The following is a 71,380-nucleotide window of genomic DNA, read 5'->3' on the forward strand; positions in this document are numbered from 1 at the left end:
CCAAGGTTGAGGAGGGGATGGCGAGATACGGCCAGTTCACGAGATACCTTGCAAAGGAGGTGGTGACGGAGCAAGAGGCGGAGCAGATGGCCCGGGCGTACTTGCTGTATCTTTTTGGTGCTACCCTGTATCCGAACAGGCGTAGCAAGGTTCACCTATCGTACCTTCCTGCACTGAGAGATCTGAGGACGGCCTCGCGCTTTGATTGGGGAGCAGCTGCGCTTGGTGCAGCTTATGGCTTTATGGGGGACTCGTCGAGGACTGAGATGAGCACTGCTGGCTACTGGCGGATTTGGGAGGTATGATCATAATAGAGTAAAGTACATTTCCATTATATACTTATCTGTTTGAATACATAAACTGCTCAAAAATATTCCTGCATTGCACTAACGATTTGAACTTTGATGACTGCGCAGCTCTGGGCCTACAAGGTTTTGAACATGTGCCGTCCAGTGACGAAGAGCCTGGACTTGGGGATCCTCCCACGTGCTCATATCTGGAGCAAGAAGAACATGGGAGAGAAAAGAGGGAGAGGTGACCTGAACGGCTTCAGGATATACCTAGACGAGCTCCGTCCCTCACAGGTATGACACGACTTTATCAAATATAAATATGCATCCCTTTTTATTGCTTTAATGCTGTCGCTGACCGACACTTGCATTGCTTGCTTGTGCAGGTAGAGTGGGATCCCTGGAGGGCGGCAGAGTCAGAGCTTGAGTACTTGGCCACGAGCAGGGCCGTGACGGCGAGCAAAGTGCTATTGGAGTCGGCTTTTGGTTGGCAGTGGTACTTGGGTGACCGAGTGACACGCCAATCACTTGGCCATGCAGGGTTCCAGGTGCCCGGACCGCTTCCACCACAGGCCTCACACACAGGGGAGTACACGTTGGCCGAGCTAGAGGTCTTCACGCGGCCTGACACCGACTTGACACGCTACCTGCGTCCCGGCATGGACTATGCAGTCTACCAGAGGGAGCGTTTGGCGGGGCCATTGAGAGTACAAGAGTTCAGAGAGGTCCGGAGTCAGGCCCGTGGAGCTGCTGAGGAAAGGAGAGCCGCCACTGCGAGGCAGAGCAGTGGTGAGAGTCGCGCGAGGCGGGGTCCAAGTGAACCTGTGAGGGGTGGGCCACCAGAGTTGACATGGCATATAGCTATGGTGGATTCTCAGGGCAATCCGGCCGAGCTACACCTTGTTCCTGCCAGAGTTGAGCCAGCGCCCGTCACCGTGCCGGTAAGACATTGTATCCTTCATTATTGCACTTCCATAAAATCTTGAAACATTGTTCCATTGCTCATATTCAAATTATTCTTGCAGGTGCCCAATGAGTGGGCGAACGAGGCCGTTCGGCGTATGCTTGCACTGGAGAACGTGATAAGGCGGGCGGCGAGTGGCCTGCCTTTGGACTTGCGCTATCCATCACCGGCAGCTCAGAGATCTCAGGTATATCCTTCAGAGAAACGATACATTCCTGCATTCGATACTTGACATATGCATGCTTTGCTCAATACATAGTATACTTTAATTGCCGTCAACTTTGAAATTGATTGTACCTGCTTGCAAACATACAATACATAGAACATATACTAAATGTGCAAAATTTTACAATGCAGACTCAGGGACGGGCGGCTCCTAGGAGGAAAAGCGCGAGAGAGCCTCCACAAAAGAAGCTAGCAAGCAGGACTCCTGCTCCTCCACCTACTACCAGACCACAGACGCGGGGCGTACAGCCACCCGTCGCGAGTGAGGAGGTGGCCCGAGAGGCTGTGGCGCGCGCCGAGGAGAGGTATCAGTTGAAGATGCGCCAAAGGCCCTCGCAAGACGAGCCGGTCCGCAAGAAGCGGCTGATCCTGCCCGAGGATTCTGAGGAGGAAGAGGAAGAGGAGGGAGAAGAAGAAGAGGAAGAAGACGAGGAGGTGCCTGACAGCAGTGGTTCAGACGACTCAGCCGATGATCCTGGTTTTAGACAGGATCCTAGAGAGAGAGACGACGACGATGACAACGACGGAGATGGCAATTGGTTCGGAGAGGAGTGAGGGCTACTACGAAGCCTCATTTCTCTTTCCACATCTTTGATTTTTGCTTTTTGGGCCTGCGCGCCCGCGTAGATAGATGGAAGGCCGGAGTGCCTTAGCTGATACTTGATACATGTTTTTGGGGCCTGTGTGCCCTTTCTTTGACTTGATGGGCGAGTGTGCCCGAACTGACATGATGACTTTTGACTGGCCGAAGCGCCGCATTTACAGTAGTCTTCTTTACTTTGACATGGATAGATTATGGTTTAGCTATAAAATTTGCATTTTCGATTTATTTTACTCTTGTAATGAGCTTAGAATAAATAAATGCTTGCCACTAATACCATGCTTGCATTGATAATGTTCCGAGACTGCTCACAAACGCACACATATGCACAGACAGAACTAACTCAGAGGAAAAATGAAAATGTACCCCAGGATACGGTCAGGATACGAGGATACGAGGGAACGAAATATTGGACATTTTCAAGTCAAAACCTAAAACACCCCATCTTGGATAAAAGGGGCGCTTCCGTGAGGTCATGTATATACAAAATGACCTACGAGGGCCGTCGGATTCGAAAAACACCCCCCGAAACGCAAAATTGCCCAAAAACCTTACAAAGGACACAAAAGGGACACGAGATGGGAAAACATGACTCTATTATGTCCCGGACTGAAACCGACACCTCCGTACGGTCACATTAGGTCACTATGACCCGTACGGCCTGAGAGAAAAGGACACGACCCTCGGGATCGAGTTTCGACCTCCCGAAATGCTCATTTGGCCTTGAAACGAGCCACCGAGGGTTCAAAAACCTCGTTAAACGCAATATCTCAAATCCGATGCTTGGATATGGTTGCATATGCTCATAGTGACTTGCTGGAACCATAAAAGTTGTAAAAGTACCCTTGGAATAGGAAGCGACCAAAATTGGACAGTAGCTGGTGGAATCTGTCAAAATGCAGGCTGAACCGTCGCGCGAGGGAGTGAGTATGTCGCGCGATGGAGTGGATGTTTCTCACTCGCGCGATGGTTGGGCCGTGCCAGGCCACCTTTATTTGACCATTTCAGATTTTTTGGATGACCAAGCTTCGTCATCAACCTTTATCTGCTTAGAGTACTTCAGAGGGGGGGGGTGCAGTGCAGGGACGCCTTCACTTTGGAGAAGAGAATGCCACATGGCATGGATGTTTGCACTGGGAAAGGACGACACTCTATGCATTCTGCCTATAAAGAGGCCAATATTCTGCAAATGAAAGGCATTCCTCCCACAGTTTGAGAGTCCCACGAGAAAGCAGAATGGCAAATAATCTTCCGGCCTTAATTAGCCCATGGCTCACGGCCTTTGTTGCTGGAGATTGGCTGTCATTCCGGTTTCACGGGCTGGCCGCATTCTGCTTCCTCCGCAATGTGACGGTCCGTCCTGAGTTTCTGAGGGTAGCCCTACAATTCTGGGACCCAGAGGTTCACGTGTTCAGGTTTGGGGTTAACGAGCTGTGCCCGACCGTGGAGGAATTCCAAGCATACCTCCAAGGAGTTGCCTCGAGCGTGATTGTCGTGCCGCCTTATAGGACGAGCATGCCGAAGCTCCTACAGTCAAGTCTTGATATTACTAGAGGAGCGGCCGAAAGTTTGCTAACTGGAGGGCAAATCAACATCATGCGCCTAATTGAGTTGTACGGGCCAGAAGGGGACGTAGAGAATATAGCCGTGCAGGCTCGACGTCGATTTGCCCTGGCAATCGGCGTGCTGGCTACCTATTTGCTGGTATCTCCGAATGGGCAAGTCAACCCCATGCTGGTGAGCGTTGCCGCTCAAATGGGTGCCCGAAGAAATGTGATACCACTAGTTTTGGCAGAGACACTCATAGGTTTGGATTTGGTTTCTTCCGACCAAACAGACGTGTTCGGCGGTAGTCCACTACTACTGCAGGTTAGCTTAGTTCTCACTCAGCTCACCTTTTTCTGGCTTTCGCACGTTTTGTTTTTACCTCATCTCTCAGCTAAGGCTATATCGAAGCTTCTTACTTGTCTTTTCTCTCAAGCTTTATGTAACTTCTCACTTGTTTTTCCACTCATGCAGCTCTGGCTATCTAACAAGTTGGGATTGCTTACCGCACCGGAAGCAAATTGGCTTCATTTGCCCGGCCGAATGCATCAGCGGGGTATGATCTATCCGGAAATGTCTGCGCATCAATGGTGTGCATTTATGAGAGAAATGCTGCCGAACGAGATCACATGGCGGCATGAGGCCTTAAACATTCCAGACATGGCCCTGAGTTCTGCAGGTTTCGAGAGAGTAGTGATAGCTGGGCTGACCGCTTTCACGTTCTACATCCCCGGACGCATTCTTCGTCAGCTAGGTATGAGCCAAGGACTCCATCGAGCTGGGACTGAAGATTTCCAAGTCCCTGCTTTCACTGCCCGAAATCTGAGAGGATATGAGCATAACTGGGGCCTGCGACAACTCAGAGGAGCTGACCCAGACTTCAGTACGGAACTTACGCACCGATATCAAACATGGCTAAGAAGGGAAATCACAAGCAGGCAAAACAACAATTGACTTCTGACGAACCCTGATGATCTAGAATAAACCGTGAGCCTGTTAAGGCCTCGAGCACTTTATTCTGTTTTCATGCTTTACTCTTTTTAAGTCATGCTCAGCCTGTGTAATAGAAGTTATAATTTGAATAAAAATGAAAGTTCGAGAGTTTTCCCCTTTTGACCCAAGTGTTGAACCGACGTGTCACCCAAGTATCAAGTCAACTTCTGGTAACGGGAAACCGTGGATCAAGTTGATGGATTGTGACCGAATCTCACAGAGAGATTGCCTACGTATCCTTTTTCAGAGAATCGGGTCAGCACGTAGTTCAGGCTAGGGTTTACTCGAGTATTTTAGCTCTCCTTTTACGCTCTAAATTTTGCCTAGTGCTGCCACTTCGGGTTTTCAGCCTAGTGAGCTTTGATTGATGCCTATTTATTTTTGCCTAAACCGCCTTCTCAGGTTTTCGGTCTAGCAGGCTTGCTCTAATTTTTGCTTGGAACCGCCCACCCTTGTGGTTTTCGGCCCAACGAGCTTCTCTCAGGGATAGTATCGTTTGAGTTGATCTAGGTTAACCAGAGAGCTGAATTTGTTGCCATCGAGATCGATGAGCTGAGCCGCTCCTCCAGAAAGGATGGTCTTGATGATGTAAGGTCCGGAACACTTGGGTCGAAATTTGCCGCGGGGGTCAAAGATTGGTGCCCGAATCTCTTTCGTGACCATGTATCCTTCGACCAAGTCTCTAGACTTCACTTTTTTGTTAAATGCCCGGGCGATTCTCCGCTGATACCCCTGAACATGATACAGGGCCCGAAGCCTCCTTTCATCAAAAAGCATGAGTTCAACAAATCTCCCACTGAGCCATTCAGATTCCGAGAGTTTCGATTCTACCATGATCCTCAAAGATGGTACCTCAAGCTCTATAGGGAGGACTGCTTCCATCCCGTAGACCAAGGAATAGGGGGTTGCCCCCGTTGATGTTCAGATCGACGTTCGATATCCCCAAAGAGCTAAAGGCAGTTGCTTGTGCCAGTCCCTGGCGGATTCTGCAGACTTCTTGATGATTGTCTCGACATTTTTGTTGGCCGCTTCAACCGCTCCATTTGTTTGGGGACGATAGACCGTTGAGTGATGGACTTGGATCTTGAATTCTTCGAAGAGCTCCAGGACCCTGCCTTTGAAATGACTCCCATTGTCTGATACGAACGCTTGCGGAACCCCATATCGGTAGATGATGTTTTTCCTGATGAAGTGAGCAACTTGATCCGCCGTTAGGGTTTTATAAGATTCGGCCTCCACCCATTTGGTAAAATAATCTATCGCCACGAGGATGAACCTATGACCATTTGATGCAGACGGTCTAACCATGCCGATGACGTCGATGCCCCATACAGAGAAAGGCCAGGGCGAAGCCATGCCAAATAGGCTAGAGGGTGGAACATGCATTAGATTAGCATGAATTTGGCATTTGTGACATCGCCGCACATAATCCACACACTAAGATTCCATAGTAGACCAGAAATAGCCTTGGCGCAAGATTTTCCTAGCCAGCATGACGCCGCTCATGTGAGGGCCACAGACCCCCTCGTGGATCTCTTCCATGATTTTGACGGCCTCGGTCCCGTTGACACAGAGCTTGTGCATCCCACAATGAGATCTCCTGTATAACTTTCTCCCACAAATGATGTACTGGGCAGCTATCCTCCGCAATGCAGTCTGATCCTTTTTAGAGGCCTCAGCCGGATACGTGCCATTCTCGACGAAATTCCATATGTCATGGTACCAGGGTAGGCCATCATCGACTTCATCGATGGCGTTGACGTATTGATAAGCGGGGCGGTCCCGTTGTTCAATTAAGACTGGGCGGAGTTTGACTCCGAAGGGCAATTCGACCATGGATGCCAAAGTCGCGAGTGCATCGGCAAACCGGTTCTTCAAACGAGTGATGTGGGTGAAAGTCACTTTGTTAAAGCGAGGAATTAGCCCCTCCAAATCCTGATGATAAGGTTTCAACCCCTCTTCACGCACCTTCCAGTCCCCATTGGCTTAAGATACAACGAGATTGGAGTCCCCGATGACTTCAAGCCGTTCAACGCCAAGTGTGAGGGCAGCCTCCATACCCACAATACAGGCCTTATATTAAGCTTGGTTGTTTGTAACATCGAAGTTAAGTTTGAATGCAAGCGGAATATGAGAACCATCGGGGGCGACTAGCAAGACCTCAATCCCAAATCCTTTCTGGTTGGCCGCCCCATCGAAGTACAGAGTCCAGACGTCCTCGACAACTGTTAGCACTTCCTCATCTGGGAACACAAAATCTGCATCTTCCGGTCCATCCACAGGGTGATCAGCCAAAAATTCAGCAATTGTTCGTCCTTCACCGACTTCCTCGTGACGTATTTGAGATCGAATTCTGCCAGAAGGAGCAACCAGCGTGCTAACTTACCAGTGAGAGCCGGTTTCTCAAACAAATACTTGAGTGGATCCATTCGAGAAATCAATTTCACTGGGTAAGCCAGCATGTAGTGTCTCAACTTCTTAGAGGCCCAAACCAAAGCCCAACACGTTTTTTCCAAGGCGGTGTAGCGCTCTTCGGACCCAACCATTTTCTTACTTAAGTAGTAAACGGCCTTCTCCACTCCCTGGTCACCCTCTTGAGCTAGCAAGCATCCCATGGATGTAGAACTCACAGATAAGTATAGAATCAAGGGCTTTCCGGGCACTGGTGGCATTAAGACAGGCGGGTTTTGCAGAAAGCTCTGAATGGACATAAAGGCCGCCTGACATCTGTCCGACCATACAAACGGGGTGTCTTTCTTGAGTAGATGAAACATCGGCTCGCAAGTTAAGGTTACCTTTGCGATGAATCTGCTGATGAACTGAACCTTTCCCAAAAAGCTCCGCACTCCCTTTTCAGTCTCTGGTGGCTTCATTTCAAGCACCGCTTTGATCTTTGATGGATCGACTTCAATCCCACGCGAAGTAATCATAAAATCGAGCATCTTGCCTGCCGTGACCCCAAAGGTGCATTTCTGTGGATTGAGACGCATGCGGAACTTTCGGAGCCTCTCGAAAAACTTCCTCAATACAAGAACATGCCCTTCCCGAGTTTTTGACTTAGCAATCATGTCGTCCACGTAGACCTCAACCTCTTTGTGCATCATGTCGTGCAGAATGGTCGTAGCGGCTCTCTGGTAGGTAGGACCAGCATTTTTCAAACCAAACGGCATGACCAAGTAACAATAAGTCCCCCATTCGGTGATGAAAGTCGTTTTCTCACGGTCTTCTGGTGCCATAAGAATCTGGTTATATCCGAAGAAACCATCCATGAATGAAAGCAGGGCATGGCCCGCCGTATTGTCAACTAGTACATCGATATGTGGCAGGGGAAAATCGTCCTTGGGGCTTGCCTTGTTCAAATCCCTGAAATCCACGCACACTCGAATTTGCCCATTCTTTTTAGGAACTGGAACGATGTTGGCAACCCATGTGGGGTATTGAGAAACCATGAGTAAACCGGCGTCGATCTGCTTAGTGACCTCTTCCTTGATCCTCTGCACCCAATCTGGCCTCATTCGCCTCAACTTCTGCTTCACAGGTTTGGCATTTGGTAGTAAGGGGATTCGATGCTCCACTATTTCTGGGTCGATGCCGGGCATGTCTTGATGAGACCACGCGAAGATGTCACTGAATTCTGAGAGCAGCTCTTTGAAATCATGATGTTCCTCTAGAGATAAAGTGGAGCCCACCTGAACCATTCGGGGATCATTCTCGTCTTTCAAGTTTATTAAAACTATTTCTTCTTTTAATGGCTGAGCATGCCTTTCGTCTTCCCTTTCGATGAGGGTACGGATTTCCTTGGGGATATCCCCATCGAAATCTATCCCCTCATCGTCGGGGTCGACACAGTTTATATAAAGATCATTCAAGTAGTTAGAAGAGGATTCCTTCATTTCATAAGACCCTGCAGGGTCGCCAAGTACAAGGGAATCAAACTCGAAGTAAAAGCCATGACGTGGAGGGCCAAGAGGCACAAACTCCGACTCAGAGCTAGACTTAGACTCAGACGACTCAACAGACTCAGTGTCAGACTCCGATACATCATCAATGCAAGTAAGGCGTGGTTTGAAAATGCAATTTTTAAGGCTACCCTTTGCTTCTGTGATGAGGGAGAGGGGATCCTTGAGATCGTCGGAACCGAGCATGAACACTTCGGCCTCTTCAGCTTCCTTGGCCAAACCCACCTGGGAGAACTCATAAAACAGCTGCTCCAAGCTCCCTTGATCAAAAGACATCAGCCAATCAGTCTTCAGCTTAGGCTGGCTGAGCTTCCTTTTGAACTCCATTCTTGCTGGTTCTTCATCACTAGAGGACCAAGTGTCATCAGGGAAAACCTTAAACCCAGGCAGCAATTCCCCAGTGACTGAATCGACAAAAGGCTCAGGTTGCCCGGTGTAGACGTCATTCCCCACTTCGCGCACAAAGTAGCTGTCGGGCTCACCATAGAGAGATCGAGGTTTTCCCGTGCATTTCCTTCTTTTGGCGTCCTTGGTAGAGGAGGAGTACCCCAGACCAAAGCGGCCCTCGCAGGAAGGAAAGGCAGGGAACTCCGGGATCCCTTGTTGGTGAATCCCAAGGCCAAGACCAGGTAGATAGGACATCCTCCTCATGATGTCTAAAGCAACAGAACTTATGATGAAGTCCCCATCCACGTTGATAGCCAAAACCGAACCAGAAGTGTCGAAAGAGAAACCCCCGAGATCAACATCTTCATCGCCGTGTGCAATCCCCAAAACAAGTGTGCCATCTTCCTTAAGCGGGCGAATGCCCGAGTCCCCGCAGATAGTCAAAGTTCCGGTAGGGAGTCCCAACATGACCTTTTGGTGAAGAGTAGACGGTACAGCCATGATGTCAGATCGGTGAAGCCACGGCCTTCCCAACAGAAGATTAAAGGTGGCAGGGATGTCAACCACATGGAATTCGACGTCCATCTCAAAACCCTCAGCGTCAAGCTTAAGCACAAGTGTGCCCTTGACCACGCGACGAGTGCTATCGTATGCCTTAACAGCCAGGTTGGAAGGTGCAAAGTCCTTCTTGGCTAGCCCCAAACGGTAAGCCACTCTCAACGGGCAAACATTGATTGCCGATCTGTTGTCGATCAGAACAGTTGGAATCCAGAGTCCCTTACACTTAACAGTGATGTGCAAGGGGTGATTGTGATCAACCCCTTCGATCGGTAGATCCTTGTCAGTGAAGACCACAGTGTGTTTAGAAGTAGGCGGGAGAATTATAGATATCATTGCTTCAGGCGTGACATCCGGTTGAATCTCAAGGCGAGAGAGAGTATGGCAGAACTTCTGACGATGCTCGCGGGAGGAACAGATTAGTCCCCAGAGTGATATAGCGGCAGGGATTCACTCCAACTGCCTCTGAATCATGTCATCATTCGGGGAGCTAGGAGGTACCTCAAACGGTGCAGACCTTGAGAATGCAGAAGGTTCGTTCCTTTTGTTAGAAGAGTTGGACGAGCTCCCGGCCTGCAGATTGGAAGGCTGAAAAATTCGTCCACTCCTCGTAACGTTGAGAACTTTCTCTAGAGAGGGTATCACTTGAAGGTCTTGACTGTCATTCCAAAGATCAGCAGGGACTTCCCCCAATTTGCGTTTTCCTTTGTCAGAAGGCGGTGGGGCTATAGGTGCTTCCATGCCTAGAGCAAGGTCTTCAGCTAAATCGTTCCACAGCAGCGACTCCCAAAAATCTGGATCCTTAACAGCCACAGCCTCCCCAATGGGCTCCGTGTTAGCAATGAATGGGACGTCCCAGAGTCCCCCGTCGGCAAGAGAGCGGTTGATAGTCCAAACCTCGGACCCAACTTGGATATTAACCACATCATCAACGTCCCAGAGGTCCGCTGGCGAAACAAGGTCTGTAACCATAATGCTGCGATCGTCCTCGGTCGGATAAGGCGGTGCGGGGTGCGAGAGCTCCTCGCTAACAATGTAAAATGTAGGGTCGTACTCAGTGTTAGTTACAGAGTCAACCAGCCGGTCAAGAGTAGAAGGGAGAAAGCATTCCCCCAAGACGCGAGTTTCCTCCTGAACGAGACCCTTTTCTATGAATTGAATCTCATGATTGGGCAGAGCGTAACCTTGCAGAGGATTGAGGTCAAACTCTAATGGAAACTGCCACTTCGGCTCGGGATCCCAATAGTACTCCTCCTCAGGTAGAACGGGTTCAGGCTGTTGAAATAGCATGTTCAAGGAGAATCCATCCAAAGGGTCAAGCATGTCTGCCTCATAATTAGCCATCCAAGCGTCATACCAAGCATGGTTAAATGGGACATATTCGGGGTTCTTGGGGAAGCCGTCTAATTCTAGCTCCGTCCATTCATAGATTATGGGGGCTGCATAGTCATCATTATCGGCAATAGCCCACCCCACCGCTTGCATATCAACCTGCCGTTCCAGTAGAAGAGGGACAGCAGGCCTAAAACGGCTTATCAAATTCGGAGAGGAGTTTGGATACGTCACATCAAAATACGGGTCGTCCAAGGAAGAAGCAGAGTTGAGCTGTACGGAAGGGATGGACCGGTGAAACAGGTCGCTGATGGAAGCGTTGAACGCAAACGCTCCATTCTGCAGGCGTGCGAGGGGCACATTGGGATTGGACGACTGTCCTTCTTCAAGATGGATGTAGAAGATCTCGGCTTCGAGCTGAGAAGGCATGGGCACGACTGGCTTGGGTTGGTCTGTTGAGGTTATATGGTCAGTGGGGCTGAATATGGTGGAGTTAGGGTTGATATAAGTGGAGCTGAGGGATATTTGGTTGATGCGGGGAGCAGCATTGTGCTTTGGCAGGGAGTTGGAAAGGATGTTTGGTTTTTGGGTTGGTGGAGGTGGAGCGTGGAGAGTCCCTTCATCTATGAGATCCTGGATCGCATGTCGGAGACGGAAACAGGAGTCCGTAAGATGTCCAGCCCCTTGGTGGTAGGCGCAATAAAGATTGGCTTTGAAGTTGGGTGAAGGGTTCTTAGGCAGAGGAGTTGGGTCAAGGGGTTTCAGATGCCCTGACTGGATTAACTTCTCCATGACAGATGACAGTGGAGCTTCAAACGCAGAGAAACTGCGGGGCTGACTGCGGGGTCGGTTATTTTGAGGGGTTTGCACCTGGTTAATCTCAGCGATGCGATTGGTTGCATTGGAAGAGGAGGCGTTATTGCCACTGGTTGTTGTGTTGGAAGATCCCCCACTGCCAAACAACGCATTGGTGTTCCCTGAGTAGACCCGAGGCTTTGGTTTCGAAGGGTTAGAGGACTCCCCTCTTGACAGAATCCCACTTTGTAGCGCATCCTAAATGGCCAACCCAGATTTGAAGAAAGTATCGAAGTTCGAGGAGGCCTGGACAAGGACCAAATGCCTAGCATAATCAAGCTGAAGATTGCGAGAGATGATTCGGAGCTGATCTCTCTCACTCGGGCGATCGGTCATCTGAGCAGCCTTCGTCCTCCATCTTTTGACAAAATCCGCAAAGGATTCTTTAGCTTCCATTTTCGTGGACTCAAGCTCTCGGGTTGTCATCTTGAGCTGGGAGTTGTAACTATACTGCGAAATAAACGCAGCACCGATGTCTTCCCACGTCATCCTTTTAGCAATGTCAAGCGACAAAAACCAGTGAAAAGCGGGTCCTGAGAGAGTCTGAGGGAACAGCTGGGACATGGCCTCGGGTTCAACAGCCAAGAGTTTCATGGCGGCATGGTAGCCATAGAGATGAGTCTTCAGGTCGCCACTCCCATCAAACTTGGCGAGATTAGGCATTTTGAACTTATCAGGGAGCTTAGCATTGGGATACAAGCAGAGACGATCTAGGTCAATTCCCCCGGCGCTAATCTTTTCGGACTTGGACACAGATTCCTCCAGCTTGACGATCTTCGCCATGAGAGCGGTCATGTTAGGATCCAAAACGGGTCTTGCCACAGCGAGATTCAGATTTGCTGCCTCCGGGTGAGCCTCTCTCGGGTTGGGCTGAATTATGATCCGCCCTGCATGGTTAGGGTCTTCAACAAAGATTGGTTCCGCATGGTCGTCCTCATCGACCTCGCCTCCCACTTCTGCAGCTGGCGGAAGACGAGTGTTGATAAGGTCATTGAGCCTAGTGAGATTTGCGTCAGTCTGAGCACCCCTTTGCTGCATGGTGGCGATGTTGTTCTGGATGTTCATGAGCATGGTTTCGAGACTCAGTGGTTGCGGATGATCTGCCATAATGGAGGTTCCGGATGAACTTGACGAGGACGGTGAGGTTGGTGACGCCGGAGACTCAATTTCCTGGAGAACTGACGGTGATCCTGATCGTAAAGCGGCCAACAGGGAGCACGGAGAGTCTTCCGTTGTGACTGACTGAGCTTGCAACCTGACTAGCCTTTGAACGGAATTCTGATGCGGACGTTCCCAAGTGGGTTTGGCTTTCTGCCTCGATACTTTCCTTGGTGGTGCAATGGTTCAGAATTCTGCTTTGCTTTGCTGTAAGAAAAGGTTCGATAAGGGCCCTGCAGCAACCTTACTCTAAACAAAAGACTTTAAAGTGATAATGCAGCCATCGTCGTCAGTGTCGCCCTTAGACTCTAAGACTACAGACGAGTCTGTCTCAAGATGTTCGGACGCTGCCAAAATCCTCGGATTTCTTTTCGAGAGTGTATCCTCGTTTGAATCGAATAATACTAAGAGATGTCAAAAATAGTCTAAGCCTTTGACTTTTCCGTTCTTGAAGTTTCAACTTTGAACTCGGAATAACTCGGGGTGGATGACGTGACACCTTAACCGGGGCGGCGTAGGCGACACAGTGCCATAGCCTGAGCGGTGTACGTGCTGCGCACGATAACCAGGGTGGTGTGAGCATCACGACATTCTCTTCGTCGTTCCTTGTTTTCTGTTTGAGACTTCAATCGGGATATAGACAAGGACTTAGAAAGTTTTGATTTCCCAAAGTCTTGCTGATCCTAGGACTTTTGAAAATCTGATAACACGCACCGCAAAGATGCATGACTCTTCATCGGGCCTAGCAGCGTCCTAATAAACATAAGACAGACTCGAAAGAGAGACAACCTAGAAGCCACCCTAAACATGCCCCTACGCAAAACGGTATGTATGTACAGTGCATGCGATAGGGAAAGCAGTAACACATAGACAGTATATGGGGGTTAGATGCAAGTAGACCTTACCCTGCAGGTACCTGTCCTAGTTTGGAGAGTTCTAGTGCTTTGTACATGAAAAAGGCTGGTTTTGGCTTGTAACGGGTTCCTCGGACTAGAGCCAAGATATACCTCCCGCTGCCCGCGTAATCGCAGAGCAACAGTCAAACGGTAGAATGACTCATCATCGTCGAAGGTTGTTGGTCATTCGGGTCCCCAAGCTCCGGTAAACCGTGCCGGATTGCCAAAATGATCCAACGGGGCTTATCCCACATCGATGCAAATGAGAATGCTAAAGGTTTTGATTATTGAAACAGAATTGCAAATTCGCAAATGCCCTTTTCAAATTCGGCTCACTTTATTTAGTCAATGCTTAGAAGAAACTACACAAGAGAACAATCGGAAAGGTCCCAGATTGGATTGGCCGGACACGAGGTCCCGTTAAATCACCACTCCAACCTTCGGCAGCGTGAAGCTCACCGTTTTGACAAACTTTTGTGGGATCGTTCTTCAAGTGTATTGAAATCTAAACATAGACCAATATTGGTTCGATCCCCAGCAGAGTCGCCACTGTGGGCATGCGTGCCCTTCGAAATTTCTGGATTCCGAGACGCGAGGGGCCCGGGTCGAGGGAGCGCGAGCGAGGAAGCAAGCGCTCGCAAAATATCAGAGTCGCCACTCGGGTTTGAAGGTCCGACACCCAAGGAACCATATTTTGAAGCACTTGTCGCGCTGTTTGATTTGAAAAAGTTTAAGGAACCAGTCCGTCATAACCATATCTGGGTTCGGGAGCCGGGTTACGAGAGGGGAAGGGTTTTACGGCACCCCTCTCGCCCAATCCGGAGATCGGTCTCTACTTAGGCATTTGCGAAAATGTTTGTTTTGCGATTCTGTTTGATTAATCAATTTTTAGCCAATTAGGGCGGGGGAACAGTTAATCGGGGATTAAAACTGTAACAATTTGCAGGATGTGATAAGATATGGCATGGATTAGTGAGATGACACATAATAAATGGAATAAAGTTCAAAACATCGATCATACATCCAAGCAGCGCTGTGTATGATTTTGGCATGAACAAACAGCCAGCTTGCATGCGTGAATCCATCTACATGCAAGCCAACCGTCGCGCGACACTCCCATACACTCGCACGAGTCTTGATGTTCCACCAATGTTTTGGATTTTACCCCCTTCTGGGCTCTGGAAGGACCAGTGCTCACCCAGGTGCAAACCAAACAGTTTATAAGTACTTGAAAGTAAACAATATTACAGCAAGCAGATGGAAATATTATGAAAACACGACCCCTAAACAGTGGGGGTATCTAAACAGAGGCCAAGGCCAAGCTGCTCATGCAAGGGCAGTCTCTGGAAATTAGAGAACCCTCACGCGACAGTGTGATACAGGCGCGCGATTGTTCAGACTGGACTTCCAGGAATTGCTTTGCACACTTAGGGCTCTGAGACATATTCAAGAGCATCCCAAGAGCATTCCAAACCAAGAGGAGCTATAAACATAGGCTAAACGATGATTTTTGACATGCAAAACAGTGAACTGATACCTTTTAAAAGACTTAAAAATGACTATGAACACAACAATAAACTTAAAGACCAGCATCCCTTCCCCACGTGGTCCAATCTCACGCAGACAGAAGTGTCGCGCGAGTCTATGGGACCATCGCGCGAGGGTATATCTGGTAACGGCTCTTGAAACCCTGCTAGCTTTAGGGCCAGAACTGGTATCAATTACCAGCCTTGACCCTGCCAGCCCCCCTCAGGGGTTCGAACAGTGAGCAGAAAGATATTATACCTTTGCTTGAGTGTCTTGGAGATGGCTTGAATGAGGTGGTGAGGCTTGGAAGATGATTATGTGGGAGTGAGTGTGGTGTGGGATATTTGTGCTTGAACTTGCCTTCTTCTTTCTTGGAGAGAATTTTGTAACCCTTTGCAATGAAGCATGGGGGGGGGGGGGGGGGGTATTTATAGAAGAGAAGGTTGGTTGGAATCTAGCCAAGGCCTTGTAACCAGCCAACAAGGCTGGTTAGAATCACTTGGTGGAGAAGTGGGGTGGCAAAGGTGATGGGAGAATGGGGGGTGAGGTGGTGCAAGGGGAGCCCCCCAGAACGCTGTTCAGCTGACAAAAATGGGGTCTCATAGGCCTGTAGCCCCCTGACCACCACGCAATCTGGGTGAAAACGACAGGTGTTGACCATCGCGCGAGATAGTGAGAGCATCGCGCGAGGGTCCAGCCAACCCCGCGAGGGTCAATGGTCAAAGCTTTGACTTTGACCACCACCTGGCAAATGGACCATCGCGCGCGGATCCCAGTGTGTCGCGCGACTATCAAACCCAAGGTCCAGGTTCTGAGTCAAGGGTTTTAGGGCTAAGGATGGGTTCCTCACATGCCAAACTCAAGCCATTCCAAGTTCTCGAGACTGTTTTCGACCTGATTCATCATCGGGGAATCAAGAAACCGAAGAACAAAGTAAAACGATCGGGAAGTCAGATTGGGGTGTCTACAAGCATCAGGCTTGCGAGCCTCATTCTGCTATGTACTTCATCTGATGAATGCCCGGGATTTTATGGTTCTTTCAATGTCTTTGTTATTCAATTTTGTTTATTACTGCTGTTCAACGAGAATGGAATAACTAAGACACTCACCAAAATGTATAACTAGCCATAGATCATAAAACCAAGTCCAATGCGTGATTTGCAATGATTGACATAGAAGTAGAAATCGAAAAAGTAATTGAACGAACTTGGAAAGATTGATACCCAAGAATTTACATAAATGCCCTTGCCACGTGTTTGAATACAACTACGACAGACTTCGAAACTCGATATGTAACCTAAAAGTTTGACCTTATGCTTGGAATACGCTAGAAAACTAGGAAAAAGTTGACTCTGGAAGGTGACGACTTCGAATTTTGACCCGAGGCTCTAGCTGGAACTTTGACTAAGTCACTTTCGACCAATATGACCATGTGACTCAAGAAACTGACTTGAAATGGCTTAAAATGCAATTTGATGCTTCGACATGACTTGAGGACGAGATTATATCGACTTTTTGTACCACGACCTTGATCCTTGGGAGTTGACTCGAAACGAAACATCTCTGAAGTCCTAAATACTTGTTGGAGTGTGTTCTGGTGGTTGTTGGTGCCCCGAGATGCCTCAAATCCATTCCATGCTCTTGCTGTCAAAAACTACAGAAATGCGGACGCAGTATACCGCACGAGTCTTCAAAACGTTGTGTGTTGTGTCATAAGCTTTCGCAAAATATCAATGGGATACTGTGCTGATCTTCTGGTTTGGATGTGTCGCGCGTGACTCCATTATGTCATTCGTGGTTGTTCTTCTGACAATCTGCATTTTATTGTTTCCCAAGACAGATTGCACGATGGTTGAAGTTTGACCTGTGTAGTGGCATTTCTGAGCCAGTGCATGTCTGCATTGTGTTTCCATGCTATGACCAAGCCTTTTCCCATGCAAGACCCATGGAAAATTTGCACTTTTGGAACCCAAGGCTCCTTGAAAGTTGAAATTGTTTCCTCCATCCTTCCTATAAATTCAGGCATTCTACTTCAAATTCTTTCTATCCCACTCAACTCTCATTCTTCTAAAGCTCACTCTTCCTCCCAATGCCCTTTCGCTCATCGGTTCGCTCCGCCCATGGCTAGTTTCAATGGAGGGCGTCGATTGGCTCAACTTCTGGGGTCATGGTCTCTACTCCATGAGGTACCTTCGCAACATCCGTCTTCACCCCGAGCTATTGAGGGCATCTGCGAGTCTCTGGGATCCCAAGGTTCACATGTTTCATTTTGGCGAGCAAGAACTTTGTCCCACCGTGGAGGAGTTCTGTGCGTACCTCGGCGGTTTCAGCTCGGGAGAAGTCATTATCCCTCCTGGTTGTGAGAGCATCCACAAGGTTTTAACCACAACCCTTGGATTGAGTAGTGGTGCTGCCCGCTACTTAGTTAGCAATGGTCGCCTCAACGTGATGCAACTTATTGAGATGTTTTCTCCCCCGGGTGATCTTGCGGACATAGCTTATCAAACTTGGTGCATGACTGCCCTCTGCATGTGCCTGCATGCGACCTACCTTTTGGTACCCTACACTGGTCATGCTAGCTCAGCATTGGTCAGCATTGCCATTCAAATTGAGGCTCGAAAGGACGTGATCCCGATAATTTTGGCTGAGACATTGATAGATTTGGATAAAGTTCGTTCTGGAGAGACTGAGACTTTCGGGGGTAGTCCTCTCCACCTACAGGTTGGCTTCTCACTCAGCTCTCCTTTTTCGAGCCTTTGTCACGTTCTCATTTTACCTCAATGCTCAGTTCAGCTTTCTATGGTTTCTTACTTGTTTTTCTCTCTTTTGTAGATCTGGCTTTGCGATAAGGTGAATGTGCTGACCATTCCTCCTAGCAATTGGGCATATGAGGCTAGGTTGTTGTCCCTCCGATGCTTCGAGTTTGCGAACATGCGAGTTCCTGAGTGGATCAGCTTTTTTAGGCATCTACGAGCTGAGACTGTTTCATGGAGGCGTTCGTGGCTAGATCTTCCTCCTATGACTGTGCACTTTATGAGCCCCCAGTGGGTCATCCTTGCTGGTTTGGAGGCCTTTACTTTCTATATCCCATACCGGATTCAGCGTCAGCTCGACCTTAAACAAGAGGCCGCTGCAGAGGTTATGGTCGATGTTGTTCTGCCTTTGTTTCGCCATTCTGTTCTTTGCAACTATCAGCGGCTCTGGAGGACTCATGAAATGATTGATGCACACTCCTATCCGTCTGTGACAGTTCACGAGAGTTAGCGGAAGTGGCTTAGGAGAGATATTGCCGCTAGAGCTGGAGCTCAAGGAAACTGACTCAATCCTACTACCATGTCCCTGGAATAAATTGTGGCCCCTATCTTTATCATGTTGTGATTTTTGTTCTTGAAAATCATACTCAGCCTTATGTATTAGAAGCAATCATCGTAATAAAAATGAGTTGTGGAGGGTTTCCCTCTTTTTGATTCAGTGTTTTGCATTCCCACAGCCTGGATTTTCATTTTGATTGATCATGAACGGGCCTCGGAAGGCTGCCTACGTATCCTTATAGCAAAGGAATCAGGTCATAACGTAGTTCAGGTTAAGGTTCGCTCTGGTTTTAACACTCTCCTTTTGCGCTCTAAATTTTGCCTAGTATCGCCCTTTCGGGTTTTTGATCTAGCGAGCTCATTTATTGCATGTCTTAATTTTTGCCAAGGATGCCCTTGCGGGTTTTCATCCTAGCAAGCTTTTGCTCTAACTTTTGCCTGGGTCTGCCCGCCCTTACGGTTTTCAGCCCAGCGAGCTTCTCTCAGGGATAATAGCGCTTGAGTTGATCCAGGTTGACCAAAGTTGAAAATTCGTTTCCGTCCAAGTCAATGAGCTGCGCAGCTCCTCCGGATAGGATGGTATTGATAATGTATGGCCCGGACCACTTCGGTTGGAACTTTCCACGTGGGTCGTAAAGTGGTGCCTGGATCTCCTCTAAAACCATATCACCTTTTGACAAGTCCCTAGGCTTCACCTTTTTATTGAATGCGCGTGCAATTCTCCTCTGATACCCTTGAATATGATAGAGAGCCCTCAACCGGCGTTCATCGAACAACATAAGCTCTTCAAATTGATTGCTTAACCACTTGCCTCCTACACCTCACACTCGATCATAGTCCGAAGAGATGGAACTTCCAACTCAATGGGGAGTACAACCTCCATACCGTAGACCAAAGAGTAAGGGGTCACCCCTGTTAGTGTACGTACGGATGTGCGATATCCCCATAAGGCCAGTGGCAACTGCTCATGCCAATCTCTTGCAGATTGAATGGTCTTTTCCAGGATGGCCTTGATCATTTTATTAGCTGCTTCTACGGCTCCGTTGGTCTACGACTGATAGATGGCTGACTTGTGTACTTGAATCTAGAACTCATCCAAAACTTCCCTGGCTCTTCCCTTGAAATAAACCCCATTGTCAGATACAAACGCCTGAGGGACTCCGTATCGGTAAATGACGTTTTGCTTGATAAAGTGTGCAACTTGAACTGCGGTCAGCGTGGCGTAAGAAGCAGCTTCTACCCATTTCGTGAAGTAATCCATGGCCACCAAGATGAATTTATGACCGTTAAATGCTGCTGGTACAATTCTTCCAATGACATCGATTACCATACTGAAAAAGGCCATGGTGAGGTCATTTGATGCAGTTCGGATGGCGGGACATGCGTGATGTTGGCATGGATCTGGCATTTGTGACATCATGGTACGTATTCCACACATTTTGTTTCCATGGTGGACCAGAAATATCCCTGCCTGAGGATCTTTGTAACAACTCCGATTTTTAGTAAATAAAAATCTCGTTGTTTATTCAAAATTCTTTAATTTCTTTTGGATGGCTTTAAAATTTTCCTGTTAGTTTTTCACAATCCGATTTGTCTTAAAATTATATATCCTGGCTAGGGATCCTACTTGGCAAGTATAGTTAGATTCTAACCAATTAGTTGGAGAAACCTAACCCTAGATGAACCTTTACCCATTGGACAATAAAAGGTAGGGAAACTTTTATCCATTGGACAATAGGAAACCTAGATTTTCTATCAAGGATATTTTGTGCTAGATTTGATAAAGTACTCATATATAGTTATATATAGACTTATATACACATGCCTAAAGGACATTTGGGTTATTTCAAGTATATATTACCTTATTCCTTTTATCCATTGGTTAAAAAATGCAAGGGAAAATATTATCCATTGGATAATAAGTTAGTCTTACTAACTAGTACTAGGATTTATTAAATAAATCACTTCCAAGATTTTCCCATGTGTTTATATGCATTAAAGATATGTGAATATCTAATTTCCTAGATTTCTAAGTACACTAATAAATATATAAGTACTAGTACTTCTTGAATTATTCTAATAAGAAAATCTTGGCCATATATTTTATTTGATACTTGGAAATCTTGATAGATTATATGGTACCTAATAATGCCTACATTTATATTTGAAAACTTGGACATGTGTCTATATATATATAATAGTATAATGAAACATGTGCCCCTTAGGTTATTTTAATAAGAAATTATGACTTGAAAATCTAGGTAGATCACATAGTACCTATGTACTTTTATCTATATATACTTGGTCATACTCATACATATTTATATAATATACATTGTACAAGAGAGAGAGCGAGAGAGAGAGAGAGAGAGAGAGAGAGAGATTGCCAAGAGAGGGGGAGAGAGAGAAAGAGAAAGAGAGAGGAAGAGAGGGAGAGATTGGATTGTACCTTGCCTTGATCTTCCATCCTTTCAATCTATGGTTATATATTTCTCCAAGCCAAATCTATCTTCCATTGTCCTTTTATGTTTTTTTAATCACCAAATCTTGTACAACCCCTCCTTTCCTCCACCAATCTTTCTAAAATCAAATCCAAAGTACCAAATCTAGCCATGCAAGCCTAGAACTAGGTGGGAGATGTGCAAGCAACCCTTGCCCTAACCCATCAAGCTTCCAATCAAGCATGCAAGGTGAGAAAAAGATGAGATATAGAAAGAGAGATTTGGGTGAGAGAGGGAGGGAGGAGAGCCTTGGCCTATAAATAGCAAGCTATTCCAAGCTTAAACTCACACCTTAACTCCTTGCTCCTACTTCTCTCTAGAAATTCTAAGCTTCTGATCGGGTCGTTTCCGTACCAAAAATAATTAATAACACGAAACAATTACTACTACTCAAATGAATAGTGATAAGTATTCCGAGTATCGCTCCACAGGGATTATAAGGTTGAGTTGCAGTTATTTCAATTAATTTCTATATTAATCCAAGAAAAAGATTGATTGATTGTTGATTTCTTAGAACTATTGAACTGAAATTAAAGACGATAGAAAAGCAGGGAAAGAATTGATGGGAAAAAGTTCTACGGTTTCGAATCCACTCTTCCCTTTCGTAACCTAAATATGTTTCGATTGTAGGTCATGTATTCGAATCAATCAGGATATCGTAGGATTGCAAGCCCTAGCGATATCTCCTAAAAATAATTTATGAATCACCAATCGGCATGGACTATCTCCGCCTAGCACGAATCGTCTTACTAGCACGACCCGTCTCAAATTAAAATTAAAGTACGGATCGTCTCATCGGCACGACGCGTCTTACGTAGTATAATCCATCCAATCGGTTATCATAAAACAATTAAAACTATTGTATGAACGTGTATAAAACCTAGGATTTCATACACAAGATTTGCCGGAAAGAAGTAATATCATAAATAAATCCTTAAAAGTCATACAACAATGATTCGAATAATAAAACCTAAATCAAAACATAAAAGGGTTATTCAGAGTTCAAGTTTCATCTATACCCTAGAAAAAGGAGTTAGGTGGCCATCGAAGTGGAAGAGATCAAAGTTCTTGTCCTCTGTTCTTTGGACATGCCCGTCGTCGTCGTCCAATTTCCAAACCCTGTTCCGCAGCTGGCTGCCGAAGTCAGTCAATTTCCATTATATAGGGTTTCACGTATTAATTACATATAGGCCCTTAAACTTCGTGCTTTAATAGATTAGCAATTCAACTTTGAAGCTCTTTACACTTTGACCCCAAACTTCCATTAAACTCTTCGTTTTATCCAATATATTGGACAACGAGCTCGAGCAACCTATAAACAAAATAGAAGCAAAATAAATATCAAATAACAAATATAAATGACTAACAAGTATAATTTGGAGAGCCAAAATATCAATATTTCGGCACTTATCACGCCCCCCAACTTACACTTTGCTAGTCCCTAGCAAAGAAAAGAATAGAAAAACTAATGAAGACAAATTAAAATAGATAGTTCTTTTAAACCCCCGGGCGGCCTCGGTAGGACGAGTGAAGTCTCGTGAGGGTTTTCAGTAGTGATCACCCACAAAACACCGTAAATCCCCTTACACGGAACCCATAACCTGCAAGTAACTCATCAGTCTCTCAAGCCAAGGCACAAAGTCATTGCACAAGTATATTCGGCAACATTAGTTCAAAATGCTATGAAGACATGCATATAAACCATGGCACCTAATTTAGCGTGTGTGAACACTTGGACTTAGTCACCAATGACATGCCACTCAAAGTTCTCTCCGGACCAAGTTTCGACTTCAATTCTCACAGTGTCATGCACTCACAAATAAAATCGCTCGAAACAAGATGCATTATGAACTCTCAAGTGTGCGGTTTGGAAGTTATGTAATTGAAAGCAAAATACTTCGCACACTATGACACGAAAAGAACGCTTTTTATGGTGGACACTCGATCTCATGAACGGAACACCAAGCATTGGAAGTCACTCTCACATCCATCAATCCACACCCCAACTCCCCAAGGATCAAATAGGACTTTAATTTCGGTTGTAATGTGGGGTAAGGAGAAATATTTCAAGGTTAGGGTAAAACATCGTATGTCCGAGAATAGGCAAATAACTTAGGGCCAATTTAACAATGTGAGCCCAATTTTTTTTTACCTTTTCAACTCCAGCTTATCTTTCCTTCTAACTTTTCAACATTTTCCAACCATAAAGCATGATTCCTCCTTTTCAAACATATTGGTGCCCCCTTCTTTCTTTTTCTTCTTCTCTTTTTTTCTTTTGTAGTATTTCATTTTTTTTTTAAGGGACACCACCAATTCAAGCACAAAAATTCACAAACAACCCAAAAATTTTACCTTTACATTCTTGCCTTTCTCCAAACACAATATGGAAGGTGGAGCTAATCAAGAAAAGGCTCAAGTATAAAAGGCTCAAAGTGGCTTGCAAGGGATAAATGTGAAAATAAAGGAACGAACCGGCCCAAATATCAAGAAAATGCCTATAATCCTCTCCCAGGAGTGTAACACCCATGTGGCAAACCAAAACCCAAGAGATATTTTCAATAAATTCCAATGCTTAGCAATCAAGAATAATGAGACCTTCAACAAGTATATTCTTTCTGTTGACATACTAAGAAGTTACGTGACACCACTCCAATAAAAGATAAGGCTCGAAAGCTCACCAGGGCATAAGTCTCCACTAGTCTAGCCATTGAGAACGCTCAAACGACACTCACAAGCAAACTAAGCCCAAATAGATGTTAATTGCAAAGGTGCAAGTGCCATAACTACATGCATTAACAAGTTAGCATAAAGAACTAACAGTCCACAAAATACCCAAACAATGCCAACATGCCTCAATTCAAGCAACTAATAAATACCTCGCAAATTCCAAGTCCCATACAAGAAAGATCTCACTATGTTTTTTTTATTTTTAAGCTCTAACTATGCAAAAAGAACAAAGTGATCCCTCCCCCCAACTTGAACTATTCAATGTCCGCATTGAATACATGAAAATGAAAAGAAAGGACAAAAACAGAAAAGAGAGGAAAGATATCACCTCGAATAGGAGGAACTAAGCAGGGTAAACTATAGTGAGAGGGAAACCCCCCCAACTTGAACTGAACAACCTGCAAAATGTTAGCCTCCAAGAAACACGCACACACACAAAAAATACAGATAAAAAGGGGAAGAAAAAAAAAATTTACTCAAAAAGAAAAACTAACAAATCCAGAAAAAGATAAATAAATAAAACTCAAAGACGACACTAAACAATGAATGACACTTGGGTTGCCTCCCAAGAAGCGCTAAATTTAATGTCTTCAGCCAGACAAAATGAGAGCATTTAAATATCAATCACCAGAAAAAATATTACCCGGGCCCAAGCATGCATATGGTGGTGGTTTCCACTCTTGTCTCGGTGCACCCTCTATAAGAGGGGAAGTGGAAGAACTAAGAAGTATGGGCCAAGGCTCAATGTATGGGTCACTCCATGGAGGTTCATTTATGGGGTTCTTCGAATTAAGAGAACCATGACTCATTTCAATGTTACCACTATCCAATCCTACATGCACAAGAGGCATTTCTATGGGACCCTTAACTCGAATGTCTGGAGGCACCTTATCAACCATATAATCACTCTCACTGACTGCGAAGCAGTCTTTCTCTTTACAAGGATAGAGATTGGCATCGAAAACATTCAATTGCACCCTCATATTTCCAAATGATACATCCATCACTCCAGTCCTACAGTGAATAGATGCATTGGCTGTAGCCAAGAAAGGTCGACCAAGGATGAGAGGAATCTGTTTGTTGGGATTATGGACTGGTTCCATGTCAAGAACTATAAAATCAACAGGAAAGTAAAACTTATCTACCTTGACAAGGACATCCTCGATCACACCACGCGGCACCTTAATGGATCTATCAGCTAATTGCAACGTAATCGACGTGGGTTTCAACTCTCCCAGCCCAAGTTGTTCATATACCGAGTATGGGAGCAAATTAACACTGGCCCCTAAATCGAGGAGTGCTTTATCAATGACATGATCTCCAATAACACAAGAAATAATAGGAACACCAGGATCCTTTTGCTTAATGGGTGTGTTACGTGTAAGAATGGAGCTCACCTGCTCAGTGAGACGCACCTCCTTAGGCTCATGTGTCTTAGACTTACGCTTTTGGGTACAAAGGTCTTTCAAAAATTTAGCATAAGCTGGAACTTGACTAATTGCCTCTAAGAGAGGGAGGTTGATTTTTACTTGTTTGAACACGTCCATCATATCTTCTTGTTTTGCCCCCTTTTTGTGAAAGGGTGAAGGTGCATTAAGGCAAGTCGGGAAAGGTGCCTTAGGAATATAAGATGGGGTCTCAGATAACCCCGGAACAATTGTGGACACTGGATCGGTCTCCTTCTCCTTAGACCTCTTATCAACCTTAGACCTCTCAGCGACAGGTGGAGACACTTTCTCCTTCGCTTTGACCTCCTCCGGTCGAGTCTCTACGTCTCTCCCATTTCTGAGGGTGACAACTAATTTTGCTTGTTCGTGACCTTGCGAATTGTCAATATGGTGCATCCCTCGTGGGTTGGCCACTGGCTGACTTGGTAATCTACCTTCATCCCGATGGTTAAGAGCATTAGCTAGCTGACCCACTTGGGTTTCCATCTTGGCAATGGATTGAGAATGGGAGTAAAGCAATTGGGAGTCAGCTTTCATTTGTTGGCAATCGGCTCTCATTTCAGCCATGGCCTTCAACATTTGCTCCTCAAAAGCTGGTGTCCTTTGAGAGGACGTAGTAGGAGCAGGAGGTTGTTGGTACTGGTGTGGTGCAGGTGGTGGACAATAAGCCTGTGTGTTGGAAGTATTAGGAAATGAAGGCCTCATAGGTTGGGCAAATGGTTGCCCATGGTCTGGCTGTCGCCATCCAAAGTTGGGATGATTCTTCCAGCCGGGGTTGTAAGTATGAGAATATGGGTCATTTGCTGGCCTACCAAACCCCTGGGCCGCATTCACGTGCTCTTGAAGAAATTCTGGAAATTGAGATGCCATGTGGCACTCATTTATTTGATGGCATGGACTGGAGCACAACTGACATACCTCCGCAACAGCAGCAGGAGGTGAAGAATGTGAAGGACCATGACCCAAAGATAAGAAAGTGTCAAACTTGCGGGTCAATGCATCTACCTTATAGGAAAGATCATCAGAGCGGCCCACCTCATGAAGGCCACTCTGTTTGAATGCAGTAGAAGCTGTCCTATTTGTGCGGGATGATGAGGCTCGGTGTCGTGAATTCTCCGCTAACTGCCCAAACAAGTCCCACCCCTGATTCTCATTCTTAAGCATAAATGTGCCTCCACATGAGGCATCCACCATATATCGGTGTTGTTCACATAGTCCATCGTAGAAACATTGGACTAACTGCCATTTAGGAACTTGGTGGTGTGGACAACTCCTAATGATATCATTAAGTCTCTCCCATGCTTGGTGAAATTGTTCGCCTTCTTTTTGATAGAAACTAGTGAGTTCTTGGCGAATTTCTTTTGTTTTGCCTATGGAAAAGTACTTTTTCAAAAACTCATTTTTCATTTGATCCCAAGAGTTGATGCTATTCGGTGCCAAAGTATTAAGCCAGTATTTGGCTTTATCTTTAAGTGAGAACGGGAATAACTTTAACTTAAGGGCATTATCAGTGAAATGCTGAATTTTAACAGTGGAGCAAATCTCTTCAAAGTCCCCTAAATGCCGATATGGGTCCTCATTATCAAGTCCATAGAATGATGGAAGTGTTTGTAACAAACTGGACTTGATTTCAAATTGTGTTGAGGCAGTGGTAGGCAATGCTATGCATGATGGTGAGGTGTATGCGGATGGGAGAAAGTACTCTCCGATCGCAGGTGGAACCTCAGCCTCTATTCTTTCAGCCATTCTAACAAGTGAAGTGGGTGAAGGCCAAGGGTGACGAGAGGCTGCTCTATTAGCTCTAAAGGTCCGTTCGATCTCTGGGTCAAAATTATCAAGTAATGGGTCCAATGATCGACGACCAAACATATAACACAAAATGTCCCTAACTCAAATAAAAATAAAAATAAACAAAACACTAAAACCAAGAACAATAAGAAAACTCACAGCGCCTGGAAAAGCCAATTGAATTTATTGTTAAGCTGCAATGTTGCAGCTTACTTCTTGTTCCTGTGAGCTACAATTTCTCGATTCCTGTGCTTGACAAAATAAAATGCTAACAAAGAAAGAATGCAATTAAACAAATATGAGGAATAATAAAAATAGAAAAAAAAAATACCTAAACTAAAATTAAAATAAAAATCAACTAAAATAATGCAACCGTGCTTGTAATCCCCGGCAACGGCGCCAAAATTTGATCGGGTCGTTTCCGTACCAAAAATAATTAATAACACGAAACAATTACTACTACTCAAATGAATAGTGATAAGTATTCCGAGTATCGCTCCACAGGGATTATAAGGTTGAGTTGCAGTTATTTCAATTAATTTCTATATTAATCCAAGAAAAAGATTGATTGATTGTTGATTTCTTAGAACTATTGAACTGAAATTAAAGACGATAGAAAAGCAGGGAAAGAATTGATGGGAAAAAGTTCTACGGTTTCGAATCCACTCTTCCCTTTCGTAACCTAAATATGTTTCGATTGTAGGTCATGTATTCGAATCAATCAGGATATCGTAGGATTGCAAGCCCTAGCGATATCTCCTAAAAATAATTTATGAATCACCAATCGGCATGGACTATCTCCGCCTAGCACGAATCGTCTTACTAGCACGACCCGTCTCAAATTAAAATTAAAGTACGGATCGTCTCATCGGCACGACGCGTCTTACGTAGTATAATCCATCCAATCGGTTATCATAAAACAATTAAAACTATTGTATGAACGTGTATAAAACCTAGGATTTCATACACAAGATTTGCTGGAAAGAAGTAATATCATAAATAAATCCTTAAAAGTCATACAACAATGATTCGAATAATAAAACCTAAATCAAAACATAAAAGGGTTATTCAGAGTTCAAGTTTCATCTATACCCTAGAAAAAGGAGTTAGGTGGCCATCGAAGTGGAAGAGATCAAAGTTCTTGTCCTCTGTTCTTTGGACATGCCCGTCGTCGTCGTCCAATTTCCAAACCCTGTTCCGCAGCTGACTGCCGAAGTCAGTCAATTTCCATTATATAGGGTTTCAAGTATTAATTACATATAGGCCCTTAAACTTCGTGCTTTAATAGATTAGCAATTCAACTTTGAAGCTCTTTACACTTTGACCCCAAACTTCCATTAAACTCTTCGTTTTATCCAATATATTGGACAACGAGCTCGAGCAACCTATAAACAAAATAGAAGCAAAATAAATATCAAATAACAAATATAAATGACTAACAAGTATAATTTGGAGAGCCAAAATATCAATATTTCGGCACTCAAAATTTGATCGGGTCGTTTCCGTACCAAAAATAATTAATAACACGAAACAATTACTACTACTCAAATGAATAGTGATAAGTATTCCGAGTATCGCTCCACAGGGATTATAAGGTTGAGTTGCAGTTATTTCAATTAATTTCTATATTAATCCAAGAAAAAGATTGATTGATTGTTGATTTCTTAGAACTATTGAACTGAAATTAAAGACGATAGAAAAGCAGGGAAAGAATTGATGGGAAAAAGTTCTACGGTTTCGAATCCACTCTTCCATTTCGTAACCTAAATATGTTTCGATTGTAGGTCATGTATTCGAATCAATCAGGATATCGTAGGATTGCAAGCCCTAGCGATATCTCCTAAAAATAATTTATGAATCACCAATCGGCATGGACTATCTCCGCCTAGCACGAATCGTCTTACTAGCACGACCCGTCTCAAATTAAAATTAAAGTACGGATCGTCTCATCGGCACGACGCGTCTTACGTAGTATAATCCATCCAATCGGTTATCATAAAACAATTAAAACTATTGTATGAACGTGTATAAAACCTAGGATTTCATACACAAGATTTGCTGGAAAGAAGTAATATCATAAATAAATCCTTAAAAGTCATACAACAATGATTCGAATAATAAAACCTAAATCAAAACATAAAAGGGTTATTCAGAGTTCAAGTTTCAGCTATACCCTAGAAAAAGGAGTTAGGTGGCCATCGAAGTGGAAGAGATCAAAGTTCTTGTCCTCTGTTCTTTGGACATGCCCGTCGTCGTCGTCCAATTTCCAAACCCTGTTCCGCAGCTGACTGCCGAAGTCAGTCAATTTCCATTATATAGGGTTTCAAGTATTAATTACATATAGGCCCTTAAACTTCGTGCTTTAATAGATTAGCAATTCAACTTTGAAGCTCTTTACACTTTGACCCCAAACTTCCATTAAACTCTTCGTTTTATCCAATATATTGGACAACGAGCTCGAGCAACCTATAAACAAAATAGAAGCAAAATAAATATCAAATAACAAATATAAATGACTAACAAGTGTAATTTGGAGAGCCAAAATATCAATATTTCGGCACTTATCACGCCCCCCAACTTACACTTTGCTAGTCCCTAGCAAAGAAAAGAATAGAAAAACTAATGAAGACAAATTAAAATAGATAGTTCTTTTAAACCCCCGGGCGGCCCCGGTAGGACGAGTGAAGTCTCGTGAGGGTTTTCAGTAGTGATCACCCACAAAACACCGTAAATCCCCTTACACGGAACCCATAACCTGCAAGTAACTCATCAGTCTCTCAAGCCAAGGCACAAAGTCATTGCACAAGTATATTAGGCAACATTAGTTCAAAATGCTATGAAGACATGCATATAAACCATGGCACCTAATTTAGCGTGTGTGAACACTTGGACTTAGTCACCAATGACATGCCACTCAAAGTTCTCTCCGGACCAAGTTTCGACTTCAATTCTCACAGTGTCATGCACTCACAAATAAAATCGCTCGAAACAAGATGCATTATGAACTCTCAAGTGTGCGGTTTGGAAGTTATGTAATTGAAAGCAAAATACTTCGCACACTATGACACGAAAAGAACGCTTTTTATGGTGGACACTCGATCTCATGAACGGAACACCAAGCATTGGAAGTCACTCTCACATCCATCAATCCACACCCCAACTCCCCAAGGATCAAATAGGACTTTAATTTCGGTTGTAATGTGGGGTAAGGAGAAATATTTCAAGGTTAGGGTAAAACATCGTATGTCCGAGAATAGGCAAATAACTTAGGGCCAATTTAACAATGTGAGCCCAATTTTTTTTTACCTTTTCAACTCCAGCTTATCTTTCCTTCTAACTTTTCAACATTTTCCAACCATAAAGCATGATTCCTCCTTTTCAAACATATTGGTGCCCCCTTCTTTCTTTTTCTTCTTCTCTTTTTTTCTTTTGTAGTATTTCTTTTTTTTTTAAGGGACACCACCAATTCAAGCACAAAAATTCACAAACAACCCAAAAATTTTACCTTTACATTCTTGCCTTTCTCCAAACACAATATGGAAGGTGGAGCTAATCAAGAAAAGGCTCAAGTATAAAAGGCTCAAAGTGGCTTGCAAGGGATAAATGTGAAAATAAAGGAACGAACCGGCCCAAATATCAAGAAAATGCCTATAATCCTCTCCCAGGAGTGTAACACCCATGTGGCAAACCAAAACCCAAGAGATATTTTCAATAAATTCCAATGCTTAGCAATCAAGAATAATGAGACCTTCAACAAGTATATTCTTTCTGTTGACATACTAAGAAGTTACGTGACACCACTCCAATAAAAGATAAGGCTCGAAAGCTCACCAGGGCATAAGTCTCCACTAGTCTAGCCATTGAGAACGCTCAAACGACACTCACAAGCAAACTAAGCCCAAATAGATGTTAATTGCAAAGGTGCAAGTGCCATAACTACATGCATTAACAAGTTAGCATAAAGAACTAACAGTCCACAAAATACCCAAACAATGCCAACATGCCTCAATTCAAGCAACTAATAAATACCTCGCAAATTCCAAGTCCCATACAAGAAAGATCTCACTATGTTTTTTTTATTTTTAAGCTCTAACTATGCAAAAAGAACAAAGTGATCCCTCCCCCCAACTTGAACTATTCAATGTCCGCATTGAATACATGAAAATGAAAAGAAAGGACAAAAACAGAAAAGAGAGGAAAGATATCACCTCGAATAGGAGGAACTAAGCAGGGTAAACTATAGTGAGAGGGAAACCCCCCAACTTGAACTGAACAACCTGCAAAATGTTAGCCTCCAAGAAACACGCACACACACAAAAAATACAGATAAAAAGGGGAAGAAAAAAAAATTTACTCAAAAAGAAAAACTAACAAATCCAGAAAAAGATAAATAAATAAAACTCAAAGACGACACTAAACAATGAATGACACTTGGGTTGCCTCCCAAGAAGCGCTAAATTTAATGTCTTCAGCCAGACAAAATGAGAGCATTTAAATATCAATCACCAGAAAAAATATTACCCGGGCCCAAGCATGCATATGGTGGTGGTTTCCACTCTTGTCTCGGTGCACCCTCTATAAGAGGGGAAGTGGAAGAACTAAGAAGTATGGGCCAAGGCTCAATGTATGGGTCACTCCATGGAGGTTCATTTATGGGGTTCTTCGAATTAAGAGAACCATGACTCATTTCAATGTTACCACTATCCAATCCTACATGCACAAGAGGCATTTCTATGGGACCCTTAACTCGAATGTCTGGAGGCACCTTATCAACCATATAATCACTCTCACTGACTGCGAAGCAGTCTTTCTCTTTACAAGGATAGAGATTGGCATCGAAAACATTCAATTGCACCCTCATATTTCCAAATGATACATCCATCACTCCAGTCCTACAGTGAATAGATGCATTGGCTGTAGCCAAGAAAGGTCGACCAAGGATGAGAGGAATCTGTTTGTTGGGATTATGGACTGGTTCCATGTCAAGAACTATAAAATCAACAGGAAAGTAAAACTTATCTACCTTGACAAGGACATCCTCGATCACACCACGCGGCACCTTAATGGATCTATCAGCTAATTGCAACGTAATCGACGTGGGTTTCAACTCTCCCAGCCCAAGTTGTTCATATACCGAGTATGGGAGCAAATTAACACTGGCCCCTAAATCGAGGAGTGCTTTATCAATGACATGATCTCCAATAACACATGAAATAATAGGAACACCAGGATCCTTTTGCTTAATGGGTGTGTTACGTGTAAGAATGGAGCTCACCTGCTCAGTGAGACGCACCTCCTTAGGCTCATGTGTCTTAGACTTACGCTTTTGGGTACAAAGGTCTTTCAAAAATTTAGCATAAGCTGGAACTTGACTAATTGCCTCTAAGAGAGGGAGGTTGATTTTTACTTGTTTGAACACCTCCATCATATCTTCTTGTTTTGCCCCCTTTTTGTGAAAGGGTGAAGGTGCATTAAGGCAAGTCGGGAAAGGTGCCTTAGGAATATAAGATGGGGTCTCAGATAACCCCGGAACAATTGTGGACACTGGATCGGTCTCCTTCTCCTTAGACCTCTTATCAACCTTAGACCTCTCAGCGACAGGTGGAGACACTTTCTCCTTCGCTTTGACCTCCTCCGGTCGAGTCTCTACGTCTCTCCCATTTCTGAGGGTGACAACTAATTTCGCTTGTTCGTGACCTTGCGAATTGTCAATATGGTGCATCCCTCGTGGGTTGGCCACTGGCTGACTTGGTAATCTACCTTCATCCCGATGGTTAAGAGCATTAGCTAGCTGACCCACTTGGGTTTCCATCTTGGCAATGGATTGAGAATGGGAGTAAAGCAATTGGGAGTCAGCTTTCATTTGTTGGCAATCGGCTCTCATTTCAGCCATGGCCTTCAACATTTGCTCCTCAAAAGCTGGTGTCCTTTGAGAGGACGTAGTAGGAGCAGGAGGTTGTTGGTACTGGTGTGGTGCAGGTGGTGGACAATAGGCCTGTGTGTTGGAAGTATTAGGAAATGAAGGCCTCATAGGTTGGGCAAATGGTTGCCCTTGGTCTGGCTGTCGCCATCCAAAGTTGGGATGATTCTTCCAGCCGGGGTTGTAAGTATGAGAATATGGGTCATTTGCTGGCCTACCAAACCCCTGGGCCGCATTCACGTGCTCTTGAAGAAATTCTGGAAATTGAGATGCCATGTGGCACTCATTTATTTGATGGCATGGACTGGAGCACAACTGACATACCTCCGCAACAGCAGCAGGAGGTGAAGAATGTGAAGGACCATGACCCAAAGATAAGAAAGTGTCAAACTTGCGGGTCAATGCATCTACCTTATAGGAAAGATCATCAGAGCGGCCCACCTCATGAAGGCCACTCTGTTTGAATGCAGTAGAAGCTGTCCTATTTGTGCGGGATGATGAGGCTCGGTGTCGTAAATTCTCCGCTAACTGCCCAAACAAGTCCCACCCCTGATTCTCATTCTTAAGCATAAATGTGCCTCCACATGAGGCATCCACCATATATCGGTGTTGTTCACATAGTCCATCGTAGAAACATTGGACTAACTGCCATTTAGGAACTTGGTGGTGTGGACAACTCCTAATGATATCATTAAGTCTCTCCCATGCTTGGTGAAATTGTTCGCCTTCTTTTTGATAGAAACTAGTGAGTTCTTGGCGAATTTCTTTTGTTTTGCCTATGGAAAAGTACTTTTTCAAAAACTCATTTTTCATTTGATCCCAAGAGTTGATGCTATTCGGTGCCAAAGTATTAAGCCAGTATTTGGCTTTATCTTTAAGTGAGAACGGGAATAACTTTAACTTAAGGGCATTATCAGTGAAATGCTGAATTTTAACAGTGGAGCAAATCTCTTCAAAGTCCCCTAAATGCCGATATGGGTCCTCATTATCAAGTCCATAGAATGATGGAAGTGTTTGTAACAAACTGGACTTGATTTCAAATTGTGTTGAGGCAGTGGTAGGCAATGCTATGCATGATGGTGAGGTGTATGCGGATGGGAGAAAGTACTCTCCGATCGCAGGTGGAACCTCAGCCTCTATTCTTTCAGCCATTCTAACAAGTGAAGTGGGTGAAGGCCAAGGGTGACGAGAGGCTGCTCTATTAGCTCTAAAGGTCCGTTCGATCTCTGGGTCAAAATTATCAAGTAATGGGTCCAATGATCGACGACCAAACATATAACACAAAATGTCCCTAACTCAAATAAAAATAAAAATAAACAAAACACTAAAACCAAGAACAATAAGAAAACTCACAGCGCTTGGAAAAGCCAATTGAATTTATTGTTAAGCTGCAATGTTGCAGCTTACTTCTTGTTCCTGTGAGCTACAATTTCTCGATTCCTGTGCTTGACAAAATAAAATGCTAACAAAGAAAGAATGCAATTAAACAAATATGAGGAATAATAAAAATAGAAAAAAAAAATACCTAAACTAAAATTAAAATAAAAATCAACTAAAATAATGCAACCGTGCTTGTAATCCCCGGCAACGGCGCCAAAATTTGATCGGGTCGTTTCCGTACCAAAAATAATTAATAACACGAAACAATTACTACTACTCAAATGAATAGTGATAAGTATTCCGAGTATCGCTCCACAGGGATTATAAGGTTGAGTTGCAGTTATTTCAATTAATTTCTATATTAATCCAAGAAAAAGATTGATTGATTGTTGATTTCTTAGAACTATTGAACTGAAATTAAAGACGATAGAAAAGCAGGGAAAGAATTGATGGGAAAAAGTTCTACGGTTTCGAATCCACTCTTCCATTTCGTAACCTAAATATGTTTCGATTGTAGGTCATGTATTCGAATCAATCAGGATATCGTAGGATTGCAAGCCCTAGCGATATCTCCTAAAAATAATTTATGAATCACCAATCGGCATGGACTATCTCCGCCTAGCACGAATCGTCTTACTAGCACGACCCGTCTCAAATTAAAATTAAAGTACGGATCGTCTCATCGGCACGACGCGTCTTACGTAGTATAATCCATCCAATCGGTTATCATAAAACAATTAAAACTATTGTATGAACGTGTATAAAACCTAGGATTTCATACACAAGATTTGCTGGAAAGAAGTAATATCATAAATAAATCCTTAAAAGTCATACAACAATGATTCGAATAATAAAACCTAAATCAAAACATAAAAGGGTTATTCAGAGTTCAAGTTTCATCTATACCCTAGAAAAAGGAGTTAGGTGGCCATCGAAGTGGAAGAGATCAAAGTTCTTGTCCTCTGTTCTTTGGACATGCCCGTCGTCGTCGTCCAATTTCCAAACCCTGTTCCGCAGCTGACTGCCGAAGTCAGTCAATTTCCATTATATAGGGTTTCAAGTATTAATTACATATAGGCCCTTAAACTTCGTGCTTTAATAGATTAGCAATTCAACTTTGAAGCTCTTTACACTTTGACCCCAAACTTCCATTAAACTCTTCGTTTTATCCAATATATTGGACAACGAGCTCGAGCAACCTATAAACAAAATAGAAGCAAAATAAATATCAAATAACAAATATAAATGACTAACAAGTATAATTTGGAGAGCCAAAATATCAATATTTCGGCACTTATCAGCTTCCAATTCCAAAGTTCAAGTTTCTTTAAGTTCTTGAAGTTCTTGAGAGATACCACCAAACCACCTCCAAAAATCACCCCTAGATCTTTAAAGTAGCCTAGTTTAGTTAGCAAAGTTGTTTCTAGGAAGAGAAAATCCATCTCTCTTCCTTTCGAAGCACTTCGGAGCCGTTACGCCGCCGATTCGCAAAACCGACGACCAACTCTCAAAACCGACCAACCGCCAAGAAGTAAGGTAGAATCCCTCGTCCCCTAACTCAACGTATACCGTAGAACCGTATGTTGAAAAAATAGGATGTCTTTACTCTTTAGTTCAAAGTATTACATGAATTTTTTTTTTTTAAGTAGATAAGGTTATCTATCGTTTTATAATGTTTGGAATGCATGATAGGCAACGAACTTATTTTTGCTAATGGAAGTATAAGCATGTTGAATAATCGACCTTTGCTTCAATAAACATATGTTGTTTAGAACTTCCCACAAAAGAAGAAAGAACGGCTTTCGAAAGATAGAAACTTAATTGTTGATAGAAGTATTCATATTTTGATCTTTATGATGGTTATGAGTTTGCATACAAGAATTGCTTGTATTACTTGTGGTGTGATAAAGCATAAGTGATCTTCACTCCAAGGGCGTCCGTACATGTGGCATTATGCTTTAAGTGGTTTTTTGTGCATGATTTGTAATATAGAGTTGGACACTACAACAAAGAAGGCCTTTAATAGCATAATATGATAGCATTCTTTCCCAAATGCTATAATAGAGCTGCATTTTGAGGCTAAGACAGTGTTCACGGTACTATAGAGTAGCCAAAGGTTTTTTTATAGCATTTCATTAACTCAACTATAGCGTGCAGCTTCCGTGTTTTTAAGAAAAAAAAAAACTATCGTGTGCAGCGTTCACTTTATTTGGGGATTGTGTGGGAAATCCCTTCTTCCTCTCTTCCTCGTTTCAATTTCAAGCCCTAACACACACACACACACACACTCTCTCTCTCTTTCTCTCTTTCTATCTCTCTCTCTCACCCTCCCTCTCTGAACTTAGATTTCAACAGCAACACGCATGGCGTAGATTTCAACTGCAACACGCATCGCACGGATTTACGAATGAATGCGACTAATCACAATGTGGTAACCTAGGCGATTTGAATGGTCTCGAAAACTTAGCCCTCCCGGCGGCCGTCGCTCAGCGGTAGCCTCCCTCCCTGATATCCCCCTTACCTTGTTCTCCCCCTTCCTAGATCTTACCCTTTTCCCCTTAATCGCTACAATCGCATCACCTCTCCCAGACTCGGGTCTCTTCGTCACTAGGCGACGGGTAGGAACCTATCCCGCCTCTCCCAGACTCGGGTCTCTTTGTCACAGGGCGACGAGTGCCTCTCACCTGCCATCGTCGTAGTTCGCCTAAGCTCCCCAGAGACCATTACAATGCCTCGCCGCTGACGATATATTGCTCCAGTCTGGGTTTGCTCCTTCATCGGCGCTGCTGTCCGTTTCGCAGGGATCTCTGTGTCGCCCAATCTCCCCCGTAAGGTCAATTCGTTTTGATTTTGATTGGTTGATCTGCTTGTTGCTTCAACCCTGTTTTGGGCCTGTTTTTGCTTGCTCTGTTTGCGTGAGCTTTGGCTGGCTGTGGTTTCGATTTTGCTTGCTTGCGTCATTTCAATTTTCGTTGGTTGTGGTTTTCGGATGCTGTTTGTGATCTCTGTTATGATGTAAATCGTGCGGCTATGGCAATTCGGGGTCCAAGCGTGGGAGGATGGTTTTTTGTGATTAACAAACAAAGAATTCAAAATGGTGGGTTAGGGAGTAATAATCAACCATTGTTCACTCTTTTCATTGACAACTTGCCAGAGGAGGCTGATCAAGGTATATGAGCAATGGGTTTACTAGTGGCTGGAAACAGAGGTGTTACGGCTAAATCATCTTCGGGATTGAGCAAGTGAAAAGGGGCATAAAAAGGGATATCCTTTGTTTATCGAGTGTTTTTTGAATATTTCATAGCTCATATCACAAGATCTCATAGCTTACACCTGATAGAAAGATCTTCACATCAACTTGAACTATTTAGTTATCAGATTGAACTATTTGTATATATGTGATGATATGGCTGTTGGAAGAACCAGCTGAAGCAAAGAGAATGAAAGGAATAAAGAAAAGAAAGATAGGAAGTTAAGGCTTTTGTCTCTGTTTGGAAATGGAATTGAGGGAGTGTAAAGATACGAGTTCACATGACCTCATAAACATGGTCACAAATGGGCCAAGCCTAGCTTGTGGTGTTTGGCCTTGGCTCAATTACTTGAAAGGTATGTACGGGCTAGGTTAGCATACATGACAAGCACAGCAGCGCAGCCATGCATATTCATGAGCTTACCAGCATATTTTGGCTTGGCTTAGTAAGTCTAAGAATTGCTTTGAAACTGTAATCAAGAGTTGTTAATACCAGTTTAGTGCCAAACAAAACCTTGAAACAGTAGTTTGTCTTCTCCTTTTGGAATGTTATTGTATGTACTTGACAGAGTCAAATGGTTTAATGAACAGCCAAGAAGTTTAGAAAATCACAAACATACATCATATGCTAATTTTTGAAACACAACCTGCTGAGAATAGGACTATTCTGGTTCAGTTCTTTTATTATACGAGCTATTAAATGAAGCTCGGGCTTAGCTCATCGAATAACAAATGACCCTGCGAGCCTAAACTTGGATCATCCGAATTTTGTTTATTGAACTTAATAATAGATGACTTCACCGTACATACATTTACCATTATAGGTCAAATGTCCAGATAGGCTAGACCAGGGCAGATGCTGATCCTGGAGACTTTAAGGTAGCTTTTCTGCATATTTAAATTAGTATAGCTAGAGTATGTTCTGAGGGATGAGCCTAATGAACGTACAAGTAGCTACGAATATAAAGGTAGCCACAATAGCATGTTAGATTATGTAGTTTCTTCATTTCCATTGAAGTTTGATGACTGCGGTGTTTGTGAGTTTCTTACACTGAGCTCTTCCAAGGTTGTGGGCAAAGCGAATAAAGATTTAAGAACACTAAGTGGTGAAAATAGTCAAGGTAGTGGGGAAAAAAGATTCATGCCAACTTGTTGCCGCAGTTCCAAAAAAAGAAAAAAAGAAAGAAAGAAACTTGTTGCAGCTCAAGTTTTGGGAAGCTTGTACCCATCGTTAGAATTTCAATTATTTCTATTACGATTATTTAGTTGGGGTTTCTTGATTGTGCTCTCTTGGTTTCATATCTATAGCCCTTTCTCACTAGCTAACTGGTTTTTCGGCTTAATCTTTATATTGTTTTGGTTATGACTTATGATGTTAGTGTTTGCTAAAATTTTAGGGAAATAAGTTGACTATCCTCTCAAAGTGCCCAAAGATGAATGATGAATTTCAAAATACATGAAAAACTTGTTTCTTTGTGTACATATTGTTGAGTTTTATGACAATTGATAACCTCATTACTCTTATGCTTGATCTAGTGGGACTTAACTGTTTGCCTAGAAAATGCAAGAAGACTATTGTGGGTTTTCTATGGTTCTGTCTACTGATTAACGTTCATACTGCCTAACGCTTTGCATGCTATGCTTTTCCAAAGTCATGTGGATACAAAAAACACTACCATTTGCTGCCTAAAACACGACCATTTGTAGCATAAGACACTTCCATTTGTAGCCTAAAAAGACACTTCAAGCTTCACGGGGGCAGGGCTGGCTGCATTCCATAATAATATGCCCACCTTTTCTTTGAATGACATTATGACTATCCACAATCTTATTTGCTGCCTTTGGTGATAGGCTTAATGTCGTAGTTTTGGTAGATTGATCGTCTTAGCAATAGGAGTTTACTTACCCTATTGTAGGAGTTTGTCCACAAGTCTTATATGGCTTATTAAACTGATCATCACCGTTGAGAATATGTGCAAATAGTGATATAGCTCTATGTGTGATTAGTGATATAGCTCTATGCATGTGTGAGGGTACATTAGTGTGATTTATGTATGCACCAAGGCACGAAAACGCATTTTAGCTTGTATACGTGTAATTGTTGTGGCGATAATGGTTTAGTCATTTGGTTGCACACTCCTTCAATCAAGTTGGTGTTGCTTATATGGGATCGGTATTGTTTATGCTTTGGTTCTGCTTCTGCTGAGTTCATCTGCTATAGTTTTTTTTGGTTTGTCTCTCTGCCACTAATCCTATTGGTCAAAGTGTCCCTACCCTTTGTTTCTTAATATATCTTCTTTTGCTGATTGAGGAAAAAAACTTATCTTGGGGTGATTATGAAACATTTCTTTTGTTGATCGTGGAAAAAAAACTTATCTTGGGGTGATTACGAAACATACTGTTGAACCCACCAAAAAATCTATTGATCGACACCTAATGTGAAGCTAAATATCTGCTTATGTTTTCCTGTTCAATTGAGGACCCATCATAGATTAGTTTCCATCTCAATTTCCACCTTCTCATGGACTCATGGTGAGATGGAAACTTGTACTTGAAAAAAGCAAACCTGAAAACTGTTAGTCCATTAGTCTTATCTTGTTGATGTTTGTCTTTTTGAGTTGTATTGTTTAAGAATTTAAGATACTAAAGAAATTCAGTCGAAAAAATGTTACAATAAGGATTATATCTTTTGCCTCTGTCCTATTATTTCGCCTTTACCAATCTTGAACATTATCTTAACTGATTATCCTAAATTCCACACTATTCCCAATTTTGGAAGGATTTTGTATGATTATACTAAAGTTCACTTTGATTAGGTGAAAAAAAGGGGACTTTGTCACTTTGCTAGGTGAAAAAAGGGGACTTTCTCATTTTTCTGATGTTTATGTGTGTTTAGAAGGTTAGTGCAATGGGCAGCACCATGAGCATTTGGACATATTTGGTATGTTATGGTCCTTTCATCTTTGTATAACAAAAGGACTTCTCTTTGTTATTTTGTCATTCTATAATACAACTTTAGATGGATGGGCTCTAATCATTTGGCCCATAAGAGCAATGCTTAGAAAGATTGTTTAGGGATATTAATGTCCTAAAGAACTGTTTGTGATGAAGTGAAGGTTACTCCTACATTCTTTGGCTATTACTAATTATTCTTCTATGTTTGTTGTAGAGAGCTGGAGAGCCTCAAAGTCAAGATTAGGTTAAAAAAAATGTGAAGGAAAAGACAAGTGAAATGTATGTGCATTTTGGTGCAGTTGTAAGATTGCAACATTGACACCTCATATTTATCCGATTCGTTCTTCGTAAGTTGGTTAAATTTTTTATATGGGCTTTATGGTACTTCTCTATACTGTAATGTTCTAGTAACTCAATTCGTTCGAATGATTGATGACTGCCTTATCAGTGATCCTTTGGTGCCTAACCCACTTGTATAGCTGAATTGCAAATTGGAGACAAAGAGCAAAAGAAGGTGTCAATCCTCTTCCAGATCCTAAGCCAATTAATTGCTTAGGATGACCGCTTGAAACCCAATGATAGATATGAAGTTCGGCGAGCGGATCCATAAGACGATAATGTTGATGTGCCTCTTGCTTGAAATAATGGTTGTGTAAGTCTCAAACTCTACAGTAACCAGGAGGTTAGACTTCCATTATACTCTTACTAGTTGATATTTGTCTTGGGATTTTGTAATGTGTGACTGAACTTTTTGGTTGTTATTGTTCCATTGAAATGAAGAGAATAGGATAAAGGGGACATGGGGGTGAGGAAAAGGAGACTTGGACGATACAAAGGATAGACTTTGGTTTTTTTCTCTTGTCTATGTGAAGGTTGGATACTCTGATCTTGAGAGACTAAGGAATCACCAAATGAGCAGTTTTTTGAGTTGGGGAAAGTGCTTGGTCAGATTAGGTATCCTCCAAATTTAAATTAGTTATTTGATTATACTTTCACAAGCAAATAGTTATTCAACTTATATTTGTTGTTGTGATGTGATAATACTGCAATCTCGAAAGATTTGATGTTTAGTGAAAAAATAGTATTTTTTAGCTTAGATAAAGTGCTAGAATATGATATTTTTTGTTGCTGATATACCTTAGTTGTTGCTGAAGTGTGCTGACATTGTAAAGAGACACGAGGATAAGTAGAAGAAAAACTCTTACAACCATAGCGTTCCACCAAATTTTGGGCACCTGTAACAACTCCGATTTTTCGTTCAATAAAAATCTCGTTGTTATTTGAAATTTTTTAATTTCTCTTAATTGCTCGTTGATTTTCTTATTTGATTCCTTGTTGTTTGTATTTAAGCAATCAAACGCCTTATTATCATAATCCTCGTCTAGAAACCCTAATCGCACTTTGGACCCTCAAGGATCGTTTCTTGACTTATATGCCCTACTTAGCAAGCCTAGTTAGCTTCTAACCGGCTTGATGGAGTAACCAAACTAGGAAGTCACCTAGTTACTTTTCCCTAACTAAAGATGGACCATTTTGCCCATTTTGAACCTTTTGAACCTTTTCAACCCTAGACTACAAATTGTTTAATTGTTTTCTTTTATTGTTTTAGTTTTATTCTTTATCCATTGGACGATAAATGTTAGGGGAATTATTATCCATTGGATAAAAGAAACCCATTTCTTTATATTAAAAGGGATTTTGAAAGATTTAAACAAAGTACTATGATTGACATTTATAATTATTTTGAAAAGTACTTTTCGATTAATTTACTAATAAAAGTACCCAAGTAACTATGGACCATTGGATAATAACCATTAGGGTAATCTTTACCCATTGGACAAAAGCCTTTTCTTTATTTTATTTGGTAAGTACATATATATATATATATATCACATATGTATTTCCAAAAAAAAACGACATGTAGTCTTTCTAAAAACTTAGTTTAGTATTTAAAGTACCCGTACCTTATTATCCTTTGGATAATAACCGTTAGGGATGGTATTATCCATTGGGTAATAGGCTCATCTTTCAAACAAAGTACTTAACCCATTAAAATAATATTTTGTTAAGATTCCCGGGAGTACAAAAGTAAATTATTATATTAATTAAAGTACGGTACCTTTTTTTATTGGTTTAAAGGGTGAATCTTGACCCTTAAAGACTAAATTGCCCTTTTGTACAAAAGTACCTATTGTTTATTTGTATTCTTGCATTGTAGTACATATATATACATATGTATATAGCTAGTACATGGGAGAGAGAGAGAGAGAGAGAGAGGAGAGAGGAGAGAGAGAGCCGTGAGGGAGAGAGAGAAGGGAGAGGCCGAGAGAGAGAAAGAGGGAGAGGGACAGAGAGAGAGGGAAAGAAGAAGGAAGAAGAAGAAAGATTTGATGTGTACTTTGACATTAGTCTTCCAAAGTACTTCAAATCCTTGGTGATTTCTTTTCCTAGCCAAATCTTAACTCCATTGTCCTCCATTGTACAAACTTCAATTGTTTAAGCCATGAATCTTGTACCCATGTCTCCTCTTTTCCAACATATCTTCCAAGAATCCAATCCAAGGACTAACCTAGCCATGCAAGCCTACCAAAGTTTCCAACCTTTCAATCAACCTTGACATGTGAAATAAAGTGAGACTTAGAGAGAGAGAGAGAGGGGCCGGCCAAGAGGGAGAGAGGGAGAGCCCTTGCCTATAAATAGAAGCTCATTCCAAGCTTAAACTCACACCTTCAAACTATTACTCCAACTTCTCTCTAGAAATTCCAAAAGTTCTTGCTTTCAAAATTCTAGTTTTCTTGTGTTCTTGAGTGTTCTTGAGAGAAACCACCAAACCACCTCCCAAAACCGCCGTTAGATCTTTCAAAGTAGCCTAGTTAATTAGTAAGTTGTTTCTAGGAAGAGAAAAGATCATCTCTCTTCCTTTCGAAGCAAACCGACGCCGTTACGCCGCCGAAATCCAAAATTCGACGACCAAAATCTTCTTAGCCGACTCCTACCGCCAAGAAGCAAGGTAGGATATTCTTATCGTCCACCCCAAAGTATAAAGTAGGATTTCCTTAACCTCCATCCCAAGTAGTTATCTTTACCTACTATCCCAAATATAATGTAGTTTTGTATCATGACTTTAAAATAAGTTCATTTGAAAGTAACTTTGATCATTATGTTTAAAGTAGATAAAGCTACCTTTGTTTAAGAATGTATAAGATGCATGATGTTGTTATTATGATTCAAGCATGTTATGTGATCAAGAGTTGGATAATATTGTGTATTTCATTTTGGAAATTTATAAATGCTCGTTTATGTGGAAAGTCCTACACCACGGAGTCTATGCATGTAACGTGACACGAAAATCAAGAGAATAGAGACATGGCACCTAGGGTGTGTTAACGAAGATAAAAATGTGTATCCGAGGGAGGAAATATTTTGAAATTACATAATGACCGGTTTTGGGTGCATTATGTGAGTAGTGTGTGTGTATGCCAATGGGAACCCGGCGCGGCGGAACCATTGTGAGGATACTCAGGAACCCGGCGCGGCGGAACCGAGGTTGGGTGTGTGCTTGGTTATCCGCGGTACGGAGCCAATGCGGTTGTGTGCCAATGGGAACCCGGCGCGGCGGAACCATTGTGAGGATACTCGGGAACCCGGCGCGGCGGAACCGAGGTTGGGTGAGTTAAAAAGGAGTTTTTGGGTAAAAAGGAAAGTGAAGTAAAAACATGGTCTACGATGAGTCTAAGAAATGAACACAACGTTAGTTGAATAAGGAATGTGAATTAGAATACTTGTTGGACTATATGCATGATCTAAGTGGAATTGTTGTTATTATGTTCTTACGTTCATAAGTTAAGGGTTAGAGGGTTTGGATAGTTCTATTGAGCTTTTTGGCTCACGGTGTTGCCTTTTTGGTGACCCTGGCATATTATACCGGTGGCGACGCGGGTATAATATGTCAGATCTCATAGATGAGCAGGGCGAGCTTTACACCTTGGAAGCCGAGGAGCCGAGGAGCTAGCTGTGATGGAAGAACAAGCGGAGCTGTAGTTAGGAACCTTAGTTTCCTTTCGTTTGTAATAAAAGTACTCTTTTTATGTTTTTGTTGTAATAAAAGAGCCAGACTCAGTTTTTATTTCAATAAAATGTTTTATTTAACGTACCCAAAATTCGGGGCGTCACAGCACCAGTCTTTTTTACGTTATCCTTCGTAATATAAACAAATTCCTGCTTCGAAGCAACACTAGATGCACTGGTAGTGCTTTCTAAAGAGGCAACAGTTTCATTTTTTCCTCTGGACACTTGTAGGCCATATACAGATCAGAGGTTGTTCCTAAAGCATCTACTTTTTGAAGAAATTCTTTTATTTTCTTCTTTCCTTTGGAGACATTACTCTTTGACCTACTAAGTTCTACCACAGGTTTATCCTTGGAAGCTGCTGCTGGAAGAGATACCAAGCCAACATTAACATACTCAGTACCTTCCCCTTCACTTTCCAAAGCTCGTTTTGAAACAGATGGAATAGCTGAAACTGGAGCTTCCTCCTCATCAGACAAAACAGACTTGGTAACAACAGCTTGTCTACCAACCAAGCTATCAATTCTACTACAAGAGACATCTGAAATTGAAGTCTTGATATCACTGTTTGAACTCGGGAAAGTTTTGTCATTTGTTTTATCTAATTAGTCAGACTCTTTTATGTAGTTTTTGTAGGGGAATTGTTTTCCCTGCTAATGTAATGAATCTTTATTCAATGGTTAAATTGTATATTGTACATTGACGTTTAGATATAGTTGGTGTTGAATGGAATATTTCATTTTTGTTTTTTCTTAAATGAAATTACCATGATCTTATTTGAAAATACTAGCATATTGGTATTATAGAATATTTTAAAAAAAGGCCAACAATTGGCTAATATAGCGTTCATTGCAAGCTATAAAAAGTAGTATAGGATAACAGGCAAAGAACGCTATGGAAAGTATAAGATAGCGTTTTAAAGAACACTGTATTAGTCAATGCTATTAAAAGTCTTCAACGATCAACAGCGGGCAAAGAATGCTATTAAAAGTTTATCTACAACAGCGGTCAAAGAACGCTATTAAAAGTATGTTAAAGACAGCGCGCAAAGAACGCTATAAAAAGGTTACATGCTATAACGTGCGATGAACGCTATTAAAAGTCTTGACTTTTAATAGCATCGCCTAATAAGGCGTTCTTCGGAATGCTATCTATGACATTTAACAGCATTTTTCGCACGCTAGAAAATGTGATTTTTGTTGTAGTGGGATGATCTTGCTAGTTTAGTTTTAAGGTTACAATGATTAAAGTATGATTACGTATGTGAAAAGTCCTACTGCGGAGTCGTTGCATGAAAACGAGTCACAGAAATCGAGAAAGTTAGAAACATGACACCTAGGATGTGCTTAATGAAAAAGTGTGTTTTGAAAAGATGAAATGTTTTGGAAACCGTAATGTGGCCGGACGTGGTAGCTCATTGTGTGGTGTGTGTTTTGTGTGCCAATGGGAACCCGGTGCGGCGAAACCATTGTGAGGATACTCGGGAGACCGGAACGGCGAAACCGATGTTGGGTGTGTGGCTTGGTTATCCGCGGAGAGGAGCCAATGCAAAGTGTGCCAATGGGAACCCGGTGCGTCGGAACCATTGTAAGGATACTCGGGAGACCGGAACGGCGGAACCGAGGTTGGGTGTGTTAAATACGATTTTGAAAATATTGATATGGTTATGAAATGTGGAAAATGGTGACACGATCTACGAGGAGTCGCATAGGAGAAACTCGAAAAATAATGGACACCAATGTTATTTTGGATAATGAATGTGGATGTGTCGTTGTTGATTGTTTTGTCAAATATGTATGAACTATGTGGAAATCATTGAATTTATGATCGTTTGTTCGTAAGTTTAAGGGTTAGAGAGTATGGGTTATCCTATTGAGCTTTTGTAGCTCACGGTGTTGCCTTTGGTGACCTTGACGTATTATATTGGTGGCGACGCTAGTATAATGTGTCAGATCTTATAGATGAACAGGGTGAACTCTACACCTTGGAAGCCTTTGGAACCAAAGAGCTGGCCAAGATGGAGGAACAGGCGGAGCAGTAGATAGGAACCCTAGTTCCCTCCCTTATTTGAATAAAAGTACTTGTTTTAGGATTATGATGTAATATTGAGACAGACTCCATTTAATTTTCAATGAAATTATCCTTTTAACGTTCCCAAAATTCGGGGCGTTACAATCTTCTTGGCAAGCATTATACCATTCATGTGAGGGCTGCACACACCTTCATGAATCTCCTCCATTACCCTTCTTGCCTCTGTGCCGTAGATGCATAACTTGTGCATGTTGCAGTGCGACCTTCGATATAGATTCCTCCGCAAATGATGTATTGAGCTGCTATCCTCTGGAGGGCGATTTTGTCTTTCTTGCTTGCTTCAACGGGGTATTCTCCTCTTTCCACGAATCTCCAAATGTCATAATACCAGGGGTGACCGTCTTCAGACTCGTCAACAACCATGACAAGCTGGTATATCGGTGTGTCCCTTTGTTCGATCATAATTGGCCTTAGCTTGATGCCGAGAGGGATTTCGACCATGGACGCCAAAGTTGCGAAGGCATCTGCAAATCGATTTTCGAGCCTTGGTACATGAGTGAAAGTCACCTTGAAATGGGGATGAGGTCTTCGAGGTCCTGATGGTATGGCTTCAGTTTTTCCTCCTTGACTTTCCAGTCTCCGTTGGCCTGTGATACTACCAAGTTGGAATCTCCCACCACTTCCAATTTCTTTATGCCGATCTCAATTGCTGCTTCCATACCCACAATGCAAGCCTCATATTCCGCTTGATTGTTGGTGACCTCAAAGTTTAGCTTGAAGGCGAGCAGGATGTGAGATCCGTCGGGTGCTATTAACAACATGCTAATTCCAAACCTTTTCTGATTCGCAGCGCCATCGAAGTATAACTTCCAAACATCCTCAGCTAAAGTCATTATGTCCTCATCGGGAAATTGAAACTCGGCATCTTCACCTCCTTCGATTGGGCAGTCGGCCAGGAATTCAGCAATGGCTCTTCCTTTTACGGATTTCCTAATGACATACCTTAATTCGAATTCTGCTAGCATTAGTAACCATTGTGCCATTCTCCCGGTGAGAGCTAGTTTCTCAAGCAAGTACTTGAGAGGGTCCATTCGAGAAATAAGCCTTACTAGGTAGGCCAACATGTAATGTCTTAACTTTTTAGAAGCCCAGACGAGTGCCCAGCACGTTTTCTCGAGCGGAGTATAACGTTCTTCACATCCCACCATCTTTTTACTCAGATAGTAGACAGCCCTTTCAACCCCATCGTCTCCTTCCTGCGCCAGCATACACCCCATAGAGGATGGAGTGACTGACAAGTATAGGATCAAAGGTTTTCCTGACATGGGGAGTGTCAACACTGGCGGATTTTGCAGATATCGGATTGCTTCGAAAGCTGTCTGGCACTTATTGTCCCATTTGAATGGCACACCCTTCTTAAGCAGGCGAAAGATTGGTTCACAAGTCGAAGTTAGATTGGTAATGAATCGACTGATAAATTGTACCTTGCCGAGAAAACTGCTCACATCCTTTTCGAAATGTGGCGGCTCCATTTCCAGAATTGCCTTGATTTTTGACGGATCAAACTCGATACCCCCGGTGGTGATCATGAATCCGAGCATTTTTCCGGCTGTGACTCCAAAAGTGCATTTGGCCGAGTTAAGGCGCATCCTATATTTTCTGATTCTTTCGAAGAACTTCCTGAGTGCAAGCAAGTGCCCTTCCTATTCCTTGGCCTTGACGATCATGTCATCAACATAGACCTCCACTTCCTTGTGGATCATGTCATGCAACAAGGTCGTGGCGGCTCGCTGATAGGTGGATCCAGCGTTCTTTAGTCCAAAAGGCATCACCCGATAGCAGTAGGTTCCTTATTCAGTGACAAAAGTGGTTTTCTCCCGATCTTCTATGGCCATTAGGATCTGGTTGTACCCTGAAAAGCCATCCATGAAGGAAAGCAAGGCATGCTCAGCAGTGTTGTCAACCAGTACATTAATGTGTGGTAATGGGAAGTCATCTTTCGGGCTTGCATTGTTAAGGTCCCTGAAATCAACACCGCCCCAATCCTACCATCCTTTTTAGGGACAGGTATAATGTTTGCAACCCATTGAGGGTATTCAGTTACCATTAGAAGCCCTGCGTTGATCTGTTTAGTGACTTCTTCCTTTATCTTAAGCACCCAATCAGGTCTCATATGCCTCAGTTTCTGCTTTACGGGCTTTGTATCGAGGTAAAGGGTAATCCGATGTTCCACGATTCCAGGATCAATTCCGGGCATATCCGCATGTGACCATGCGAAAACATCTTCGAGTTCTTTTAACAAACTTGTGAGAGTTTGACGCTCTTCGGTAGACAACGCGGAACCAATCTGAACCATTCAAGAATCCCCCCCCCCCCCTCCCCCCCCCCCGTCCCTCAAATTTATTGAAACAATTTCTTCTTTTACAAGCTGAGCATGCCTTTCCTCTTCCCTTTCGATTAGGGATCAGATTTCTTTGGGGACATCCCCATCAAAATCGATCTCTTCATCATCAAGGTCGACACAATTTATTCTAAAGTTAGGGAAGTAAGCGGAATCAAATTCATTTATTTCATCGCTAGCGAAAGCCTCTGGGGCACCATACACACAGGTAGACTCAAATTCAAAGTACAGACCATGAGGAGTGGGGCCAAGAGGCACCAACTCTGACTCATCAGACTTCGAAGACTTGGATGACTCAAACTCAAATTTGGACTCAGCGTCAGACCCTTGGCATGTTACACTTGGTATGAAAGTCCAATTCTTGTAATCTCCTGTGGCATCCATGATGAGCGAAGTTGGGTCTTCGGGGACCTCCTGTCCCAGCATCAACACTTCAGCTTCTATGACTGTACCTATTGGCTCGTCCTCCTTGAACAGGACCGCTAGACTCTCCATGTTGAAGACCTCAATCCAATCAGTTGGCTTCCTTGGTGCCTTTTTAGCCTTAAATTCTTCCTCACTTTCTGGCCAAACATAGTTTGCAAATATCTCAAACCCCGGCAGCAGAGTATTAGTTTCCTTATCCCAAAATGGTTCTGGTTGACCTTGATAAACCTGCTTTGCCTTCTCTTTAACAAAATAGTCTTCCAGTCTGTCTCCCTTATTTGTCTTACTGCCATTTGAGGGTGAATAACCAAGGCCGATAGTGCGCATGAGGGTTCCGCGGGCCTCAAACTTCGTAGGCCCTTGGAGGTTCTTTCTCAGTCCTAGACCTGCATGTAGGACATTTTCTTCATTATCTTTATGGCGACATTGCTAATGACAAAGTTGTCATCAATTCTGACCGAGAAGACAGCATTGGAAGTATCCAACGAGAAACCTCCTAGAGCAATGTCTTCTTCCCCATGCTGGATTTCCAAAAGTGGGGCATTGTCTTCAGTAGGTGCGTGGATCCCAAAGTCTCCGTGAATGGTGAGCATTCCGGTCTCAAGTCCTAAACGGATTTTCTGGTGAAGAGTGGAGGGTACAGCCATAATGTCTGGTCGATGCAGCTAGGGCCTTCCCAGTAACAAGTTGAAAGAAGCGGGGATACTTAGCACATGAAACCCCACCTCAGTTTGATAGGATCCAAAAGTCATAGGGTGCATGAGGGTTCCAACCACATCGCGACAAGTGTTGTCATATGCTCGGACCTTGACTTCTGATGGAGAGAAGTCCTTATTTTGTACCGTAAGCAGTAAGCAACACGGAGTGGGCGAACATTGATGGCTGACCTATTGTCAATTAAAATCACTGGGACAACCCATTTGCCATGGCATTTTAGAGTGACATGGAGTGGCTTATTGTGATCTATCCCCTCGGCAGGCAAATCTCAGCCAGTAAAGGTTACGGCATGCTTGATGGGTATGGTTTTAATGAGTGCCACAAGCTCATCTGGGGTTATACCGAAGGGAACTTCTAGGTGGGAGAGGGCTTGGATGAGTCCTTCTCGATGTCAAGTGGAATGAACGAGCACATCCCAAACAGACATTTTAGCTTGAGCCTGTTCAAGTTGTTGCTTGACCATCCCTTCAGGGTTTTTCTCAGGATAGGAAGGTTTTTTGTCTGGTGGGGCGAAAGGTTGGAAAGTGTTTTTGGTTGGAGTAGTGAAAGGGTTTAAGGGCTCTTTGGCTAGTGGAGCTGCGGGGTTAGAGGATTCTCCAATTTGGAGATTAGGAGGTTGATAGACACGGCCATTCCTAGTCAAGTGATCGATCTGGCGGTACTTTGATTCTTCACTCCATAAGTCGATCGGAGCCTCGCGCTTGGTTCCGATAGAGATATCTTGAAGGTTGGATGCTAAATCAGCGATAACCAAATCTTCCCAAAGATCTTCTGGTTTCCATTATTTAGCTTCCATTATTGCCCTGTTCATAGTCCATTCCTCACTTCCCACTTTTATGTTGATAACTTCGGAACAGGCCCATGGTTTGGCTCCTGGTTCATCTTCCCATAAGTTCATCATGGCGACATCGACGTCTTTCGGAAAGGTGACCGAGGGTTCTGATCCCGTTTCTTCCACAATGTAGTCCATGGGGTTAAACTCACTACTAGCCACCTCCTCCTCAGGTTTTGACGGTTCATTGTAAAAGCTTGAATAAAGAGGGACAGGCTCCAGCCTACCATAGACTGGCATCTTAGGTTGGTATTCTTCAGTGAACATTACAGGTAGAGAAAACATGTCCAGCGGGTCATCCTTGGTTAAAAGTTGATACTCAGTCGGGGTTGGGTCCCATTCTCACTCCGAAACTTCTTGAGGGATCTGGTAGTCGTTGTTTTGCCTTTCAAACATCATGTATAGAAAAAACCCATCGAGAGGGTCAGCATAAACATTTCACCAATCAACTTCCCATGCAAGCCCGAATGGTGGTTCAACATCCCTCTGGAAATTGGTTGCTTCGAATTCCTCCCAATCATAAATGAGATTGCCTCATGTGTTTTCCCATTCCCCCAAGAAACAAAGAGCAATTTCTTCGGGAATTTTCACAGCCAGCTTAGGCTCGGTATCGGGGGTAATGAAAAGGGTTGGGTCAAAATCTTGGGTAGTTTTATCCAGGGCTAAGGTGATTTGGTTGATACGAAAAGGGGTATTATGTTGTGGTAAGGGGTTCGAGACAGTATTTGGTTTATCTGAAGGAGGGGTTTCAATCACCTTATTGTCGATGAGGTTTTGGATCTCATGACGAAGGCGAATGCAGTTGTCGGTGGTATGGCCAGGCATCTGATGAAATTCACAATAAACACTTTGGTTTAGGTTTGGTGGAATAGTTTGTGGTTGCGGGAGAGGTTTCAGTACCCTGGCTTCTGCGAGTTTCTTGAGTAAAGTAGATCTGGGGGTGCTGAATTAGGTAAATGCTCGATTCTCGGATTTTGGTTTTTCGAAGATCTGGTTAACTTCTACAGGCTTGGCTGAAGAAGTTCTAGCCTGATTGGTATTTCCGAAGAGGACATTGCTGTTACCAGAGTACGCTCTTTTGGACTTCGATCCCGTTTCCTTCTTTTCCAAAGTACCATCCCGTAAAGCTTCTTCCACAGCCAATCCAGAGTCATAAAAAGTCTCAAAATTTGGAGCGGCCTGGGAAAGAACCATGTAGGGGGCAAAGGAACTTGGCAGGTTCTTTGTTATGATTCGTATCTGTTCCTTAAGATTCGGCTTATTTTGCATTTGAGCAGCCTTGGCTCTCCAACATTTCAAAAAATCGGTAAAGCTTTCTTTCTCGCCCATCTTAGTACTCTCCAGCTCTCTCGTGGTCATTTTTAGATCAACATCGAAATCATATTGAGCTACGAAGGCCATCCTAATATCTTCCCAAGTCCTTTTCTTAGATGGCTCGAGGGTGAGGAACCATTGCAAGGCCGGCTGGATAGAGACTCATGGAATAGCTGTGCCATGGCTTCCTTTTCAATCCCTCGCATGGTAAGGATCCCACATATCCCTGAAGGTGCGCCTTGGATCACCGGGGCAGCCCGAAAAACACATACCGCTCCGGCTGATCGATTTGAAAAATTTTGAAGAGTCGCCACCCGGATTTGTGGTTCGCCACCCGAGAAACCGTTTTCGATTTGAAAATTGATCGATTTGAATTGAAAACCAGAGATCATTCGAGGATTCGGAAGCCATGTTACGAGAGGGGAAGGGTTTTACGGCACCCCCCTCGCCCGGCGCGATGTCGGTCTCTACTAAACGTTTGTGGGATTTTACAAATGGATTTTGTTTCGTTAAACACGTAGCAAGTATCCACAAGTATGGCAAATAGGAGGTGTATGCTGGTGCTTGTGTACAAGGAGTGATGAAATGATGATGGACACATGCATGATGGCAAAGCTGTATAAACTGCTACTGGCTTCACTCTCGAGCGCTTGAGAGTACTCTCGAGCGCTTGAGAGTACTCGGGAGTTCTACTGACCAAATCCTGCAGAGTTTGTTAGCCAGAAATAGGATGCCAAATAACAGTGTATGCTTGTGCACATGTATACGGGGGCGGGGAGTTATGTGATGAAAGATAGCAAGGTAACAGGACATGAAACACTGCTCACTGGCTTCACTCTCGAGCGCTCGAGATCACTCTCGAGTGCTTGAGAGTGTCTGAACCCCACCTGCACATTCTGTTAGTACTGACAAAACATAATGTAAAGACTGCAAAATGAAATGCTATTAAGCAGACCACTGGCTCAGCAGAGGACTTGAAAGACTGAGATAGGACCTCAAATTTTCAAATCATGTATCCTTGCCATTGCACGAACAGATCTACAATTTTAAAAGAGCAAATTACATATCCATGCATGCAGAAGCTCAGAAAGCACAGAAAACTTGGAAAGTGAAATGCAATGGCATGCATGCACTCCCGAGCGCTTGGGAATATCTTTGAGCGCTTGGGAGTAAGCTGCGTGCCAACTTACTCTCAAATAGAAAATGGTACCACTACATCATGCAAACACCCTTATCTAAATTTTTAACAAGAGAAGATCTTATTTTTAACTTAGGAAAACTTTGTTCTTACTTGAGATTCATAAGAAACATTTCTGTTTTAGAAGAAAAAAATGATCTTCTGTGTCTTCATGCCAGAGTAAAACCATTTTATTTAAAAGTGCACTTCACCCCCAGCCTGCTGCTTACCAAAATGCCATGCATGGGACTGGAAACAGTCCCAAGCGCTCTGGAGAACTCTCGAGCGCTCGAGAGTGTTCCAGTAGGGGTTTTGGGAAAACATTATTCGTGGACTCTTTGCTCTTGCTTTTTCACTAAGGTCTCCCAACCATGCACCCAGCATTAAGGGCTGGGACAGGCTAAGAGACCCCCCTCAGAAGGGAGAACAGCCTCTTGATTTGAACCAAGGATAGAAATATTTCTACCTTTGCTTGACACTTTGCTCCTTGGATGGTTGTGAAAGGTGAATGTAGAGTGAAAAAGAAAATAGATCAGAAGCTAAGAGTGTTCTGGATTTCTTGCCCTTTTCCTTGATGATTCTGAAAAAAAAAAAACCTTTGAAGTTGGGAAAGAAGTTTGAGTTTGAAAGCTTTTTCCCTTGAACAAGAGAGAGAAAAGAGGAGGGGTTTAGAGAGAGAGAACTTTCGTGTGCCTCCCTTTCAGCAGAAAAAAATAGGTATATATATAGAGCATATAACCCATGGTTTTAAAAAAATGAAATGATTTTGAAATAAACCCCTTTTTTTAAAGAAAGAAATCTTCAGCTGATATCCTCTCTGACTGAGGTTGAGTGTTGACTCACCTTAGCCGGTTCAAAGGGAATGCAATGATGGCTTGCATGGATAGTGGGGATCTTTTTCACCCATTGGGCACTGGGAGAGATCTCGAGCGCTCGGGAGTGGTGTTGAGCGCTTGGGACTGTATTCTCGAGCGCTCGAGAGTGAGCCAGTGCCAGTGGTTTTTGGAAAATAGTTTGGAGCGCTTGGGACTGCTTCCAAGCGCTTAGGAATGATTTTGACCATTTCCTTTTTAAATCCTTTAAGGAGCAAGGTCTCAATTGGTACATGGCTTGTTTTGATCCATATTCATCATCGGGGAGCCTCAGGGCCACAAATTAAGGAAATTCGACAAGTCCAAATTGGGGTGTCTACAGTTGCCCCTCTTTGGACGGCGCTTGGCATCATGTTTGGATGCGAGTGTCGCCCAAAGATCGAGACAACCCAATTCGAGCCAAATCAAATCCTCAATTTACGAATTAAATGCAAATAAAAAGCATACAAGCACTCAATGCATGAGGTCGTGTCTTTTCAGACTGCCTACGTACCCCGTTTGTAGGGATCAGACCAGCGTAGTTCTTTGGGGCAAATGCAAACACGCGTGATGCATGCATTGGAAAGAGATCGACAAATGCTTCGACAGTGATAGAGACAAGAACCGGGGCCCATCCGTTACTCTGTTCGGTGGACAAAATGATGAAAGAAGTATCACGTGCTGGGTAAAACTTCTTACGAGTACTTCGACAATTGCAGAATTTAAAAATTTTTATCGACCTCTAAGCAGAATATTTTGGGGCAAACGAGGATGATCCAGAATGGATCACAAAACAAAATCCGCCATCGATTGCTTTGTCTCGACTCGGACTTAAACAGGACTGAGATTGATTTTGTAAAAATTCTTGAATGACAATGATCATTAATCAAGGTGAAATGCATGAGCTCGCGAAGAGTAACAAAAGAGTCAAGCACTGGTGACTCACTCTCGAGCGCTTGGGAATGGTCTCGAGCGCTCGGGACCGTCGCTGGGGACCACCGACCTTTCATCTTCTTCTTTGATTTGGGGGTTAAAACTCTGGTTCTCGAGCGCTCGAGAACCAGACCGACGGCCGCTCTTACCTTCTCGACTGCTCTCACTCTCTCACTCTCGATCCTCTCTCAAACCTCTCGCTCTCTCAGCTCTCTCACTCTCTCGACTCTCTCAGCCCTCTCACTCTCTCGACTCTCTCAGCCCTCTCACTCTCGACTCTCTCTCTCTCTTGATCCTGCAATGGCGAGGGGGAACGAAGACATGGTGGTCGGCGGCGGCGAAGGGACGGAGGTTGCCGGTCAGGAGATCGGGGTTGGTGCCACAGTGGTGGCAGCCGAGGGGGAAGGTGGCGGTCCAGGTGCGGAGCCCAGCGGCGGGGATGCTACAGTCGGTGCCCCGGTGGGGGCGGCCGCTGGTGACCAGGGAGCGGCGGCCATCGTCGGTGGTGGTGCAGAGGTGGCAGTAGCAGGGGGTTCCGGTAGCGGGGACGGAGGTTCGGACAGGCCTCTCACCCCTACCCGTGGAGGAGTTGCTTGTGGCTGCCGAGCGGGCGAGTGACGGGGGACCAGCTGACCTTGGGGGCGAGGAGGCTATCGTTGGGCAGTTCAGTGAGACACCGATGCTGAAGACGGCGACGGCGTTGGAGCCGAGGAGTGGGGATAGAGGGATTGGGTCCTCACGCCCTGTTCCCTTCGTGGACGGGGACTTCTTAGAGGGCGTGGAGCCTCGGGGTGTCTTGGACGCGCTCGGTCTTGACCCCGTGGTCGCCGCGGTGCTGAGGGACGCTAGCACGCCTAAGGACCGGGCTTCGGCGTCGCTCTTGGGGGCTCTGCTGAGCAGAACGGGCTCGGATGCCCAGGAGGCGGTTGTACCGGAGGCGGAGGAATTGGGAGGGGATAGGTGGATGCCGAAGCGGCTGCTGAGGTGCGGGTTACCGCGGTAGATGAGGCGAAAGCCTACCTGGAGGAGCGACGAGCCTACCTGGCGAGGGAGCAGCCCGAGTTCACTCCGGCTACTTATGCTCCACGACTGCACTTCTTTGAGCCTGTGGGGATGACGGCTTACGTCCCCGGCCGCGCCGACTATCCTGAGGAGATGCTCCTCCGGGATCAAGCTTCACACATCTCCTCTGGGTGGACTACGGTGAGCTTCTGATCATTATCTTTTCTCGAATTTCGCAATTTACTTCGAATTTTATTTCCTGCTTTGAGATCTAATGCTATTTCTTGCTTTGTTGAAACAACGCACGACGGACGTGTACGGCCACGGGGGCTCAGCCAACTCACTGGCGCACTTCAGGGCCTTGCCTGAGAGGGTGCGAGCACTGGTGGAGGCAGCAGGGTTCGGACCCTTCGTACAGCTGCTGACGGTCGTGAGGGTGGATCGGGCTGTGCTTACAGCGCTGGCGGAGAGGTGGTGGGACACCACCAACACCTTCTACTTCTAGTTCGGGGAGATGACGGTGACGCCCCTCGACTTCGCGGCGATCACAGGGCTCAGGGTTGGCGGAGACCCGATCCCCTGCGACTCGAGCCTGGTGCTGGACGACGCGGCTCTGAGGTGGTTCCTCGGCCGCGTGCCACGCCACAGCGGAGGGATGGTAGCTTACGGGCAGTTCATGGAGTACTGGGACCACGAGCCTGCGACCGACGAGGAGGCGGCCCAGATGGCCCGGGCATACTTGCTATACTTGTTCGGGGCTTCTCTGTTCCCGAACAGGCGTAGTCGGGTGCACCTATGCTATCTAGCGGGCTTGGTTGACTTAGGACAGGCGGGACGCTTCGACTGGGGAGGTGCTGCTCTGTGCACACTCTACTGTCTCCTTAGAGCTGCTTCTCGCGGAGTCGGAGACACAGTTGGAGGGTATTGGCGAGCGTTCGAGGTATGATTTTGAATTATTGCTTTTGAATCGCTTTCGACTACTTTTTGACTTGAATTATGCATTTGAGATTGATTCGACCTAAATTATGAAATTTGCAGCTTTGGGCTTACAAGGTTCTTGGGATGTTCCTGCCCGAGAATACTTGTACGGACCCGAACCTTATTCCACGCGGCTTAGCCTGGGGTAAGGCGTACCGGAGGGCGAAGGAGCGACGAGGGGAGGTGATGACTTTCCGGCGCTGGCTGGATAACCTGACAGGGGTTGTGGTACGATCGACATCACTTGCTTTTCTTCCATCAAACTTTTCATAGAGTAGACTTATGAATGGATCCCAAAATTTGAATTGCAGGTTCATTGGGACCGGTGGGCAAGGATGGAGGCTGACTTCCTTCCGAGGAGTCGGGAGGTGACGCAGAGCAGGGTCCTGCTGGAGTGCCCTCTGGGCTGGCAGTGGTACCTGGGGGATCGAGTGACTCGACAGTCACTTGGTCTTCCAGTGTTCGTGGTTCTCGGGTTGCTTCCTCCGCACGTGCAGAGGACTGAGTCCTACACTCGTGCTGAGCTTGAGCTGTTCACCGTGCCGGACACGGATCTGGAGAGGCACCTGCGACGCTCCTTGGACTATGCTGCTTATACGGATCGGTACTTGGCGAGGAGCCTGGGGGTGGAGGAGGAGTTCGAGAGACGGGTAGCCGGAGTGGGAGCTTGGAGGGACGAGGGCGAAGCGCCAAGCCGTGGTGGGCGCTCTGCACGGGGTCGAGGACGAGGTGCTAGAGCCTCCGCTGGTGGGCAAGGTGCAGGCGTTGGAGGTAGGGGAGAGGGGAGTACGAGGGTCCCAAAGACCGGTGAGACTTCAGCACCACCGGAGTTGCCGACGCTGAAGTGGACTATAGGCGTGACGAGCTCGTCAGGCGCACGGGAGGTGATTGACGTGCCACGTCTCCCACAGCTGCCGATGCGGTTTCCCGCTCAGGTATAAATGATATTTCCGTTTGCTTTGTATATTGATCACCCCCTGCTTGTATATTCTGAATCTTGGATCATTCTGCAGGTGCCGCGAGAGTGGGCTGAGCAGGCCGTGATGCTGATGGTGGGGATGCGCCACCTCTTGAAGGACTGCGCCAAGGGGAGAGTTCTTCAGACGAGACCCGCCCCTGTGACCGCTTCTCTTGCTGCCGCCTAGGTACGACAAGCACACATATCCCACCTTTTGATTTGAGCAAAATTATGTTCGAATATGCATAAAATGAGAAAATGTTTGTGATATGCAGGTGCAGCCACGACGTTCAGCTAGGACGCGCCCGCGGAGTACCACGAGCCCTCCCGTTCCTGCCAGCGCACGAGGTCGGGGTGCAGGGCGCGCACCACGGCCTGCTGCGGGTGCGGGATGGTTTGAGGTTTTGCCCCGAGGGGCGTCTCAGCGAAGACCAGCTCGCGTGGAGCCGGAGGAGTCGGAGAAGGAGACAGAGGAGGGGATGGGGGAGTCCTCTGAGTCACGTGTCTTAGGGACGTCGGACTCGAGTACTGCTTCTGGCCCTTCTGATGACGACGGTCCCGAAAGTTCTGAATCCGCGGGACCACAACAGAAGAGAATTCGACGGGTCTGAGCCTCAGGTTTTGCTTTGCCAGTTTTACCTTGCACATAGGCCTGCGTGCCATTGTAGTAGTAGATTTCGGGCCTGCGTGCCCCGGTAGTCAGGATTTGTGCGTGTGTTTGCCCCAGTTTTTGTACCTCCTTCTTCGCTCATTGTAAACATCATGTTCATTTATGAGAATTCGCACTTTATTCTTTTATTCGTTCGCATTGCTATTACAGAATTGTATTTTATGAAATACGTTCATCTAGCTTTGAAAGAATGTAAAGAGTACGCGAATTTTGACCGATACTCTCAAAGTGAGGAATAAAACTCGACATCGACACCAAATGACAAACTTTCGAGCGATCGACAATGAATTTTAGATTTAAGGGCCTTTGATCGTAACGGGGTGCGCTGTGCGGTTGACAATGAGTGTTGTGACTCGAGGGGACGGGGAGAATCACCCAAAGTGTTTTTGACATTCGACGCTCGTATTAAAAATGATGATTTTGGTAAGACCGAATGATGAAAGCTTGAACTAAGGGTGCTGACACGCCTTTGGGGCGCGTCAAACGGTCATCGAGACCTGTCACTGCTCGAGCGCGTCGCTTGATTCGACCAAATGCCCTAAATGCGGACCCCGACATGCTCAAGGAGTGAAAACTTTGGAAAACTTATGACTTTTCACGTAACACACTTGAATACTCGACAAACAATATGGATAGAACTGCTGTACCCCTTTAGACAACTGCTGGGAATTGTCAAACTTTCAATGTTGTATGGAAGCCAAAATGGGGGAATTAGAATCTGCTGAAAAACAGCAGAACTCTAGAGCGCTCGAGAGTAGTCTCGAGCGTTTGGGACCCCACTCCCGAGCGCTCGGGACTTCTGTCATGGACTGCCCCCTGCTGTTTCCCAATGCCACTTGTTGGCTGTCCTTTGTTGTTTTCATCTGTTCGCACGTTTTCAATGTACTTGAATGGCTTCGTACTAGCTACTCCCCCAGAACAGAATGGTTTCCCAAAGCTTGACTTGTGGTTTTTCCAATATTTTCCAAGTTTCCAAAGTTTGAATTTTGAAAAGATTTTGAAAATGATAAACTTGGTGAGTTTCAAGGCTGGTGGGGAAGTGGTGTTGCCCACTTTAAGCTTCTATAAATACCAAGCTCTCCTTTGGTAAGCCATTCACACTTCATTTCATCATTTCCCTTCAAAAATCCATTCTTTCCATCACCATGCTAAACCAAGCCTTACTTCGCCCTTGGTTGGATAGTCTTGAAGGCATTGACTGGCTGAACTTCCGAGGGCATCGGCTTCATGCCCTAAGATATCTTCGAGAGGTTGCAATTCATCCCGTCTTGCTGCACGCAACGGCACGCTTCTGGGATCCGGAGGTGCATGTCTTTCGCTTCGATTCTCAAGAACTGTGCCCCACCGTCGAGGAGTTTCATGCTTATCTCGGAAGCCATGACTCTACTGAGCCGGTTGTTCCTATGATCAAGGAGAGCGTGAAGAATATTCTGAAGGCAAAGCTGGGTGTTAGTGGTAACGCCGCTGAGTTTCTTACTCGGGGTAATGCCATTAACATCGTGCAGTTGTACGAGAGGTTCAGCCCACCTGGGGACTTGACAGATTTTGAGCACCAAGGTCGCAGGATGATGGCTTGTTGCATTTGCCTCCTGGTGGCCTTCTTGTTGGTTTCGTCCGTTGGTAAGCCCAATTCCTTACTGGTGGGAGTTGCTGCTCAGATTGAGGCTCGTAAGGATGTTGCGCCATTGGTTCTTGCTGAAACCTTGATGGGGTTAGATGCTATCCATGCTGGTTGCACAAGGGTTTTTGGTGGTAGCCCGCTGTTGTTGCAGGTGAGGGACCTCACTCAACTCCCCTTTTTCTATTTCCCTCATTCATTTTACCTCGACACTCGGTTCAGGCTTTATCTGGTCCCTCACTTGTTTTCTCTCTTTTGACAGATGTGGCTTTGCGACAAAGTGAGTCTGTTGACATCCCCAGTCAATGATTGGTGGTATCGCGCAAGTGGATGGAACCGTCCCTTTCAAGTGATGTATGGGACTGAAGATGATTGGGCTGATTTCCTTGCTTCTGCAGAGGAAGATGACATTGCTTGGCGGTGCCATTGGCTGAGGCTTCCTGTTATGACTATTGGCAACATGGGCTCGACACATGTGTTTGTGGCTGGCTTGACAGGCTTCTCCTTCTACCCACCCTTTCGTGTTCTCCGTCAGCTCGGACTTAGCCAGGAGGTGCCGCAGTCGGGTTCTGAAATGCTTCGTCTCCCTCCCTTCAACATTCCGGGCCTTCGGAGTTACACTCGGTCGTGGGGGACTCATAGGACCGAGCCAAGTGACCCACTGTTTTCTATTGCTTCGACCGGAAGGTACCGCAAATGGCTAAGGAGGGATGTGAAAGCAAGGATGGGTTGACTGCTTACTTTGCCAGACTTTGAAATAAAAAGTGTGCTTTGATTTTGTGCTTTTTCATTTTCATGCTCAGCTTATAATAAAGAAGTAATCTGAATAAAATCGACTGATTAAGGGTTTCCCCCTTTTGGTTCATTTGATCACATGCGGCTCTGAAAAGCGTTTTGGGTTTGTCGTTTTGGACTTGATTTGGGATCGGATTTTGATATTTAGGAATTAGGACCGAATCTCGGGACGAGATTGCCTACGTATCCCTCATAAAAGAGAGTCAGGCCCGTACGTAGTTCAGGCTACGGGTTCACTCGGGTATTGACACTCTCCTTTTGCGCTCTAAATTTTGCCTAGTACCGCCCTTTCGGGTTTTCGGTCTAGCGAGCTTTTCTTTGATTATTTGCCTTAACTTTTGCCTAGGCCGCCCTCTCGGGTTTTCAACCTAGCAGGCTTGCTCTAACTTTTGCCTGGAACCGCCCGCCCTTGCGGTTTTCGGCCCAGCGAGCTCTCTCAGGGATAATAACGTTTGAGTTGATCCAAATTGACAAGATTCGCAAATTCGTTGCCATCAAGGTCGACGATTGAAGCTGCTCCTCCAGAGAGGATGGTCTTGATGATGTAGGGCCCTGCCCATTTAGGTCAAAACTTCCCTCGTAAGTCGAAAATTGGCGCACGGATTTCCTTGACTACCATGTCCCCTTCTTGTAGGTCCCTTGACTTCACCTTTTTGTTGAATGCCCGGGCGATTCTTCGCTGATAGCCCTGAATGTGGTATAGCACGCGCAGCCTTCTTTCATCAAATAGCATGAGTTCCTCGAACCTTCCGCTGATCCATTCAGCTTCGTCCACTCCGCATTCTGCCATGACCCTTAAAGATGGCACTTCTAGCTCGATAGGGAGAACGGCTTCCATACCGTACACCAAAGAGTAGGGTGTTACCCCTGTCGGTGTGCGGATAGACGTCCGGTATCCCCACAAAGCTAGTGGTAGCTGTTCGTGCCAATTTCTTGCTGACTGAGTAGTCCATTCCAGAATCGTCTTAATAATCTTGTTTGCTGCTTCGACTGCCCCGTTCGTTTGTGGGCGATAAGTGGTTGAATGATGTACTTGGATCTTGAATTCCTCAAAGAGTTCCAGAACTTTTCCCTTGAAATGAACACCGTTATCAGATACGGATGCTTGAGGGACCCCATACCGATAAACGATGTTTTGCCTGATGAAGTGAGCCACTTGAACCGTCGTCAAAGTTTTGTATGAAGCTGCTTCGACCCACTTAGTGAAGTAATCGACTGCCACCAAGATGAACCTGTGACCATTAGAAGCTGCAGGCGTGATTTTTCCAATGACATCAATGCCCCAAGCGGAGAATGGCCATGGCGTTGCCATCGAGTGTAACTCCGAGGGCGGAACATGGATAAAGTTGGCATGAGTCTGGCACTTGTGGCACCGGCGTACGTACTCGATGCAATCTGTCTCCATGGTAGACCAATAGTAGCCTAGGCTTAACACCTTCTTAGCCAGCATCATCCCATTCATATGAGGTCCACAAACCCCTTCGTGAACTTCCTCCATTACTGCTTTGATGTCGTCCCCGTGAACACACAGCTTGTGAACTCCGCAAGGAGATCGCCGGTATAATTGTCCTCCACAGATGATGTATTGAGATGCGAGTCGTTGCAGTGCGATTCGATCCTTCTTAGTTGAATCCATAGGGAACTTCCCTTTCTCGACGAAATTCCGGATATCGTAGAACCATGGGAGTCCATCGTCCGGTTCGTCGATGTTCATGACATAGTCGTACACATGTTTTCCCCTCTGCTCAATCATGACAGGCCTTAGCTTCACCCCAATTGAAAGTTCCAGCATGGATGCTAAAATGGCCAGGGCATCTGCGAAGCGGTTCTTCATCCTCGGTACATGCGTGAAGGTTACCTTTTGAAAATTCGGGAGAAGTTCATCGAGTTGCTGATGATACGGCTTCATTTTCTCGTCTCTAACCTTCCATTCTCCATTTGCTTGCGATACAACCAGGTTGGAATCTCCGACGACTTCTAGCACCTTGACACCAATCTCCAATGCGGCTTCCATCCCCACAATACATGCTTCGTACTCAGCTTCGTTGTTCGTAACTTCGAAGTTCAACTTGAATGCGAGGGGAATATGCGACCCCTCAGGCGAGACCAGCAGTGTGCCAATCCCGAATCCTTTCTGATTTGCGGCTCCATCGAAGTACAACACCCACGTTTCATTGACCGTTGACATCACATCTTCATCCGAAAATTGAAATTCTGTGTGCTCTGGGCCATCAATCGGACGATCTGCCAAAAACTCTGCCACCGCTCTTCCTTTCACTGACTTGCGAGTGATGTACTTGATTTCGAATTCTGCCAACAAGAGCAACCAACGTGCTAGCTTACCGGTAAGTGCTGGCTTCTCGAATAGATACTTGAGAGGATCCATCCGAGAGATCAGTATCACCGAGTAAGCGAGCATTTAGTGTCTCAACTTCTTTGTGGCCCATACAAGCGCCCAACATGTCTTTTCCAGCGAGGTGTATCGCTCCTCGCATCCTACCATCTTCTTGCTCAAGTAGTAAATCGCCCTTTCAACCCCATCTTCTCCTTCTTGTGCCAACATGCACCCCATTGATGAGGGCGTGACGGACAAGTATAGGATCAAAGGTTTTCCTGGTGTAGGCGGCATCAGGATCAGAGGGTTCTGGAGATAAGTTCGCACCGCTTCGAAAGCTTTCTGACACTTCTCGTTCCACTCGAACTTTACATCCTTCTTGAGCAATCGAAATAATGGTTCACAAGTCAAGGTCAGCTTGGCGATGAATCGACTGATGAGTTGAATTTTTCCCAAGAAACATCGAACCTCCTTCTCTGATCGGGGTGGTTCCATCTCAAGAACGGCTTTGATTTTAGAAGGGTCTACCTCAATCCCTCGGGTTGTGATCATGAACCCGAGCATTTTCCCAGCAGTGACTCCGAATATGCACTTCTGTGGATTAAGGCGCATCTTGTATTTCCGAACTCTCTCAAGAAACATTCTCAGCGCGGGGAGGTGATCTTTCTGCTCCTTCCCCTTCACTATCATATCATCGACGTACACCTCGACTTCCTTATGGATCATATCATGCAGCAGTGTCATAGCACCCCTCTGATACGTAGGACCGGCATTTTTCAACCCAAACGGCATAACCCGATAGCAATAAGTTCCCCATTCGGTGATGAACGTAGTCTTTTCCCTATCTTCTGGAGCCAAGAGAATCTGATTGTACCCCGAGAAACCATCCATGAAGGATAGTAAAGCATGCCCTGCAGTGTTATCAACGAGTATGTCTATATGCGGCAATGGAAAATCATCTTTGGGGCTTGCTTTGTTCAGATCTCTAAAATCGACGCACACTCTGATTCTTCCATCCTTTTTGGGGACAGGCACAATGTTTGCAACCCAAGTGGGGTATTCAGTTACGATTAGAAAACCAGCGTCGATCTGTTTCGTTAGTTCCTCTTTTATTTTTAACACCCAATCGGGCCGCATTCTTCTCAGCTTTTGTTTAACGGGTTTTGCATCGGGATAGAGGGGGATCCTGTGCTCGACAATTTCTGGGTCGATTCCGAGCATGTCTGCATGGGACCAAGCAAAGACTTCTTTAAATTCTTTTAGTGAATCGGCGAGTTCTTGAAGCTCATCTGGAGACAGCCCGGAACCGACCTGAACCAATCGAGGGTTCTCCTCATCACCCAAGTTATCGAGATTATTTCTTCTTTTAGAGGCTGAGCATGCCTTTCATTTTCACGCTCGATGAGGGAACGGATTTCCTTGGGGATGTCCCCATCGAAATCTATTCCTTCATCGTCAGGATCCAAACAATTTATTTCAAAATCCGGCAAGTAAGCAAAGGCGTCGTTCATTTCATTGATAGGCTCCTCGGAGGGAGGGAATACAGCAGTTGACTCAAACTCGAAGTGAAAGCTACGACGAGGAGGGCCGATAGGCACAAACTCCGACTCACTACTAGACGAAACGTCAGTATCAGACTCAGACTCGGACTCGGTGCTAGTGTCGTGAGTGCGCGTTACAAAAGGAATGAAAGTGCAGTTTTCATAAGCGCCCACAGCGTCCACAATGAGCTTAGGAGGGTCTTCCAATTCGTCTTCTCCTCCCAACATGAGCACAGCCGCGTCTTCTATCATACCCTCCGGTTTCTCACCTTTGAACAGAGACTGGAGACTACCCAAACCAAAGGCTTCAAGCCAATCCAGTGCTTCGGACAATTCTTCCATCTTAGTTACCTCTTCCTCATCCTCCCAAGTGTCATTGGCGAAGATTTCAAATTCAGGGTGTTTCACTTTTGTTTCAAGATCAACGAAAGGCTCGGGTTCTCCTCGATATGGTGCTTCCTCTTTCTTCTGATTCTTTCCGACTGCATGAGCTCGGGCGCGGTTGCGCCACCTTTTCTCTGGATCACTCTTCTCGAACTCGTAACCCAGACCGAAGCATTCATTACTCCCGAGGAAATGAGGGAACTCGGAGACTCCTTGCTCATAGAGCCCCAAGCCCATGCCCGGCAGGTAATTCATTCGCTTCATGATTTCCAATGCTGCGGAACTCACCAAGAAACCATCTTCAGCCCGAATGGTGCAAACTTTTGAGGTCATGACAGCAAACCCTCCCAAGGCCACGTCTTCTTCTCCGTGCATGATTTCCAACAGCGGGGAATTATCTTCGGAGTGTGGACGAATACCGGAGTCCCCGTGGATAATAAGAGTCCCAGAATCCAATCCTAGGATGAGATTCTGATGTAGCGTAGAGGGTACCCCCATAACGTCGGAACGGTGCAGCCATGGCCTCCCCAGCAAGAGGTTGAAGGAAGCAGGTATGTCTAGTACACAGAATTCCACGGTGGTCTTGAACTTCGCAGTTGCCAATTCCAGGTTGATTGTTCCCAGGACATCACGCCGCATGTTATCATAAGCACGGACGCCCAGAGTTGATGGCGCAAAGTCCTTGTTTTTGAGGCCCAGGCAGTAAGCGGTGCGGAGAGGGCACACGTTGATGGCCGAACCATTGTCTATGACTATCGCGGGGACCCACTTTCCCAGGCATTTCATGGTCACGTGGAGAGGCTTATTGTGATCAGTTCCTTCAGGCAGAAGGTCTTTCTCGGTGAAGGACAAAGTGTGTTGGGTAAAATTCGGGGTTATAAGGGCGATGAGGGCTTTTGGGGCTATGTCGGAAGGGACCTCAAGCCTGGAGAGAGAGTTGACAAGCCTTCGGCGATGCACGCGGGAAGCTGCCAACACTCCCCACATGGACATGCAGGCAGGGGTTTCATGAAGTTGCTGGATGATGGGGTCATTGTTGGAATTTAAGTTTTGGTATTGAGAGGCATTTGGGTTTGAGCTGACAAATGGATTAAGGTGGGTGGGCCGATCAAGTTGATGTGGCAGGTTATCGGAGTTTGAGGAGTTATTTTGTAGAGCTGGCGAGATAGGGGTGGAGTTGGCGGGATTCTCGGGGATGCGAGGGTTACTCTGTTGAGGGGGAGCTGCTCGGGATGAGCTTCCTTGCTAGAGGTTGGCGGGCTGGTATACCCTACCGCTTCTGGTGAGATTACTGACTGCCATGGGGGCGGATTCCCATCGAAGACCCCCCCAGAAATCGGAGAGATCGGTATTGGCCTTGCGTTTTCCCTTATCGAGCTTTGTCTTCTCCAGGGTGTCATTCAAAAGTTCCATCTCCAGGGCATTCCATATGTTTTCTTCTTCAAGAGAGTTCCAGAAGTCGACGTTGCTGCTGTTGTTGACCTGTAGAGAGCCTTCGTCCAACATAGCCTTGTTGACAGTAAGTTCTTCACCATCGACCCATACGTTCACCATTTCAGCCTTACCCCAAAGGTTTTCAGGATCCAGCACACAGATATGGGATTCGTCAGGGATCTCAACAATTGGTTGTGGGATGAAGTCATTAATAATGTACTCCTGCGGACAGAAGACATGATCCAATGTACGGGCGAGGGCGTCAGAATCCCTATCAATATTGATTATGGTTGAAGCGGAAAGCCCGGAGAATAAGCGGGGGTTCATCAGATCAGGGCCCTGTTCCTCTTCCTGCTCCCAGAACAAGCACACCAAAGATGTTTCATCAAGAGGGTCTGAATCGTCTTGCCAGAGCCACCCACCGGGTTCTGGGTCCCATTCGTCAAACTCCTCGACTGGTTCAGGCTCTGAGAATAGAGCAAACAGGGAATATCCATCGAATGGATCTGTCATCATCTCATCCCAGGCTTGTCTCCACTCACCATGTTCCAATTCTTTGACTTGCTGAGCATTAACTGACACAGGCCATACTCCGCTGACAATGGCTCGTTGTTCCACTGTCAGGAAATCATTCGCTAGGTCCTCCCACCTTCTTTGAAAATCCCATTCCACCGTTTCAAGCGCACAGATAGCATCCTCGGTCGGAATCTCGACAATTGGCTTGGGCTCAGTGACAGGGATGATGTGAAGGCTTGGGTTGAAGGGGTGGCTCAGGGAAATGTGGTTTGTGCGGGCGTTTGAATGTTTCGGGAGTGGGTTGGAGACGGTATTAGGTTTTTGGTGAGGCATAGGAATGGTCTTATTGTCTATGAGGTCTTGAATGGCATGGCGAAGGCGGAAGCAGTTATCGGTTAGGAGGCCAGGATTTTGGTGATAGGCGCAGAAGGCGATAGGGTTGTGAGAGGCAGAGAGTTTTTGTGGCAGTGGGGTGGGAGCAAGTGGTTTAAGGAGATCACTTTCGACCAACTTTTCAAACACCGCGGAGAGAGGTGCTGAAAATTGGGCGAACACACGGGGTTGGGATCGAGGCTGATTGGTTTGGGTTACAATCTGGTTGACGGGTTCGGCTTGGGTCGTGTTTGAGGAGGTGTTTGGGAGTTGGGTGTAATTGGAGTTTCCGAACAGGGTGCTGCTGTTACCGGAGTAGACCTTCTTGGCTTTGGGAGGAAGTTCAGGTTTGTCGAGGATTCCCAGTTGAACTGCTTCTTCGACGGCCAAGCCTGTATCGAAGAATGTTTTAAAATCAGAGCAGGCCTGAGCCATCACCATATGCCTTGCAAGGTTGGGCTGAAGATTCCGAACAATCATCCGGATTTGATCTCTATCGGTTGGCCTATCCTTCATCTGTGCTGCCTTAGATCTCCATCTTTTCACAAAATCTGCGAAGGCTTCCTTGGCTTCCATCTTTGTAGATTCGAGTTCCCGAGTGGTAACCTCCAGTTGGATGTTGTAATCATATTGCGCCACGAAAGCCGCACATATGTCTTCCCACGAGCGCTTCTTCCTTTCATCCAACGAAGTGAACCAGTAAAGAGCATGTCCCACCAAGGTCTGGGAGAACATTTGGGCCATGGCATCCTTTTCTACTCCCCACATAGACAGTGCTCCGATGTACCCAGTCAAATGCGCTTTCGGATCCCCAGTCCCGTCGAATTTAGCAAAGTCGATTGGTCTGAACTTCTCCGGGAGCTTTGCGTTGGGAAAAAGGCAAAGCTTGTTGATGTCAAAACCTGTCGAGGCAATCTTCTCGTTTCTCGCAACAGACTGTTCTAACTGGGTGATCTTTGCCAAGACTGCTGCCATCTCGGTGTTCTGCGGGGCTTCCACTTCGAGGATCGATTGCTCCGGGTTGGGATTCAGGTTTAGATTAGGGTTTGGATTTGGGATTGGGATTAGGTTCGGGTTCGGGTTCGGATTCGGATTAGGGTTTGGATTTGGGTTTGGAAGCCGTCGGGCAACCCCGGTTATCATCGTCATGAGTTGGGCGATTTGATTGTCGGTACGCTCGCCCAGACGCTGAATAACTTGCGTGATCTGCCTCATTTCTCCATTCGGGATTTCCTGGTTCGGTTCCGGGTTTGGGTTAGGATTGGGATGTAGATTTGGATTTGGGCTTGGATTGCCTTCGTTAGGATTTGGATTGCCTCCGTTAAGGTTGAGGTTTGGGATTAGGTTTGGGTTTGGATTGTCTCCGTTTGGGTTGAGGTTTCCGATTAGCAGGTCCATTTCCGCCCTTGAATCCGATGCACTGGCAGGGTCTGCCTGAAGTTGGAGTCACTCTAATCTCTGTCCCAAGGGTCTAGTCCAGGAGGGTATGATATTCTTCTTCCTTGGCCTAATTGCTCAGCACTGATAGCAAAGCAAAAACCGCGCTCAGATGTGGTCCCTGCTTACATTTTATGAAGTTTATGCGTAATTCTTTGGAAAATGCGTGCGTCACCATCACCGTCGTCGACTTTGGTTTTTGAAAAATGATTGAATATTTGAGAGGTTGCCGTGATCCTCGGATTTTTAGGGTGTATCCTCATTTAGGGAGCGTCGTTCCCCAAAAGATGCTAAAATAAGTTAAGTATTCGGCTAGTATCTCATCAAGAAATTGACCATCGGTTTGGAATGACTTGGGGTGAACAACGTGATACGATAACCGAAGTGGCGTAAGCGGCACATTTTGCTTTTAGCCTGGGCGGTGTCGGTATCACGATGTTCTGTTTCCGTGTCATTCCTCCCTTTGGTTAATTCTCCGACCGAACACTAGTCAAGGACTTAACAAAATCCTAGTTTCCCTTAGGTTTTTGCTTGAGGACTCATACGGTTAACAACACGCATAAGGGCGCGTGACTCTTCATCGGGTCTCGGCAACCTCCCAAAGACTGCGCGAGCAAGTCTCGGGAACCGTGGCTGACAGCATGATGGCGTGAAATGAAATGCAGCACATAGACATGATATAGCACATAATCCTACCCTGCAGGCCCCTGTCCTAATTTGGAATGTTCTATGGCTTGCTAAACACGTACAAGGGCCGGTTTTGGTTTGAAATGGGTTCCCCGAACTAGAGTCAAAGTATACCTCCCACTATTGAGCGTACGCCCAATAATGGTACAGACGGCAGAGATGACTCATCACGGTCGAGGGTTGCTGAGTGTCCCGGGATTCCCTATCACCGGCAACCCGGGTAGGATTGCCGAAACACAACAGCGGGGCTGCACGAGATATATACACAAGAAATAGATGATGAAACAAAATCTTTTTGAAAATCTCACAAACATTTTTCAAGCTTGGCTCACAAGTTTAATAAAACCATATCCCCAGCGGAGTCGCCACTGTGGGCTACCACAGCCCCGGGTGAGATCGGGGCGGCCCGAAAAACACATACCGCTCCGGCTGATCGATTTGAAAATTTTTGAAGAGTCGCCACCCGGATTTGTGGTTCGCCACCCGAGAAACCGTTTTCGATTTGAAAATTGATCGATTTGAATTGAAAACCAGAGATCATTCGAGGATTCGGAAGCCATGTTACGAGAGAGGAAGGGTTTTACAGCACCCCTCTCGCCCGGCGCGATGTCGGTCTCTACTAAACGTTTGTGGGATTTTACAAATGGATTTTGTTTCGTTAAACACGTAGCAGGTATCCACAGGTATGGCAAATAGGAGGTGTATGCTGGTGCTTGTGTACAAGGAGTGATGAAATGATGATGGACACATGCATGATGGCAAAGCTGTATAAACTGCTACTGGCTTCACTCTCGAGCGCTTGAGAGTACTCTCGAGCGCTTGGGAGTTCTACTGACCAAATCCTACAGAGTTTGTTAGCCAGAAATAGGATGCCAAATAACAGTGTATGCTTGTGCATGTGTATAGAGGGGGAGTTATGTGATGAAAGACAACAAGGTAACAGGAAATGAAACACTGCTCACTGGCTTCACTCTCAAGCGCTCGAGATCACTCTCGAGCGCTTGAGAGTGTCTGAACCCCACCTGCACATTCTGTTAGTACTGACAAAACATAATGTAAAGACTGCAAAATGAAATGCTATTAAGCAGACCACTGGCTCAGCAGAGGACTTGAAAGACTGAGATAGGACCTCAAATTTTCAAATCATGTATCCTTGCCATTGCACGAACAGATCTACAATTTTAAAAGAGCAAATTACATATCCATGCATGCAGAAGCTCAGAAAGCACAGAAAACTGGGAAAGTGAAATGCAATGGCATGCATGCACTCCCGAGCACTTGGGAATATCTTTGAGCGCTTGGGAGTGAGCTGCGTGCCAACTTACTCTCAAAT

General features: G+C 44.9%; 4 protein-coding genes, 1 long non-coding RNA gene and 2 other non-coding genes across 8 annotated transcripts; 3 read left to right on the top strand and 4 right to left on the bottom strand.

The window, feature by feature from the left end:
* Window positions 1-19,685: 19,685 nt before the first annotated feature.
* Window positions 19,686-20,021, bottom strand: LOC131330216 (uncharacterized). Its single transcript, XM_058363709.1, has one exon. The coding sequence runs from the start codon at window positions 20,019-20,021 to the stop codon at window positions 19,686-19,688; it is 336 nt and encodes a 111-aa protein (XP_058219692.1).
* Window positions 20,022-24,449: 4,428 nt separating this feature from the next.
* On the bottom strand, window positions 24,450-26,471 carry LOC131330222 (uncharacterized). The gene has a single exon (XM_058363723.1). The coding sequence runs from the start codon at window positions 26,469-26,471 to the stop codon at window positions 24,450-24,452; it is 2,022 nt and encodes a 673-aa protein (XP_058219706.1).
* A 58-nt stretch (window positions 26,472-26,529) lies between these two features.
* On the top strand, window positions 26,530-26,634 carry LOC131309042 (small nucleolar RNA R71). Its single transcript, XR_009194720.1, has one exon. It is a non-coding gene; the product is annotated as a small nucleolar RNA R71 (small nucleolar RNA).
* A 4,929-nt stretch (window positions 26,635-31,563) lies between these two features.
* Window positions 31,564-33,585, bottom strand: LOC131330228 (uncharacterized). Its single transcript, XM_058363736.1, has one exon. It carries the CDS (start codon window positions 33,583-33,585, stop codon window positions 31,564-31,566), a length of 2,022 nt encoding a protein of 673 aa, XP_058219719.1.
* Window positions 33,586-33,643: 58 nt separating this feature from the next.
* Window positions 33,644-33,748, top strand: LOC131309053 (small nucleolar RNA R71). Its single transcript, XR_009194731.1, has one exon. It is a non-coding gene; the product is annotated as a small nucleolar RNA R71 (small nucleolar RNA).
* A 2,736-nt stretch (window positions 33,749-36,484) lies between these two features.
* Window positions 36,485-45,404, top strand: LOC131334883 (uncharacterized). Of its 2 annotated transcripts, XR_009202311.1 has the most exons (4): window positions 36,485-37,198; window positions 40,785-41,252; window positions 41,351-41,524; window positions 44,982-45,404. It is a non-coding gene; the product is annotated as an uncharacterized LOC131334883 (long non-coding RNA). The 2 variants fall into 2 exon arrangements; XR_009202310.1 differs by lacking the exon at window positions 36,485-37,198 and having other exon boundaries at window positions 39,768-41,252; window positions 44,982-45,389.
* Window positions 45,405-61,077: 15,673 nt separating this feature from the next.
* LOC131330245 (uncharacterized) lies at window positions 61,078-63,175 on the bottom strand. The gene is made up of 2 exons (XM_058363755.1): window positions 62,819-63,175; window positions 61,078-61,137 (listed from the first exon to the last, which is right to left on the bottom strand). The coding sequence occupies exons 1-2, from the start codon at window positions 63,173-63,175 to the stop codon at window positions 61,078-61,080; spliced, it is 417 nt and encodes a 138-aa protein (XP_058219738.1).
* Window positions 63,176-71,380: the final 8,205 nt, after the last annotated feature.

Source organism: Rhododendron vialii, chromosome 1a, assembly GCF_030253575.1.
Source record: "Rhododendron vialii isolate Sample 1 chromosome 1a, ASM3025357v1".
Classification (NCBI taxonomy): Eukaryota; Viridiplantae; Streptophyta; class Magnoliopsida; order Ericales; family Ericaceae; genus Rhododendron; species Rhododendron vialii.

What these genes read in the sequence shown, in the direction of transcription:
- LOC131330216 (XM_058363709.1), bottom strand. Translation starts at nt 20,021, where the DNA reads ATGATGTCACAAATGCCAGATCCATGCCAACATCACGCATGTCCCGCC.
- LOC131330222 (XM_058363723.1), bottom strand. Translation starts at nt 26,471, where the DNA reads ATGGTGGATGCCTCATGTGGAGGCACATTTATGCTTAAGAATGAGAAT.
- LOC131330228 (XM_058363736.1), bottom strand. Translation starts at nt 33,585, where the DNA reads ATGGTGGATGCCTCATGTGGAGGCACATTTATGCTTAAGAATGAGAAT.
- LOC131330245 (XM_058363755.1), bottom strand. Translation starts at nt 63,175, where the DNA reads ATGAAGAACCGCTTCGCAGATGCCCTGGCCATTTTAGCATCCATGCTG. An exon ending in TGGAGGAAGTTCACGAAGGG is followed by an intron (nt 61,138 to 62,818) that starts GTTTGTGGACCT and finishes GGAATGTTGAAG; the next exon opens with GGAGGGAGACGAAGCATTTC.